General features: G+C 45.2%; 1 long non-coding RNA gene across 1 annotated transcript; it reads left to right on the top strand.

Moving 5' to 3' along the window:
• Window positions 1–33,597: 33,597 nt before the first annotated feature.
• Window positions 33,598–50,196, top strand: LOC311223137. The gene is made up of 3 exons (XR_014619400.1): window positions 33,598–33,796; window positions 48,510–48,595; window positions 50,105–50,196. It is a non-coding gene; the product is annotated as an uncharacterized lncRNA (long non-coding RNA).
• Window positions 50,197–72,089: the final 21,893 nt, after the last annotated feature.

Here is a 72,089-nt window from a genome sequence, read left to right as displayed (position 1 = left end):
ACATTTGTGTGGACTTGGTTTCATGGTGGGAAAGTGTTCATCATATCTATATCATGTACTGTGTGGCCAGTAGTTAAAGTACATAAAGCGGTAGTGGTTTAATGATACCATACTTATCAATACAGTCAGGGAATTGTACCCCTCAGTTACAGTATTGCTATTCCTAGCACTATTTGGGCAACTTTACACAATTCCTGTGAGTCTATTGAAGACATCTGTTTTTTTCAAAAAAAATGCATTGGTTTATATTTCTAATCAAGTACTCAAAACCATAATTTTTCAGCCTCCGGATTTCAGGCTGTTATGGCCTGGCTCCGCCCATAAGCACTTTGAGTGACAGTCAGCCTACACAGTCTGAGAGAGAGAGAGATATATTACAGTTCTCTCTCTCGGTTCGGGAGCATGGGCTGTGGCGCAGCGCGGTGGTGGACTTCCTCGAACGGGAGAGGGAGACACGCAGAGTGTTTACAGTTCTCTCTCTCTCGGTTCGGGAGCATGGGCTGTGGCGCAGCGCGGTGGTGGACTTCCTCGAACGGGAGAGGGAGACACGCAGAGTGTTTACAGTTCTCTCTCTCTCGGTTCGGGAGCATGGGCTGTGGCGCAGCGCGGTGGTGGACTTCCTCGAACGGGAGAGGGAGACACGCAGAGTGTTTACAGTTCTCTCTCTCTCGGTTCGGGAGCATGGGCTGTGGCGCAGCGCGGTGGTGGACTTCCTCGAACGGGAGAGGGAGAGGGAGACACGCAGTCTCCCTCTCCCGTTCGAGGAAGTCCACCACCGCGCTGCGCCACAGCCCATGCTCCCGAACCGAGAGAGAGAGAACTGTAAACACTCTGCGTGTCTCCCGTTCGAGGAAGTCCACCACGTGGGTCTATCTCTCGCTCTCGCTCGGCTGGCAGCTAGAGGGGGGCGGGCGTTATTATGCAAATGAGGACCATCTGATGTCCCGAATACGCTAATTTTCAGATGACTCACTTGAGGGAGGGACATTATTGTGAGATGAGAATTGGAAGAATGCGCCAAATCGAGAATTAGAGACATAGATCCTATTACTATAAGTCCACATAGCTAGAAAATGACCCTAAACACTGGAAAAGGTCATTTATAAGATAGTTCCCCTTTAAATAAAATAATCATTTTTTTTTTTTTTTTATATCGGCCCTATCTTGATATCGGACCGATACCGATGTGTAAAAAAATTACCATATCGGCCACTATTATATCGTGCATCACTAATATCCATATAAAGCTTGTGCTTGTATCGACATGCCTTGTATCTGTTTAAACATTACGTTTCGGGTTAACGTTACTCACTAGACTATTGAAGGAGCTCTTGCTGGTCCTATTAACGTTAGCCTACTTAGCTAATAGCTTACTGGTCCGTGTGTCTGGTGGAGCGCTAGCGTGAGGGGAGACCTTTCGGATGGAAAGGGCAAAGCAACTTGTTTTGGGAGCCGAGCTGAGTTGGACGACGTGTCTGACAGCCCTGGTCCTGCTGCTCAAATGGCTCAATGGAGGACAACGGGCAAGAAGGACTATTCTGAAAGCAAGAGACCGAAGGGCAGCGACCCTGCTGAGGGCAGAGCAAGCTGTCCGTCAATTCAAAGAGTCTGTAAGTGTTTTTTACACAGACGATTCCCCACCCCACCTACCCAACCTCGTCCAATGTACAGTTTCTTCGTCAAATGTATACTGTATACTCTCTTTTTTAGACTCTTTTTGTATCACAAACAGTACTGTATTTGTAGATCTGGTATGTCATAAATGTCTAGATGTAGCAGTACTGTCTATCTGTATGTCATGTCATATTATGTTAAGATTAATTGAAAATGGGGGACCCTGATGTAAACAAGACGAAAGTCTTTCTCTGGTCTGCATCACATTAACAATTGTGTGTATTGAGCCGTACTGCATTGTACCCATTATGCAATCTGTGTTCAAACATTTTTTCAATCAATCAATCAATCAAAGTACAGTAGTAATGTCGTTTGTTGTGGAAATTTAGTTTTACCAAGTCCGGTGAGCTTAATACATTTAATTTCAAACCTGTATTTAAACTCGAAAGGCAACTGAGGTTTCCCCCATTTACAGTCACGTTGAGTGTACACACAGAGTTAAAAATATAACACAGAATATAAAATCATAACAATAAGACAAGTAAGGATAACAATCAATTAAAACATGTAGGCCTACAACTTGATTTACAATGGTTGGAGATCAAGGTTTTAAACTGCAACAGAGGGGAGAATCTCAAGCTGGACTGTTGGAGTTCATTCCATGAGCTAGGGGGCATCATAGTAAAATGTAGATTTACCCTGTTCCCAGCAAACTCGAGGGACCTAGAACGGGTTCCATAGGTTCCAAAATTCCATTCCAATAATGATGTAGTATAATTAGGTATCTTACCAAAAACGGCTTTAAAGATGAACAAATACCAGTGTTTGTTGCGCCTCTCCAACAGCGAGGACCAACCAACCTTCTCATAAAGGACACGGTGATGAGTGTTGTATCTATCATTAGTGATGCATCTGAGGGCAGAGTGATAGACTGAGTCCAAGGATGTACTGTAACTTAAGTAAGGGTTTAGGCCGCAGCATGCCTATTATCACCATAGTCCAGGGTCCTCATTTATAAATTTTTCTTAGAAAGTATTCTATTTTCATACGTAAGCACAGAATTTAGAATGTGTGCACGCACAAAAAAAACAGGATTTATCACACGTGCGTACACAGGTCCTACGCACACCTGTCTTGATAAATATCACTTTGATCCTAAGCTGGAGCTCGTGCACTGTTTTAAGTATTTGCATACCAGAACCGCCCCGATTAACCATATACGGTAATGGAACACCCCCATGAAATGTGGAAAAGTGGACTAAGTCGAGGGAAGCGTGTTATGGAGAAATACGTGACAGGCTGACAGACGGATATGATATCTATTAACCATTGCTGCCTGGGCAGCGCAAACACTAATAAAGACCGTGCTGGAATATGACTGCCTTTTTCCGTTTTGTTCGATTAATACCCAGGGATTAAAGTTCTCCTCAATTTTATTCCAAATCGCAACGGATTTTCCATCAATTTTCTACCTGCTGCATATGATTTCTAGAGGCATACAATCTATTTTGATGTCTGTATTGGGTAGTGTTGTGGCTGATGGTTGTTTAACACAGCAGGAGACGTTGTTTCCAATTTTAACAAGTAGGTAATTTATTTAAGAAAAGAAGTTTTAACAGCAGAAGCTATGGATCAGTAGACGGTCACCACAGTTGAAGAAAAACACTCTAACCTCTCAATCCCTCTGCTTGTCCCCTAAATCCCCTCTCAGTCCTGCCCCCACATGACAGATATGATGACGTGTCATATCATATCAGATATGACATGACGTACATTAAGATGACACGTAGATTTAACATCGAAGAGAGATAAAAACATTAAGAACATCGAAGAGAGATAAAGACATTAAGAAGAACATAGATTTAGATAAAAACATTAAGAACATCGAAGAGAGATAAAAACATTAAGAACATCGAAGAGAGATAAAGACATTAAGAAGAACATAGATTTAACATCGAAGAGAGATGCAAGATTAGTGAGATGTGTGTGTGTATATGTGTATGTATGAAAGAGAGAAAAGATTAAAGAGAGAAAAGACCAAGATATGACGTACACAAGATTAGAGCACACGATATGATGTACTGAAATGTCCATCTGCCTATCTCCAAGTTGTTTTAAGAACATCAGCCAGACCGTCTTTCAGTACTGCTTAGTTGACCCATATTAAACTAGTTCACCTCATATCCACATTTTCCCCAACATTCCCCCATTTGGGGCTATCCCTAGTCCCACCCAAATCATATAACCAAGAAAATGTGAACGTCTAACTAAACGAGACGCTTTGACCCTTTTAACTTCCTTCCAGTTAAGAGTACCCTCCTCCCGTTCGGATGCACTCCTTCCCCTACTTAGATGCACCTCTCCCCGTAAGGTTTAGGCAGTCCGCTACGACGCAACAACCAGCTCCTTTCTTAGGACTGCCTTGTCCGACGTCGGCCCCTCTCCCCCAACAGAGATGCAGGTCTCCACTTCCGGCGGTAAGGTCTCCTCTCATGAACGGAAGCAGTCCCCTTATTTTACCTTCAGGTGCAGTTTAAGGCTGGGTCCCTTTCCAACCTTAGGAGAGACAATCCAGATTCCTCTGAATTGACACCCCTTACCCTTCTGCTTCCCAGTGGTTCTTTTCAAACCTGCTGATCACAGAAGCACAACTCGCCTACTAACCCTGTATCGGTTAGTAAGGTTACTGTGGCCTGACTGTACATTGAGCCAGGTGCATTCATGCCACTGTTGTCCAGTCACTCACGGTCCCACATCCCGCGTGTCTGTGACTATAAACAGGGTCATAACGCTCTCCCAACCGGCTGGCGACCCAGTCGATAGCGACCTCATAGTCCGTCATCAAGTCAGGACCCCAAGCGGCTGACTGTCCGTAGTACCTATCAGCCACTCAGTTTAGAAACCGACGGTCTTGTCCCCACCCCGCTTGCTCCGGGCATGGAAATATTGACCGTTTTCGCCAGCCTTGCCTGTTCACGGCAGGAGCTGTGCCCCCTACGGTGCACCGCCCTGCTCCTAGGTGTGGACTGTCGCCCACGTACCACCCAGTGCCCACACCAACTTACGTGCGACGTTTCCTGGGCCGACTAGACGGTACCACAGTGGTATGTTATTTCATACCTCGTTACGCACGAGGGCCTTCAGTCACTCCCCAGCACTATATGTATGTGTTTAACGTGCGCCCAGACTCTTGCGAGCCCACTGCCGCCTGTTATGGTCTAGAGGTTCGGGGTGCCTACCCCCTCCCTAAACCATATTTACATAATAAAAGTTTAAATGCCTAATCTAAACAAGAAACCTAATACATTTTAAATGTCTAAATAAACAAGAACGCTTACTTCATTCCCTGGACCCCTAACGGACCAACAAAGGCTGATTACCATTCTCACAATAAACACAAAACCGCTCAAAACAAGAGTAATAACAAAACATCAAAAAAATACCCCAATTTATAATCCTAACCTGACAGACAAATCCCCCCAACCTCCACCGCTTACCAAATGAGCCACAGTTCCGGCCGGAAACCGCGACTCTCATCAGGGAAAGGAGAAGTTGACCGTCAGAACTAAACATAGAACATCCCTCCCCCAAAAAAAAATGACATTGTCTCTTCCATAACATTGAGTCCTAGTGTCCATCGCTCAGCCCCCCTTCCATGCCCACGCCATAGTCTCCTCACCGTATTGCCAAAAGTCACATTTTGCCAATACAGCAACCACCACGCCACACCTCCAGTCCCCGTAGAAGCATGTCCCCATGCCTGGACGGGAGGCGCTGGTCCCGACCTCACCACGTGTCCCCCCATCTTCGACGGGAGGTGCCCATCTTGTTCACTGCGTTAGCCCCCCCCTTTGTCCCTTCAGTCCCCAGAACCGATCCCCAGAACACTTCTTCTCAATGCTTCCTCAGGCTCAGAACCGACACTCCGTACCATTCCATACCGATGCCTCTTCCATTCCGGTTTGACCAGGACCATGAGTAAAATAAACAAAAATAATAAAAAATAAACCATCACTCAGACCATCCCCCGTCACTCTTAAAGGAAAATGTCCTTTCCTCACCATACGCCTAGTTAAAGGAATAAAACAAACAAACTGAACCAACAAAAAGAAAATGTCCCTTCCTCACCATACGTCTAGTTAAAGGAATAAAACAAACAAAACTGAACCAACAAAAAGAAAATGTCCCTACCTCACCATACCCCTAATCCTCTATCCCCTCGTCTCCCTCTAAGGCAGCATAAAGCTGAGGGCATGGCCCGATTTGTGGCTCAATCTCTTTCTGTCCCACCATCAGCATTCGGCTCGTTACCAGCCTACCCAAGAGAGGCATACCACAACAGAAAAGGAGAACCAATATCAACCCTGCCACCCCAATGGATATCCCCGTCTGCATCACTATGCTTCCCCACTGTCCCAATCTTTCCAACACCCCACTCCCCCACCATTCTTCATTCCGGCCAGAATTCCCCCTCAACTCCTCCCTCAAATCCTTCAGCTTAGCCATGGCCTCGGAGAACTTTCCCCCTGGCCCCACATTCGTCGGAATGAATGTGCAGCAGTACTGTCCAAACATGGAACAGACTCCACCCTTCTCCGCCATTAACCAGTTCAGAGCCTGTCTATTCTGCCACGCCACCGTACTGGTCGCGTGCATCTGGTCCCCCATTGCCTCCAACGCCTCCTCGGTGTAGTTGAGATACCGCTGCTGATTGTAAAACAAATAGTTGATCCACCCGGTGTTCTTATTGACCGATATCCATGGCAGAATAGACTCAAACCCTGCCGCAATCTCATTCTTAGCCATGAACTCGGCTGGAATGCCCCTTGGCTGTCCTATGCTGTCCAGATACACCCTTGGGTCTGCCTTGTAGCTACGCTTCGTTCGAGAGATAGGAGACTCAGAAGGTCCTTCCGTCACTGATAATGGTAGGACCACCATTGGCATGATCGCCTGAACCCGGGCACATCTACCTGACCAATCTAAAGGAAGTGTATTCCTCAACCTCCTACCGCCGCAGAGCCAGTATTGGTCCGCCAGTGCTATATCCTGGACATGAAAAGGGCAAGCTACAGGCCGTGGGTTGGTATCCACTCCCTTTAACACGACCCCGTGTCCACACTTTCCTTCTTTCGTGCAGTTAGTCGTGATGCTCCAAATAGTAGTGCACCGCCCCTCTGCCACCTCCCCTACGTCCCGGGTCCCCTCCTTTTGCAAGCACTCGAAATCCTTGGTCAGCCATATTGGCAACCCCGTCGCTACCCCCTGCACACGTACATCCAATTTCCTACAACGTTCCCGCATAGTGACATCCTTGAAATCCGTGACGTTTCCTGCCGCCTTAAAACGACTAGAGCCGAGAAACCCCAAACACTCTGCCTCGCACCAAGGGCGACTATTATGGGGCCCCTCCCATGCCTCTGCGTCCCTGTCACACTGAGCCCAACTGAACTTCGTGCCCTTCACCAGCAGCCTATCCGGACGTGCCTTGGAGCAGACATAACAATCCTCTATCTGATTCTGCGCGCTCGTGTACTGGACCCACTTAAACCACTCATTCCCTAAAGCCGTCCTATACATCGGGTCAGCCTCCGGGTCTTCCTCGTCATAGTCATAGTCGCCCCCATCTTGTTCCCCGGAAGGAAGCAAACCCCTCAACCTGGCCCAGAGTGAGCCCACTGAGTCCCTCAACGTTCCGGCTGTCCTCTGGAACATATCCTGTCCCCCCACCTCTTCCGACTCAGCGTCCTTGACCTCCCTTTTTCCCCTCACCCCTGTCCCCTGTGCTTGGTTCGGGACAGGCTCAACCCTCCTATCTACCCCCACAACCCGATCCTCGTTAGTATAATGGTAAGTATCCCCGCCTGTAACGGGGGAATGGTCAAAATCAAAAACATGCCCTTGCGGTCCTCCGGGAAACACCCCTTTTGGTTGTAGTCTTATCTTCTCCCCCCCTTCCTCGATGGAGGGCAGAGGGGGCGCCTGATTCTGAGCCTGGTCATGAAAGCCTGCCGGTACTTGAGCCTGAGCGGGACCCCGTGGGACTCCTACCCACTCAAACCCGTCATCCTCAAGGACGGGTCGACCGTGACGGTTCTCAATGACGTCGTTGCGCCCGGCCGACCGTCCGCACACTGCTGCCAACATCTGCGGGAGCATCAGCAGGCACTGCACCTTCCAGTTGCCGTCTCGGGCCCTCCATGTCGGGTTCTGCATAACTGCGATCGATTGTATCCCCCAAGAGATCACCGCTGGCCTTTATGCAGTGATTGAAGTGGAACCAGGTCGTTGATCCTTTGACTTGGACTGCCGTTCCAGTCGATCGGATCACCTCGTACGGGCCCTCTCTCCGGGGTGATGACCACTTTCTCTTGTGGACCTTTACGAAGACCAGGTCCCCAGGGATCAGCCTCGGTTTGGTGGCTTCCTTCTCCGCCTCCTTCACCCCCTTTTTCTCCTTTCTCTGCTCCTGTCGAAACACAGCTTCATGTATTTTAGTCACTTGCTGAAGATATTTTTTCAGATCTTGCTCAAAAATATCTAATGCCGGGCCCCTAGCCAGGTGTCTAAATGGCGGTGCTGGCATGCTGCGGCCTGTAAGCATTTCATGCGGTGTTAGCTGTGTTTGGCGGTTTACGCTGCTTCTAATAGCCATCAGAGCAAGTGGCAAAGCATCAATCCAGTTAAGCTTAGTTTGCATACAGATTTTCAACAGTTTGTTTTTAATGACCAGATTGGCCCTTTCCACCTTTCCCTGCGACCCGGGACTATAGACACAGGAAAGGCGCTGTCTTATACCTAATTTCTGCATCAGCCCTTTAACCACCTTGTCGATGAACTCGCGGCCATTATCGCTTTGTAATATCGTGGGAATTCCAAATCTCGGAATGACCTCGCGACACAGGAACTTGATCACTGTGTCCGCGTTCTTGTGTTTAGATGGAATGGCCTCAATCCAGCGACTAAAGCAGTCCTCTACTACCAGGAGGTATCGTTTGCCCTGCACTGGCGTTATCATATCCGTGTAGTCCATAATCAGATGTCTGAATGGTCCCTCAGGGAGGGGTGTGTAAGCCGCCACTGTTGGTACTCCTTTGCGCACATTGCCCTGTAAGCATGTTAAACACCTGGCTAGTGTAACGTCAATTTGTGCCTGAAGCTTTGGGGACCAAAATCCCATTTTCGTGATTCGTTTCAGGGTCTCTGCTCTTCCACAGTGATCAACACCATGAGCCTCAGGTATCACCAAGGACAGAAGATCGATGGAGGCGACTATCAAACCGTTATGACTCCTCCACAGACCATCTGCCCCCCTTACAGCCCCCCTCTCCGTCCACGACTGTTTCTCGGCCTGCGTGGCTGAGTCCTGAAGATCACTCAAATTATCCTCAGTTACCTCAGTCGTCAGTTCGGCCGCAAACATCAGAACAGCCGTGGACGGCACCGCAGCCGCCGCCTTCGCGGCCTCGTCCGCCGCGTTGTTTCCCGTCGTCACAAAAGACAGGTCTTTTCTGTGTGCCTGGCACTTTACGATAGCAATGCTTTTGGGCAACTTTACAGCCTGAATAAGCGCCACAACCTGCTTGTGGTGAAGGATCGGTGAGCCGTCCGATTTCTTAAAGCCTCTTGCCTTCCAAATGGCCGCGAATAGGTGGCATACGCCATGCGCATAAGCAGAGTCTGTAAAGATGTTAACCGTGCGATCTTTAGCTATTATGCATGCTTCTGTTAGTGCTATTAGTTCTGCAAGCTGGGCCGAACATGGTTGCATGCATTGTCCGGCCTTTCTTGTTAGTGTTTCTCCGTTAGGTTTGCACTGTACGACGGCGTATCCTGACCTTAAATTTTCCCCCTCCCGATAGCAGGACCCATCCACAAAAAGTGAGAGTTCTGCTATCGCGAGCGGGTCGACTCCCAAATCAGGACGGAGTTTCACGAAAGCCTGTACCTCCACCTCGCACTCATGCGGTTGACCCTCGCTCGGGAGTGGTACCAGATCCGCCGGGTTACTGCCGTGGCATGTTTTTATCGTAACGTCCGAGTACTGCAGGAGCCTCATGTAAGCCTGTTGCCGTTGGCTGGTCAGAACAAATTTGCCTCTTTCAATCAAGTTTGCCAATTTGTGATGTGTCCAAATGCAAATGTCATATCCCATTGTCACGGCCGTTGCCTTCTCATACATCAAATGTGCTGCGGCCAGGGCCTGATAACAAGGTGGCAGACCCTGCTCTACCGGCGAAAGAGCTCTAGAGTAATATGCTATCGGTTGTTTTTTCCCACTCCCCCCCTGTGTTTGAGTCAGGACAGCTGTCGCATGCTGCGCTCTATGTGAGACGAATAGGTGGAAACACTTCTCATAATCCGGCAGCGCCAGGGCAGGGGCCTGTAACAACAGACGCTTAATGTTTATGAACGCGTCCTCCCCCTCCTCGGTCCATGTCAAGGGAGCGCGAAGCTTGTCTGTACCCGCCTCTTTTATCATCATCCTCAACGGCGCTGTCGCTATCGTATAGTCCTCCACCCACTCAGAGCTGTACCCAGTCATCCCTAAAAACGTCATCATCTGTCGGACCGTCAATGGCCTAGGTGCCTTGGATACAGCTTCGAGTTGCGTGGGTGAGATGTTTTTTATGCCCTTTTGAATGACGCGAGACAAGTACTCAACTTTTGGCTGGCAGTACTGCAGTTTTGAACGGGATGCCTTGTGGCCTCCCACGGCCAATCCACTCAAAACTTTGATGGAGTCCTCATGGCACTGCTGACGTGTATCCGAGCAGATTAGAATGTCATCTGCATACAGTAAAACCGTGCTGAGTAGTGTGTCGCACACTCCTTGCAAGTCTTCCTTGAGCGCCTTCGAGAAGTAATGCGGCGAGTGCGCGAACCCTTGTGGCAACCGGGTGTAAGAGTATTGTTTCCCCCTGTGGGTAAAAGCAAACAGATACTGAGACTCTTTTTCCAATGGAACACTGAAGAATGCCTGCGTGAGATCAATGACCGTATAGTACTGCGAGCTACTCGGGATGTTTGTCAGGAGGGTGTGTGGATTAGCAACTTCCGCCTCTGGTCCAGACACCACGTCGTTCACCGCCCTCAAATCGTGTACCAGTCTGTACCTAGCCCTGTCCGCCTTTAGCACTGGGTGGATAGGTGTATTACATCTGGATTTGAAAGGGACGAGCACTCCCCCCTTTAACAGTCCCTCAATCTGATGTGATATAGCTTCCTCCGACTCTGGCTTCATTGTATACTGTCTGATAAAGGGTGGTCTACAACCCTTCTTTAACCTGACCTTCACTGGCTGTGCCGACAATATTAGACCCACATCTGTGTCGTGTTTTGACCACAACCGTTCTGGGGTGCGCGCCAACATGTCCTGTTCCAGCAAAGCATCCGCCTCTGGAATAACGCAAGGGTCTCCTGGTAATCTGATTACTTGCGGTTTTGCCAAAACCGAAAAGGAAATCATTATTTTTATGAAACTCCCATCTGCGCTGTTCCAAATTAGCGGAGATTCCGTGGAGACCCACCTTTGAGTCTCGGATTCCTGTATCATTGAACCTAGATGTTCGGATTCGTAACCAGGATTTATTCTCAGAGTGATGTGTGGGGCGGCGTCTCTTAGTCTATGTTGTTCCCGTAGATACTTACTCGTGTTAACCCTCAACGCCGCGCCCTGTCTCCCTACAATTATCGTAGATGAGTTAATCTGCACCTGCTCGGGCTGTCCCTGCAACCATGCCTTGTTCCTAACTAGGTCACTATTCGTCAAATACTGTAGTGTGCAATGTGCCTCCATGTTTGTTTGTCTAGACTGAGGCAGTTGGGTTTTCAGAAATGGCTCCCAGGGGTCACAGACCCTTTGCAGCTCTGCATCTATGTTGCCCAGCCAGAACACAGTGGCCTCTTTCTCCCCCGTCCCTTGTAGCATCATTTGGTACACGTCTTGTTCAATTTGAATCCCCTCAGGCGTACATAGGATTTTACAGCCTAGTTTACACATTGCATCTCGTCCCAAGAGATTGCGCGGGGTGCTGTCCGAAATTAATACAGGTATTGTTATGGTCTTGTTGTTATACGTCATAGAGATTGGATCTGATGTGGGTATTAATTGTGTTTTTCCCGAGAATCCGACCGTCCGAACATACTGTCCAGACTGGGGTAAGTGAGCGGCGTATTTTTGCTTTATGCAGGAAAAACCTGCTCCAGTGTCTGCCATCATCTCTGTTAATTTGCCCTCCACTAGGACCTGCAGAATAGGTTCTTGCTCAGCTCCCTTGGAAACCACAATCATTTGATTTCCCCCCGTCGCATTCTCTGGGCACCCCTAGTGATTACCCCCCTGGTTTCGGGGCCCTCCTGTCTCCCCCTGGTTGTGGGGCCCTTGTGACTCCCCCTGGCGCACGGGTCTTCCATACTCCGAGCCGGGACGGTATGGTTGCCTACATCTCATTTCCCTGTGTCCCTGCATGCCGCAGTTCCAACAGTGGAAACGGGGAAACTGTTGTTCGTTCCCCGGTCCCTGTGTAAACCGTGGGCCTGATTGCCCATTCCCTGCCTGCCGCCTGGACGCCTGGTTCTGTGAACTATAGCCATAGCTTCTCACTACCTGAGGTGCAGGCGGGGGTCCCTGGTCCTGCATGGGTGGAGAGGTAGCAGATGACACCATTACTGCCTGCAGCCTCCTTTGGGGCTGCAGTTGTTGCTGAGTTAACTTCCTTGCGTCATTTCTATCCTGATCCCTGACTTTCTGCTCCTGAGCCCTTTGCTTCTCCACACTATGTGTTACATGTGCACAGAACAAAGGATAAGTCATGTCCATTAACCCCACCACGTCTTCCAGTCTATTCTTAACCACCTCTGGAAGCCCTCTCATCACACTTTCTCTAAACATCGCTCTCTGCAACGGGTCAATTTCTGGGTTGTGTCCTAGCTCACCTCTCCACTCCTTCAGTACTTTGTTCACATAGGCGCCAGGCCCTTCCGTCTCCATTATGGGGTTGCCTGCCAGTTTTGCCGGATTAATACGTGATGGATATTGATTCCTGAGTTTGTACCACAACGCCGCTCTATGCGCGTTGAATATGTCTCCATCATGGGCCTGCGTGTCGCATGCCACTCGCATCGATGTATCACCCATGATGTCCCGGCAGGCACCAACTCCTAGCAAACGCGGCAACAGGGATTTGACGTCACCCACTGCTAGCAGAAAAGATGACGTATTTTCCTCAAACTGCGTGATCCACCTGGAGGCTCCTTCTGAAAGGTCCGGTAGTCTTACTATTAAACCATCGATGTCTAGAGGTGACCATGGCATGTGAAAGATATCGTTCCCCTTTATTAGCAGGGGAAACTGGCCTGTGCTTGTCACACTTCCCACGAATGTAGGGGCGAAAGTCAGGGTTCCTGTAATGTTTCCTTTCTCCTGTCCTGGTTTCGTGTCATTCTCATCTTCCTCCTCAGTCAACAGTTTAGTGTGGCCACACGCTCCGTGTTTCTCTGATGTCTGCTGTGCCACACTCTGACGGGGCTCTTCCTCTATCTTCCTCCCGACTCCCTCCCTCTGCCTGCCCAGGTTCTCTACCTCCTCTTCCTCTGCAGTATACAACTTCCGACGTACTGTCTCGCCATATGCCGCCAGGGCTTTCGGATAGAGATCCTGCGGGGTCAGTTTGGGGGGGGTATCTCGCCTAAGGGAGGTCTCTGATCTAGCGGAGGTTTCTGACCTAGCGGGGGTCCCTAATTCCGTCTCCTCATATTCTCCTCTTATTGTCACAGTGCCCACCGGCAATTGCGTGACATAAGGTGGGGATGTTGGTTTCCCTATATCCGTCTCTCTCTGATTTAGCGCTAAAGCTTCCTGCCTGTATGCTCTCCCCTTCTGGGCGTAGAGCTTCATTACCCCCAACTCTTCTGTCCTCTTTTTCAACCTCTTTTTGCTGTTGTCGCCTGGCTTGTGGTTACGAATCATTACATTCATCTCTTCGCATACGTCGAGATCAAAAGTACCTCCGGAAGGCCATTTTGTGTCCCCGGCCTTTGTACGCCTCTGCCAACGGACACCTACCTTGAGAATTATATTTTTTAGGAGCGGGTTCCGATCTAACAGTATGTCTTCTGCTGTATGCATCGTTGTTTAGTGTGGGTGTGTGTTTATTGTGTTGTGTGTGTGTGTGTGTGGTTGTACTACAGCCAGGACACGGTTCACCTGGTTCTACTACTCTACAGCAATGCTACAGCCAGGACACAGTTAACCTGGTTCTACAATGCTACTACAGCCAGGACACAGTTAACCTGGTTCTACTACTACAGCCAGGACACAGTTAACCTGGTTCTACTACTACAGCCAGGACACAGTTAACCTGGTTCTACTACAGCCAGGACACAGTTAACCTGGTTCTACAATGCGGTGTGTGTCTGTGTGTGACTGTGTGTGTGCGTCTGTTTGTGTCTGTGTGTGACTGTGTGTGTGTGTGTGTGTGTGTGTGTGTGACTGTGTGTGTGTGTGTGTGTGTGTGTGTATGTGTGTATGTCGGTGTGTGTGTGTGTGTCTGTGTGTGTGTGTGTGTGTGTCTGTTTGTGTCTGTGTGTGACTGTGTGTGTGTGTGTGTGTGTGTGTGTGTGTATGTGTGTATGTCGGTGTGTGTGTGTGTGTGTGTGTGTGTGTATGTGTGTATGTCGGTGTGTGTCTGTGTGTGTGTGTGTGTGTGTGTGCATCTGTTTGTGACTGTGTATGTGTGTGTGTGTGACTGTGTGTGTGTGCTGTGTATGTGTGTGTGTCGGTGTGTGTGTGTGTGTGTGTGTGTCTGTGTGTGTGTGTGTGTGTGTCTGAGTGTGTGTGTGTGTGTGTGACTGTGTGTGTGTGTGTGTGTGTCTGTGTGTGTGTGTCTGTGTGTGGTGAGTGTGTGTGTATGTCTGTAATCAGCAGGTTTAACTCCACCCGCCTGCCTCACAACCCGCTGTCTACCGGGACACAGGAATGTGTGTGTGTGTGTGTGTCGGTGTGTGTGTGTGTGTGTGTGTGTGTCTGTGTGTGTGTGTCTGTGTGTGGTGAGTGTGTGTGTGTCTGTGTGTGTCTGTGTCTTTGCACAGACGTGTGTGTGTATTGTATGTTTGTATTGTATGTGTGTACACAGGAATGTGTGTGTGTGTGTGTGTGTCTGTGTGTGTGTGTGTCTGTGTGTGGCTGTCTGTGTGACTGTGTGTGTGTGTGTGTGTGTGTGTGTGCTGACTGTGTGTGTGTGTGTGTGTGTGTGTGTGTGTCTGTGTGTCTTTGCACAGACGTGTGTGTATTGTATGTGTGTATTGTGACACAGGAATGTGTGTGTGTGTGTGTGTGTGTCGGTGTGTGTGTCTGTGTGAATGTGTGTGTGCGTCTGTGTGTGTCTGTGCTGACTGTGTGTGTGTGTGTGTGTGTGTGTCTGTGTGTGTGTGTCTGTGTGTGGTGAGTGTGTGTGTGTGTGTGTGTCTGTGTGTGTGTGTCTGTGTGTTATTGTGTGTGTGTGTGTGTTCTACCACCAGGGGTCAGCAAACCAAGAGAGAAAGAGATGTGTGGTGAGTTTGTATGCTACACCTTGGCTTACCAACAGGGTCAGCAAACCCAGGAGAGAGAGAGAGAGAGAGAGAGGAGAGAGAGAGAGAGAGAGAGGAGAGAGAGAGAGAGAGAGAGAGAGAGAGAGAGAGAGAGAGAGAGAGAGAGAGAGAGAGAGAGAGAGAGAGAGAGAGAGAGAGAGAGAGAGAGAGAGAGAGAGAGAGAGAGAGAGAGAGAGAGAGGAGAGAGAGAGAGAGAGAGAGAGAGAGAGAGAGAGAGAGAGAGAGAGAGAGAGAGAGAGAGAGAGAGAGAGATGAGAGAGAGAGAGAGAGAAGAGAGAGAGAGAGAGAGAGAGAGAGAGAGATGAGAGAGAGAGAGAGAGAGAGAGAGAGAGAGAGAGAAGAGAGAGAGAGAGAGAGAGAGAGAGAGAGAGAGAGAGAGAGAGAGAGAGAGCGCGCGCGAGAGCTATCTCTCTTGCTCAACGCCCAGACTTTTTAGCTGGCTCAACGCCAGATGGTTCTTTCCCAACTATCGCTGGTTGCTCCTTTAAACTGGGGACGTTTGTATTGGGGTGTATAATAGCTTGCTCTTTTCCAACCCTGTTCTTTTAAGAACAGATTACCTTTTGTCGTCTTGAAGTTTGCCGTGGTCGTGTTGCGGTCAATCCAGGTTTTGTCTTTTCAGACAAACAGAGGGGAGAGGATAGCCACGTTGTTTATTTTCACATAATTGGTCCATGTATTTAAAGTTTTACAGACAGTCCCATGCTGACTAGTCTGCCATAAGCAACAATGCAACAAGTTTTACAGACAGTCCATGCTGACTAGTCTGCCATAAGCAACAATGCAACATATAAGATCCATGTATTTAAAGTTTTACAGACAGTCCATGCTGACTAGTCTGCCATAAGCAACAATGCAACAAGTTTTACAGACAGTCCATGCTGACTAGTCTGCCATAAGCAACAATGCAACATATAAGATCCATGTATTTAAAGTTTTACAGACAGTCCATGCTGACTAGTCTGCCATAAGCAACAATGCAACATATAAATATAAGAAGGGAAATGGGGAATGGGCGATGGGGGGGGGGGGGGGGGAGTGTTTGTAAAGGGTGTCAGAGAAAGTTTGACCAAAGGGTCGAAAACATGCAATTAAGATTGATTAGCTTTCAAAATGCGCATTTATAGCCTATTAAAAAAGGATTCGCCTCGTGTCACCACCACATGTTCGTTTTTAGTCGTCCGTCCAGACCTCGTCACACAGCCAGCTCAACTTTTTCCTCCCGCAGAATCTCTTACGGACATTCTAATAAAAAGCAAAAATGCTCACCTGTGTTATTGTTTGTCGACACCGCCAGAATTTCTACGGGAGAGGTCCGGAGCTGGCCGTGTGAGGGGCCCGGCAGGGCGGTCTACAGGTCAAGGGTCACCAAATGTTGTGGCTGATGGTTGTTTAACACAGCAGGAGACGTTGTTTCCAATTTTAACAAGTAGGTAATTTATTTAAGAAAAGAAGTTTTAACAGCAGAAGCTATGGATCAGTAGACGGTCACCACAGTTGAAGAAAAACACTCTAACCTCTCAATCCCTCTGCTTGTCCCCTAAATCCCCTCTCAGTCCTGCCCCCACATGACAGATATGATGACGTGTCATATCATATCAGATATGACATGACGTACATTAAGATGACACGTAGATTTAACATCGAAGAGAGATAAAAACATTAAGAACATCGAAGAGAGATAAAGACATTAAGAAGAACATAGATTTAGATAAAAACATTAAGAACATCGAAGAGAGATAAAAACATTAAGAACATCGAAGAGAGATAAAGACATTAAGAAGAACATAGATTTAACATCGAAGAGAGATGCAAGATTAGTGAGATGTGTGTGTGTATATGTGTATGTATGAAAGAGAGAAAAGATTAAAGAGAGAAAAGACCAAGATATGACGTACACAAGATTAGAGCACACGATATGATGTACTGAAATGTCCATCTGCCTATCTCCAAGTTGTTTTAAGAACATCAGCCAGACCGTCTTTCAGTACTGCTTAGTTGACCCATATTAAACTAGTTCACCTCATATCCACATTTTCCCCAACAGTAGCCTATATAAACAATAATACGAGAGCATATACAAGAACAATGAATCTCACTGCCATGTATGATGTAGCCTATACGCCATGTATAGCCTGCCTATGTGATCAATAAAAACGTGAACTTGAATCCCATCATCATATTTACATAGTCTGTCCACTATGTTTATTACTTTGTTATTTCCCCCCCCTATCTATGTAAAGCGACCTTGCATGGGTCTCTTGAAAGGCGCTATATAAAATGAAGCTATTATTATTATTGTTGTTGTTATTATTATTATCACGTCTGTGCGCGGAGCTCAGTGAAGTTTCAAAGGAGCGAGGTAATCTATTCTAACCAACAAATTGAAGTAGAAAGCATTTCGTTGTGGCCAATCTTATTTGGAAACATGACACAAACTAATAGTATGTCGCTTTTTATTTGAAACAATATTTAATCGCGTTTGGAGGTGGGTGTTCTGTAACCCCTTTCGTGACTGTAATGCACCGAGTGAATCCACAGTCACTTGCTCCTCAATAGGAAACCAACCTAGATTTACCCTGAAGGACTGGTTCTGACTGAACCGTTCGTTATACAAGAATCACAGAGACGTTTCAAAGGTACTCACAGTTGCACGAGGGTTTCGGACAGAGATACGGGATGGTTTGAAAGCTCGGCGTTGCTAATAAACATTTTAAATATTTTTTATAAACTGGTCAACACAGCATTATTTCCGGCGTTGGCTGCCTGGTGTGATCACAGCGCATGCGCATCATGCACACAACGCCGGAAATAATGCAGTGTTTACCAGTTTATGAAAATTAGGGATGCCCCGATCATGTTTTTTGCCACCGATACCGATCACCGATCGTCGTGAGCCATATCGGCCGATACCGATCCGATACCGATCGTTTTTGATTAAAAAAAAAATTTAAAATTATTTTATATAATGTTTTTTTTTTAATAAAATATATATATTATATAATTAGACTTGTACTTGTATTATCTGCGAGACATCGCCACCACGCAACAAGTCAAAATGCTCGCTATCTGCAAACAGCTTCACTGTCTGTGTGTACTCTAGTAGCCTCCAGCTCCAGCAAGGATTCTCCTGCGCTGCAGCTGGACCCTATTGGTATAACGTTACTGTGCTTTGGTCATATCACATTCAGCAAGCCCTCAGCTCGAATACGCATTGAATCAATGTTATAAGACATTGATATCAGGAGCTATCTGTAGCTACTGCTAGCCGACTAGATGACGTTAAGACAACTATTTAGTTCAATGGGACATTTAGTTTTGAACAGTGAACTAACGTCAGCTAACGCAAGCTAACGGAGGTATCAACATGGACTACTAGACTTGCTGGAGCATTTGTTGATATCAGGAGCTATCAGTAGCTAGCCGGCTAAATACAATACAATACAAGTTAAACAATGCCTACTAAAAGTGAATAGTTGACTGGGTAATTTTGTTTAAACAGTAACGATAGCTAGGTAGCTAACGTTAGCTCATGGTCGAATGCACTATAGACTCGAGCAGAGGAGCCTCCTCTCAGTCCTCAGTGTTTACAAACTGTACACGGGTGCTGGCGGGGCTAGGGAGGAGGAGCAGCGGCAGTTTGCAGGTCCTGTGTGTCTGAGACAGACAGCGAGTGAGATCTCCGCTTGATCGGTTTCCGCGATCGGCGAATATGACTCATTATCAGAATTCACCGATCGCATATTTATACTGATTATCGGCCGATAACGATCGGTGGCCGATCGATCGGGGCATCCCTAATGAAAATTATTTAAAATGTTTATTAGCAATGCAGAGCTTTCAAACCATCCCGTATCTCTGTCCGAAACCCTCGTGCAACTGTGAGTACCTTTGAAACGTCTCTGTGATTCTTGTATAACGAACGGTTCGGTCAGAACCAGTCATTCAGGGTAAATCTAGGTTGGTTTCCTATTGAGGAGCAAGTGACTGTGGATTCACTCGGTGCATCACAGTCACGAAAGGGGCTAGGTGGTTGATGGTGGTTGAGAAGTGAGAGAGAGAACCCTTGTAAGTTATCTCTATTTATACACTGTGGAGCGCAGTTCTGGAAGGTTCTAGCCTGTTCTAACCGGTTCTACTATGACATCATACTGAAGCTTAACTTGAATTACACTATGACACGGCGGCAGTTACACTAGGTGTTCTGCGTCTGCCCCCCGTGCCAAACAAGCAAACCAACCTCTTGTTCGCGCATGAGCCCGTTATAATTACACTACTGTCGCTATTTCACAATGAACTATAATGAATTACGGTTCATACAGAACATGCGCCAGTGTCGGGAGTAATGCATGAAAGCTTATTTCCGCGTTGAAACTAATGCATGAACTGAGGAGCGCATATGCCGTAGTAACGATATTCTACCACTGGGCGTCAGCTACGCATGCTCTGAGCTGTGCGTAGACATAAGCACAAAGTCAAGTTCACGTTCAAATTGATAAATCCCACACTTTGCTTAGAAATGGTCGTACGCATGGGTTAAGCACATATCTGTGCGTACGCAACGTTGATAAATGAGGGCCCAGGACTGATAAGAAAACTGCTTCGACAACAATTGAGATCGAGTCAAGGGATAGCAAAGAAAATAGTTTTATTCTTTGCGCACAGAAGGATCAATTCAAAGCAGAGAGACAATCTGAGACTCTGAGAACACGTCAAGGTTCACTTTCAGCCTTAAACAGTAGTAAAGAAATCGAGGTTTGTATACATGAAAAAACTGTCTATGACGTGGAATGAATACTGATAAGCCTGCACCTGCTGTGGCTAGGAGTGGTTTAAGACAAAACATGTTCTCTGTATGTTAGAGCATTTAGTAAGCTGATTTCCCGTACAGGAATAGTACAAGAAATATTGACAGTGTTTCTTAAAGGGTAACAAAGCATATGATTTTTCTATAATTCATTTATATTATAGTTTATAATACATTTAATTATATTATAGAAAGATTTTTCTATAATCTAATTATAATACTATAATAGAGTTGGATGATGTTTCACTGTCAAATATCTTTAATTATGATATGTTCAGTTTTACTGTGGTATCAGCCACTGTATCTTTTTTTTTATTGATCTTTTTCCCCCTCCATTTTCCTCTGATTTTCTCCCATCCCAATGTTAGTCATTATGCCAATTCCCAATCCCCTTCCTGGTCGCTGCGCACTTACCCCCCACAGTCAGATCATCTGGGAGAGTGGAGGCTATCACGTGCTTCCTCCGACACACGTCCAGCCAATCAACCGCTTCTTTTCACCTGGCAGCGCGGATATTCTCCGAGAGGGTGTAGCGTGTGGAAGGATCACACTATCAGACTCAGGTCCCATCCGCGCTTAGCAGGCGCCCCGACCGAACTGTAGGAGTCGCTGTTTACAACGACCCGGACCCACCCCGCCAGCTTCTCCCACCCTCTAATACTGCCAATTGTATTAGTGTGAACGGCCAGCCAAGCTGGTGACAACCCCGGAGCTGTGAGCTGGATTCGAACAGGCGAATCCTGCTCACAGCTCCGGGGTTGGTGACGAACGCAATCTCCGCTACGCCACTTAACCGCCCGCGTCAGCCACTGTATTAATAATTGACCATGGTACTGCCATGATACAAATCATGTATCATCATGGTACCATTTTTGTACTTAGATAATATAAACCAATTTAACCATGATAGTATAACCGAGTGGATTTGAACCTGAGACCATAGGATCCACAGGCGGCCGCACTAACGAGCTGAGCTAAAGGGTCAGACCCGTAGTTTACAATAGCATAATAAAAAACAATTACCAGAGAAATGCAATAGATTATACAGACCTTGTCGTACTTTACCACAGGAACGTTTCGTAAGGGTACTGTCAGTCATAGACGGTAGTGTCAGTATGTTGACTTACTCATTGTCTAACTTACTTGTTTCATATAGCATCCATTGACGGACAGCCCTACCATCATATCTCTTTCTTTGACCGAGTTGACAAAGCGTTTGAAGGAGGGAACACTGAGTCCTGAAGATGTGTTGTATTCATACATGGAAAAGGTAAGAGAAATTAAGTTAATGCAATAAAGATATTGAGGTATGTGCTATGCTCCAAACAACTTTCAGATTTCTATTCACTCACCCTACACTGACCTGTCACTACACTGACCTGTCACTACACTGACCTGTCACTACACTGACCTGTCACTACACTGACCTGTCACCTGTCACTGACCTGTCACTACACTGACCTGTCACTGACCCGTCACTGACCTGTCATTTACATTTACATTTACATTTAGTCATTTAGCTGACGCTTTTATCCAAAGCGACTTACAAGTTCTGTACGACAAGCCATCAGGAAGAGCACAACTCTATCAGCTGAGTAACAATGTTCATCAAAGTGTTGAGTGCTACAGTGTAGGTTAGTTTATTAGGACAAGTGCATGACAGTATGGTTAGTTAGGGTTAGATTTTTTTTTTTTTTTTTTTTTTTAATTCAGATAATGGTTGAAGAAGTGAGTCTTTAGTCGACGGCGAAAGATTGGACGTGTTTCGGCTGTCCTAACTGGGGTGGGTAGTTCATTCCACCATTGTGGGGCAAGGACTGAGAATAGGCGACTTCTCTTTGATGACCCTCCCGGAGCTTGGATAGGAGTAGGTCTGAGGCGGCCAGAAGATGCAGAGCGTAGGGGTCTTGAGGGTGTGTAGTTAGAGACCATTGACCGGAGGTCACTACACTGACCTGTCACTGACCTGTCACTACACTGACCTGTCACCTGTCACTGACCTGTCACTACACTGACCTGTCACCTGTCACTGACCTGTCACTCCACTGATGTGTCACTACACTGACCTGTCACTACACTGACCTGTCACTACACTGACCTGTCACTGACCTGTCACTACACTGACCTGTCACTACACTGACCTGTCACTGACCTGTCACTACACTGACCTGTCACTACACTGACCTGTCACCTGTCACTGACCTGTCACTGACCTGTCACCTGTCACTGACCTGTCACTACACTGACCTGTCACTGACCTGTCACTACACTGACCTGTCACTACACTGACCTGTCACCTGTCACTGACCTGTCACTACACTGACCTGTCACTACACTGACCTGTCACCTGTCACTGACCTGTCACTACACTGACCTGTCACTACACTGACCTGTCACCTGTCACTGACCTGTCACTACACTGACCTGTCACTACACTGACCTGTCACTACACTGTCACTATACTGACCTGTCACTACACTGACCTGTCACTACACTGACCTGTCACTGACCTGTCACTACACTGACCCGTCACTACACTGACCCGTCAGAGATTTGATTTGCCATGTATGGACGAATCCACATTGGAATACAGGTACTTAAATTAACCCGATGATTGATGTCAGGCTATCTCGGTTTCTCGAAGCCTGATTCGGTCTCAAACTGTCTCGTTAATTCGAACCAGACTTGAGTACTCAGGATAGTTGCACTTAAGTCCCACGGGTTGACGTGATGACATATTACAGTACATTGTATATAGGAAGTGGAAGTAAACATTGCACGTCACATGTATTGCATCTAACAACCGTATGGCAGTTCGTTTGTTCCGCACACAATGTATGTAATGTACTTCCTTGTTGATAAGAGTATTAATTAAACACTTGAAAAATATCCCTTTAGAAAAGATAGAAAATGTGCGATTAATCGTGATTGAATATTTGAATGGATAGACAGCCCTAGCTGTTAGATATGATTCAGTACAGAATTCCAAAACTGTCTGTATTGCAGGTGGGGAGATAACAGGAACGTTGTGATCAGAAGTCATTCATACATTCTCTGATGAGGCTTAAGTTAACTTCTAGTGAATACAATATGTGTTTAACTATTGCTCATTGTTCTGGTTCCCTGGGCTGCCCTTGTTAAGAACTACTGATGTACAACCTGTGTAGGCTGTTTGGCTGTTTGGCTGATTGACTGTCCTGACAGTGTCACACACAACCAAATGACACTCTTCATCATCTTCATCAGTGATGAGGTGACGGATGTGAAACTGTCTTGTTTTAACCCTTGGTGGTGTCTGTGTTCTTGTTACTCATCCAATGGTCCCGCCTCATTATTGGGATTTTAACCCTTTCACTGCCGCACTACCAAATGGTTAACCCTTTCACTGCGACAATACACAGAATGTTAACACTTCCACTGCCACACAACAGCAGGTTAACCCTTTCACTGCCACACTACAGAAGGTTAACCCTTTACTATCACACTACCGACGGTGACCGTGTGGTAGTGAAAGGGTTAAAACATATAATAATATAGACAGCATAAATGTGTCATTTACCTCTGCTAGATCACATTTATCAATTAAAGTAATAAAATTAGATGTAAAAAAAATAAAAAGACATCATAATCACGACTGAATGAATGGAATAAATCATGTTTATCTCGAAGAATATGAATGAAACAAGGTGGAGGCAGACAGTGAAGGTACACAGAGAACCTTTTTACTTAATTTATACCATATTTACTTGTTTTCACCTACAATTGCCACACTCTTGGGTCCAGTGGACCCGAACACCACGTACCGTATCTAATATAAAATGTAGGGAGGGGCTCAGTGTGCATTTAATGATTTTGATTTTGATTGTATTACGGATCCCCATTAGCTGGTGCCATAGCAACCAGCTTGTCTTCCTGGGGTCCATACAAAAAAAATTTATTATCACAAAACAAAATTATTAAAAGTCAGTACTCAACACACAATGCATAATGAAACTAACAATTAAGATGGCTAAAATGACATGCAAGCACAGAAACAGAAAACAAAAAAAAATACTTTACAGTGTTAAATACAATTTAAGATTATTTTTGAAAGTGAATCTACTGTAAATGCAGCAGAGGTTTTGAGGCAGGTTATTCCAAAGAGTTAATGCTCTAAAAATAAAAGATCTCATTAAAGCGTTGGTTTTTGGACCTGGTAATTCAAGATGCCCATTACTGGAACATCTAGTTTAACACTTTGATTGCCCAAGCTTAATTCCTTTTTACCCCCTTGAATGCCCAAGGCCACTTCAATGTTAACCTTAATATCGCCTAATCTATGTTTTAAATTATGGCTATGTGTCTAATCTGCCCGTCGCTTATTAAAGACTCATTTTCCAGTCAACATTGTCGTAGCAGATTGTTTTTTTATCGCTTCATTTCCGTTTTCTAGCATTTTGAAAATCACTCGTTTTCACGGGAAAAATAAGACATTCCATGATAATCGCCTTTTACTGGAATATTCTAGAACGTTGTCATTGTTCGGCCTATTTATGAATCGTTTTCAAATAAACGCTAGATTATCGATAGTATATGTGTGCGCATGCACGCTCATGCCGCAAGTTGAAAATCGATTCTCCTAGTTACTGAGCGCTTGCACAGCCAAACAGCAATATCACATAATCACATAAAAGCTTATATCTCTGTGAAAACTAGTCTGATTATCCTAATACTGGTAACATAGATTCCTTACCTGAGATCAGATGGTATCCAAATGGATTATTCCAATTCCTGATCGCCATTCGAAAAAATCGATATTTTTATTGATTCACCGTGTATACTGTAAAAACACATAATCTCCGCTGCTCTGAGGCTCACTAGTGGAGCTGATCGACCCCGGCTGCGTGAGTGAGAAGTAAAATGTGGAGTCAGGGATTTTTTTTCTCATTCATTTTCATTGAGTTCAATCCAAAAGGGTGAATTACCATCTGGGAGACGATAGGGGCGGTTTTTTCCACATCTGAGCGCCTGGAGTGGTTGGATTTCCAACGGTAGACTTGGTTGATGAAATATGATTTCAGATCGCTAATAAAAAAAAAACGAATATTCTCGTGATGGGCCTTCAACCAGCAGGGGGTAAACCCGAGAAAACCCGTAATGAGCATGCACAGTATTACTAAAAATAACCTGTTTATGTATAAAAACAGGAGTTTTACTGCTCATGACCAACTTGAATGCATTTTGAATGAAGATGTGTTCTTTACTGTATGTAATATAAATGTAGGGAGGGGCTCAGTGTGTATTTAATGAAGATGTGCTCTTTACTGTATGTAATATAAATGTAGGGAGGGGCTCAGTGTGTATTTAACCTGTTCCACATGATGTGAAAATCTGCATAAAATATATACCTATAGGTAAATGGAATATTGCTCCACTTCTACAAGGGCTATTTGCATATTCTTGGTATCTAGGTACATCTATGGACCTCAGAGAATGTATTCACAGTGTCAGAAATATTGTGTCTATTACTAGGCTTGCTTAAATTATGATGAAACAAAGGAGAATATGAATTATGATTTTTCTTTGCATCTTTTGACAGTGAATAACACCATGATAATAATGACCAAATGTAAAAACCTGCCACTGATCTCGTTCAGTACCCTCTTGAGATCATGTGTAAAAAAAATCTAAGGATATTAATAAAGGGAAGATGATAAAACCGAAGGTTCTGTAGATACAGTACTGAATTCTCCCATCCGGACCAATGCAATTTGAAATATTATTATAGAATAGATGCTTATACATTACCTTATTATAGCCAATTCGCACATTTATATATATATATACATATATTATCTTTCAAATGCCTGAGTTCAATTTGGATTTAGTATCACCAGGCGTGCATAAGAACAGATAATGATATCTACTGTAATCTAGTGTACATTTTATCTAATTGTTCCTACATTCTAACAATAGGGAGGAGAAACTAACTGCGTTTCAATATTTGTCAAACGTTACCTTTTGTGGCTTATTATCGCAAATCATAACAGTTATGGATATGATTCATTCAGAACGCTGAACATTGAAAGCCCACAGTATCTGACAGGAAGTGTAGTTTGGAAAAACGCTGGTCGACAGCTATGCATGTCCTCTACAAAATGGCCACAAAAAGGCTACAATTCCCATGGTTCAAAATGTCCATTTCCGTTTTCCGGCTTGGATAGACGATCGAAAATCGAAAACTTAAAACGATCTAATGGCACTTTTAACCTATTACTAAACTAACGTATTGATGATAATATACATTCTACATGGTTTTGTGACATGTTAGTGATGTTAATACTTGAAAACGTTTGATAAAAAAATCGCAAAAAATATTGATCTATAACCATAATGTCATTTTGGGGTCGGTACCTACCCTAAGGGGTGGAACAGGTTGAAGATGTGCTCTTTACTGTATGTAATCTAAATGTAGGGAGGGGCTCAGTGTGTATTTAATGAAGATGTGCTCTTTACTGTATGTAATATAAATGTAGGGAGGGGCTCAGTGTGTATTTAATGAAGATGTGCTCTTTACTGTATGTAATATAAATGTAGGGAGGGGCTCAGTGTGTATTTAATGAAGATGTGCTCTTTACTGTATGTAATATAAATGTAGGGAGGGGCTCAGTGTGTATTTAATGAAGATGTGCTCTTTACTGTATGTAATATAAATGTAGGGAGGGGCTCAGTGTGTATTTAATGAAGATGTGCTCTTTACTGTATGTAATATAAATGTAGGGAGGGGCTCAGTGTGTATTTAATGAAGATGTGCTCTTTACTGTATGTAATATAAATGTAGGGAGGCGCTCAGTGTGTATTTAATGAAGATGTGCTCTTTACTGTATGTAATATAAATGTAGGGAGGGGCTCAGTGTGTATTTAATGAAGATGTGTTCTTTACTGTATGTAATCTAAATGTAGGGAGGGGCTCAGTGTGCATTTAATGAAGATGTGTTCTTTACTGTATGTAATATAAATGTAGGGAGGGGCTCAGTGTGCATTTAATGAAGATGTGCTCTTTTATGGGGGCTTTATCCTTTATACCGGCAGCCATCAGGCTCTACAACAAAGGGCTCGGACGGCTGGCTCTGCTGCCAGAACTATCACTGTCAGAACTCGGGACTTGAGAACCAGAGACTCACATCACCGTACTGACTATCTTGTATTGTGTACTAGAGACACATATCACTCTACTATCTTGTATTTTGTACTTTTTTATATTATATTGTATTTGTATTTATATTGTATCTAATGTGTATATAAATACTGGACTGTAATAGGACTGTGAAGCTCTGTATCCCCCCCCCCCTGTACCCCCCCCCCCCCCCCATGCTGCTTTGACACCTGAATTTCCCCAAGGGGATCAATAAAGGATTATCTTATCTTATCGTATCTTATCTTATGTTCTTCACAGAAAATGAGCCAAGGCCAATGAGTCTTATTTGAAAACAATTCTTAATTTATAATGTCTCTCTTACTAAACATTGAAAACGGGTCCCTCACACCCTCACACCACACACCCTCCTCCTTGTGCGAGGCGATAAGCCGAGCAGGAGATGTAGGGGGAGGAGCTGGCAAGTGTCCAGGAGGTCCTGATTAAATTAATGCAGTAATTAACATTGTTAGCCTGTAACAAGCACCAATTGACGCCTTTGAACAGTTATCCTGTCTTTAATCAAAGGGTAATTACATTTATTTCTGACCTAGACACAATTTTTTTCATCACCTTGACATCATACCAATCAATTCCGACCAAAAGGCCTGTCAAGGCTTTTGACGGACGAGGCCCTTAATACGTCCTCCATGTTGGAAGAAATAATGGTTGCTACAGTACATCTGGTACACAGATCACAGTAGAACCGTAAAATCATGCTTTCACAGTGTTTTATCTATGCGACCACTGTACATAAATTGGGAAGCCATGTTGGAAGAGAGAGATAACTACACAAATATTCCATGAAAGGCCTCAAGTGGATCACAACGGAGTGCATTTTGAATCGACTGTCTCCTTCCACCAGCAGTATAATCTAGACTAGAGCACCAACAATCTGACGGAGAATGTCCTCCTCAACTCAATCTGGTGAAAGGGTATTCAATTAAAATGTTGATGCAAAATGAGCTTTTCTCCTACAGGTCTATATAGTTTTGTTGGCATTCTGATCAAACTTGTGATGGGAATTAGGCCAAATCACATGGCTTGCTTTCTGAGAGACGTTCCATTCGCTTCTCTGCCTTTTGGCTAAGATCAAGTGTAGTATCTGTTATTATCGGTTTAATTTCTGAAACGTGCCCTACTCGAGTACCATATTAAATAGATTTTTGGAACAGGGAGATGGAATAGAGGCTTGCTCCGTCCACCCCCAGTATCCACAGGAACAGTGCACTCCTCCCCAAATGTCCCCAAAGGGATCAATAAAGGAATATCTTATTTTATCTATATAATAATATATATCTTATAATATAAATTATTATATTATATATATATTAATATAATATATTTTTAACGACTCTTCCTTCTACTTGTGATTTTATTTCACATTGTAACAGTTTTATTTACATTTAGTCATTTAGCTGATGCTTTCATCCAAAGCAATTTACGAATTGTTGAACTTGAGTCGATTTCCTCACCCTCTCGCTGTGTGATAGTCAAGTCAAGTCAAGAGTTTTAATTGTCACGGCATACAAGTATACAATGAAATGCGGGTGGTCTTGCCCGCAACAATGTGCAATACAGTGGCGTCACGTGATCTCTGTTTATATGCTGGGACCAGCAAGATGGCGGCATGATCCGACGTGTTTGTTGCTCCCGCTAATGGTGGAGCCGGTACAGCCTTGTAACCGGCTCTGAACGGGGTGTAACAGTGGTCGAGTGTATTTCCTCCCCTTGTGGAGCAGACGATGTGCTGGAAGAAAGACGGCATGACTTTCTTCAGATTCGCCTGATTGAAATCCCCGGCTACTATCATGGCTGCTTCCGGATGCTTGATCTGGTGTGTGTTCAGATGTTCGTGTAGTTCCCCTAACGCCCTGCCGACGTTCGCCTGGGGGGGAATGTACACTGCAGTCATGATCACTGCAGTGAATTCGCGCGGAAGATGGAACGGGCGACATTGGATGATTGAAAAGCAGCAGAGAGGTTGAGTAGTCGCCGGCTGTTGTTCCACTGTTTGGACTGGAGGGGCAGAGGGGCTAGAGAGGAGGGAGCGGATGGTGTCAACTTTGGTCCTGAAGAAGGTGGCAAAGTTGCTACACTGTTCCTCAGAAGAGTCAGAGTGAGGTTATATTTGGGGAGGTTATGATGGAGGAGTAGTACTGGGACCGTGCCAGACTGGGGGATTTTGAGATAGGCCTTCTGGTGTTCACGGTAGGCCAATTTGTGTACAGTGAGTCCTGAGACCTTGAGTCGCCGCTCAAGGACACGCCCAGCAGTCTTCATACTCCGCAGCTCGCTGGTGTACCAGGGGGCTGAGCGTGCGAAGGTGACTGTTTTGGATTTGACAGGGGCATGGAGATCCAGAAGACTGTTCAGGGATTTATTGTAGAAGTCCACTGACTCAGTTGCTGATGAGAAGTTGACAGAGGAGAGAAGCTGGAGGTCCAGGGTCATGGTGTCCGGGTTGATATTTTTGAGGTTCCTGAAACGGATTTGGCGCTTGGGCTTGTTGAGTGGAGACTGGAAAGACAGCTCCATTGAGATGGTCTTGTGGTCAGATACCCCCAGATCGTAGACTAGCAGGTTGTTGATGGGGGCGGAGTTTGTGATGACCAGGTCGAGCGTGTGGCCCTTTGTGTGTGTGGGGACATCAATGTGTTGTGTGAGGTTGAGGCGGTCCAGAAGTAGCAGAAAACTCAGCTGCAGGGTGGCAAGAGGGCGTGTCGACGTGAATATTTATATCTCCAAGTATTATGATATTGGCAGATGTTGTGCAGAGTGTGGTGAGGAGGTCCTGCATCCGAGTCTGGGATGAAAACAGAGTTGGGTTTAGGTGGCCGGTAAATCAGTAGTATTGTCATGAGGAGAGGGGGTTTACATATGAAAGCAAGGCATTCAAATGAGGACAGTACAGGCAGGGGCAGGGGGGGGCAGTTCCAGTTGGTTTCTATGAATAACGGCTAAGCCTCCACCACGATCGGTGCTGCGGGCTTTCTCCAGGTAACTGTAACCAGGAGGACAGGCTTCGTTTAGGGTGAAGTAAACCTCTGGCTGGTGCCAGGTTTCAGTGAGACACATGAAGTCTATCTCCTTGTCGATAATGTGGTCTTGTATGAAGGATGATTTATTATTGAGAGATTGTGTATTTAGAAGTTCTATTTTGACTTTTGGTAATGAGGTGAGTCTCTGTAAGGGCCGGAGTAGGCTAGAAATTCTTATTGGGGACTGGAACACGGATATGCTGCGTAAATCAGCACCCGTCTTCAAGGCCTTCAGTAGATTTTCTGACCTGCACGGTTTCAGCCAGCTAATCACACAACCCACAAGGGTATGCGATTCGACACAAACCACCATTGACCTCATTTTGACCTCTGACAAGTCCATGATCTCCAGTAAAGGGGTGATAGCATGCGGGTTAAGTGATCATTATATGATTTTCTGTACCCGCAAAAAGCTAAAACAGAAGGCCGGCTGTCACAAAACAGTCACATCTAGAGACCTCAAAACTTACTCTAGAGAGGCCTTTAACCTAGAACTGGGGAGCTTGGACTGGTCAGATGAGCTCAGTGGTACACAGGTTGAAGAAACATGGCTTGGATTCAAAACCAAATTCACAGCAATACTCAACAACATGGCACCGATAAGAACCACCAGGGTTAAAAATCGCGCTGAGGCATGGATGCACACTGAAATACTGGCCGCTATGAAAACCAGAGACAAAAAATGCTCTGAACTTCATAAAAGTCAGACAAAGCTTTCCAAAAGCTCAAACAGTGAACTCCAAGCCCACGTGGTTGAACTAAAAATCCAAAGAAACAGACTAAGAAATGACGTAAACACCATGATCAGAACCGCAAAAAGAAATTTCATCAACGACAAAACTGAGGAAAACAAAAACAAACCCCGCAAACTTTGGAAATTACTCAATAATCAACTAGGCTGCAGTAAAAAACTTAAAACCAGATTCTCAAACATAAACATAAAGACGGACAACACGCTCATCACAGACAAGCTGGATGTAGCCAATTACTTAAACATCTTCTTCACAAACATAGCCACAACACTGGTAAACAAACTACCCTCCCACTCAGGGCATTATGGGGTAGAACACATAGTAGCATACTACAAAAACCTAGGGGTCCACAAAGACGACTTCAAACTTGAAATGGTAACAACCGATGAGGTACTCAAAAAATTGAGCGCCCTCCAACCTAACAAGGCCACTGGCCATGACAACATCCCCTCCAAATTCCTCAGAGACGCAGCAGCCGCCATCACCCCAGTCATCACACACATAATAAACCTCTCTATAAGACAGGGGCACGTCCCCAAGGACTTCAAAATTGCGAGAGTGACCCCTCTACACAAAAAGGGCAGCAAATTAGACCCAGGCAACTACCGCCCTGTTTCTATTCTTACCTCCATCTCGAAAGTCATGGAGAAAATAGTCTACGAACAGGTCGAAAAGTACCTGGCGGAAAAAAACCTAATCTACGAATTCCAATCTGGCTTCAGAACGTCCCACTCCACTGACACATGCCTCCTCTATTTGAACGACCACATCAAACAAGAGGTGGACGCTGGCAAATACTGCGGCATGGTCATGCTGGACCTACAAAAGGCCTTCGACACTGTCAATCACTCCATTCTAATGGACAAGCTAAAAGCAATTGGTTTTGATAGCCTATCAGTGAGCTGGATGCAATCCTACCTGGAGGGGAGAGAACAGATGGTAGAGGTAAACGGTACTCTATCCCCCCCCCTCACAGTGAGCTGTGGTGTTCCACAAGGAAGCATACTAGGACCGCTACTCTTCCTAATTTATGCAAATGACATGTCGTCAGCCTGTGACTGCAACTTGTTCCTGTTTGCGGACGACTCAGCCCTGCTGGTCTCTGACAAGAACAAATTGCAGGTTGAAAAAACCCTCAGCACGGAACTAGGCAAAATCTGCATATGGCTCACTGATAACAAACTATCATTACACATGGGCAAAACAGAGTCCATTCTCTTCGGTTCAAATAACAAACTCAGCAAGACCGACGGCTTCTCAGTTACAGTGGGTGACAATATTGTCACAAGGAAAGACGAAATTACCTACCTGGGTTCCATCCTAGAGGCAAATCTTTCCTGTGACAAAATGGCATCCAATGTAATAAAAAAAGTCAACCAACGAACTAGATTCTTGTACCGGATCTCCTCTCTGGTAAACAAGAATACCCTGAAGACTCTGGCAGGAGCACTCATTCAAGGGTACTATGACTATGCGTGCACATCATGGTACCAAAGCACCTCAAAGGCGCTTAAAACAAAATTACAAACATCACAAAACAAACTGGTCAGACTACTACTTGACCTGAACCCCAGAACCCACCTCACCCCTGCCCACTTTGCCAACCTAGGATGGCTTAGAGTAGACGACAGAGTACAGCAACTTGCAATGGGCCTGGTCTACAAGATACACTATACGACCGGGGTGCCCATGTACATGTCAAAATACTTCCCAAAGGTCAGTGAATACCACAACCACTACACCAGAGGAAGCTCAACAAATCATGTTAAACCCAGATTCGGCTCAAACAAGGGACTAAACACGTTTCGCAATTATGCCACAACAATGTGGAACGCCCTACCCAAAGCTGTAAAGGAATGTGAATCCCTGCCCACATTCAAAACCGCCCTTAAAGAGCACCTACGGGAGGCTGCAATTCGAAACTGGCCACCGTAAATGCCCAAAACCCCCACCACCTCCTAATAGACAGTCTCCTCCCCACCGCATGTATATATTCCCTCCCCGCCGTATGTATATTTCCCTCCCACCCACCCACCCCCTCCTAATGTACAGTCCCCTCCCCATCATATGTATATACTCTGTCAGGATCTAGGGGTAACAGTACTGTATATTTGAATACCGCCTATGTCACAAATGTATCAGTACTAAATACCTATATGTCCCTATGCCATAAATGTCATGTATGTTGTGTATGTCATAAATGTCTATATGAATTGAAAATGGGGGACCCTGATGGAAACAAGACAAACGTCTTTCTCAGGTCTGCATCCCCTTAACAATTGTATGTATTGAGCCGTACTGTATTGTACCCATTCTGCAATCTGTTAAATAAAGTTTTCATTCATTCATTCATTCATTCATTCATTCATTCATTCAGAATCCACTCCACGATTTCTGAAATCCTTCGCGGGTTGTGATCTCGCGTTACTCCCCGTGGTAACATGCAGAGGTCTCGCGGGGTTTCACAGAGCTCCGATGACGCGTCAGATCTGCGACACGGCGACCGGCAGAACTGGAATAGCTGCATGTTCATGCTGGGAGTAAACAACCTTCCTCTGTGTGCTTCTGTGGATGTAACGAGGCCGGCGAAGAAGTCCAAATTGTTTTATTGTTGTGGCGAGCGTTGGGAAGTTGTAGTTGTTGAGACTCAGGAGTTGCGGAATGGCGTATTTCAGCATACCGGCGCCGAAACAGTTAGCCGAATGCTAAATGCTAACGGCAGTCAGCTGGTGCTCGGTAGCAACGGAGTTTGGGCGAAGCAGGAGGAAGCTCTGACAGCCGTCAGATCAGTCGAAAACCGTGCAACAATCCCAAGGTAAGACACTTTGAAACAATCTGACGTTTAGCTTGGTGTAGGGTGTAGACTACCACCACGTTTAGCCATGTATCTACAGCCAGACGATCGTCATATCAAACAACCCTGGACTTAGCTGTTGTTGTTAGCCGGCAGCTATTTGTTGAATTAGCCCTGGGCTGGATCCACGGAGCGATGATCCATGGCATCGAGGAAGGAGATGGAACTTGGAGAAATATCTCAGTGGCTGTTGAATAGGATTCAAATGATAGCGACAGCAGGAGGACAATGGGCCCGTGTAGTTGATAACAGCCGTCGAAAAAACCGTAAACAAACATGTATCCGTAGAGATCCGAGTAAAAATCACAAAACGTTAAAACATATATAAACAATATAAAAGTTCTCAAGTTATTAATCTAAAAAGTTGGCTTTGTATATAAATAAGATGTCAAATCAGACGGAGAAGCGGCGAACAACAAACGCCTGCGTCCTCTCCTCTCTTAATTTTGTCTCTCATGTCATGATGAATTGAAAATGGGGGACCCTGATGTAAACAAGATGGAAGTCTTTCTCTGGTATGCATCCCCTTAACAATTGTGTGTATTGAGCTGTACTGTATTGTACCCATTCTGCAATCTGTTAAATAAAGTTTTCAATCAATCAATAAATAACGTCTTATCTCTCCATCATTCACAGATCCACAGCACACGCTTGCCTGTGTATCACTTGTACCGACTCAGATTCCCCTAAATCTGAGGCCGGTAACAAATTCCATAAACTGATATTTTTATTTTATTTAACCAGGTAGGTTAAGAACAAATTCTTATTTACAATGAAGGCCTGGTGAGAGGACAAAAGGGCCTCTCGAAGGGTAACAGGGAAAGGAGACCAAATGTGTTAATAAAATAAAATAGAGAGACATGATACATACATCACAGAGGTATTGCAAATAAATAATTAAAACACAAACAACCAAATACAATTACAAGGTATATAGATGAAACCGTTAAAATGCTGGGTGACAGTTGCAGGTGTGTGTAAACAACCATAAACTGAGATGGGATGAGCGTCCTCTAGCGCAGAGCCAACACTTTTCACTTTGGGGCAATTCCATGCAAATGTCAACCTCACCATGAAAAAATTTAAATAACATGATCATAACCAAACCAATTTCAAATGTATCATCAAGGTCTATATTTTGAAGTACAAAATAGATTTGATCGTAATATTTATGAGAATGCATGTTTTTTTCACACTACAGGAGGAGACACAATGATGTAAAAATTTATTTTCGATTAACCTAATTGTATGACTTTCTGAATGGCCAGAATGGCAAAAAAAATCAACAGATTTTTTTCTAACCTCACCTTTGGTCATGAAGGGCTGTTGTATCAATATGTGAATCAATTATGTACTTTGTCTTTCCATTGGCAGGTGAAGCATGCTGTTATAATGCCCCTTTATGGGACAGTGAATGTAACATCCATAACGTTTTCCAGGAAAAGTTGTCATAAAACATGCATCTGGAATGCAATGTCAACCAAACTTCCTAAGCAAAGCTAACTTTTATAAAGATGACATATTAGCAACAATTAGTCATTCTGGTCTTATTTTTTGTATTCTTTACAAGTGTTATGGATGTTACCGTTATGGATGTTACATTGCAAGTGACGGATGTTACATTGCGAATGTGTGTTAAGTCCGATTATGACCCCTTTGTTTGAAGTATAATTTACACATTTTAGTTACATTTATTGAGATAAAGATGAGCCTGCAGTAAGAAATGTTTTGACCTTTTGGATTTTGAGATAGGTGACAAAATACACAGCGTTATGGATGTTACGGAAATTGACAAGCTTTTCGGACTCACTGAACACATGATGAAAGCTCTGTGAATATCTTTTTCAAAGAATAACATGTTTACTATCACTTTGTAGGGAAGGGTTTGAGGTACCCAAAAAGCACATTCAGGAAAACCTGGCATTTCCTCTCAAGGAATGAATCACTAAAAAGTGCCGTTATGGATGTTACATTTTTGCGTTATGGATGTTACACGTCTGAAATAGACAAAAAACACTATCAAAAATGTGTGTTGTTAAGTCCGATTATGACCCCTTTGTTTGATTTAAATCAGAAGTATTTTATGACTCCTTGTTTGATTAAAATCCAACATATTTCCAGACACAACTTTTTCACACATTGTTGGTCTAGGCAGAGCAGTGTCCACGTTAGCCTACTGCTAATCGGCTGCTGTCAGCCATCTCCCCCTCGTGTCTGCTCAGCCTACATGTGTATTTGTTATTGTTTTGCCGAGTGTCGTGACAAGAATCCCACCCCAAAAAACACAGAAACCCCAAATGAAACCAAACAGAAAGTAAATGATAGGGATGCACCGATATGAAAATTGGCCGCCGATACCGATACCGATTGTTCAACTAACACTATCGGCCGATACCGATACCGATATTTGTATATAAGTATTTGTAAAAAAAAAAAAAAAAAAAAAAATTAATATTTTTTTAATTTTTTTTTTTTAATGAAACTACTGTATATTTGTATGTGTATGTTTGTATTTGTAGGCCTCTTTACTTACTTAAAAAAAGGAAACGTCAAGAAATATGTTTATGGTATCACTATCTCTCTCCCAGTATCGTCTTGCGGCCTGCAGAGGGATACTATTTTCTCAACCAGAGCTTTCAACCAATGCAATGGAACCATTCTTGCGGCCTGCAGCGGGATACTATTCTCTCAACCAGAGCTTTCAACCAATGCAATGGAACCATTTTGATTGACAGTCGATTCGGCCAATTACGCCTAGGGATGGGAATTGATAGGATTTTATCGATACGATTCCATTATCGATTCTGCTTATCGATTCGATTCTTTATCGATTCCCTTATCGATACCTGATCAATTTATAATTTAAATAAATAAATTGAAAATGCAACAGAACTACATTTAGTCATTTAGCTGACGCTTTTATCCAAAGCGACTTACAAGTTCTGTACGACAAGCCATCAGGAAGGGCACAACTCTATCAGCTGAGCAACAATGTTCATCAAAGTGTTGAGTGCTAAAGTGTAGGTTAGTTTATTAGGACAAGTGCATGACAGTACGGTTAGTTAGGGTTAGATATATTTTTTTTTATTCAGATAATGGTTGAAGAAGTGCGTCTTTAGTCGACGGCGAAAGATTGGATGGGTTTCGGCTGTCCTAACTGGGGTGGGTAGTTCATTCCACCATTGTGGGGCAAGGACTGAGAATAGGCGACTTCTCTTTGATGACCCTCCCGGAGCTCGGATAGGAGTAGGTCTGAGGCGGCCAGAAGATGCAGAGCGTAGGGGTCTAAGCTGGTTAGAATAACATGCAACTTGACATTTCTGATTGTCATTTATTGTTGAGCCCCCATGTCAGAAAAATACAAAAACTGTAAAAAATAAAACATTAACTATAGCCTACACTTAAATAAAATAATGTATTTGAGATTCTCTTAAAATGTATTTATTTTTTTATTCTTAAACTAATTTAATCTATTGAATAACAGGTTGTTATTCCTCTGACTTCTGTCTCTCACTCACACACTCTCTCTCTCACACACACACACACACACACACACACACACACACACACACAGAGAGAGAGAGCTCCCCGGGCCCCTGTCCTATAAGGTATTGGCTTGTGTTGCTACACGGACACATTTGTATGTTGCACCACTGTACTTCCTGGCTTACAGTCTTGTAAACAAACATTCCGTCTCTCATTATATGTGAACTAAAGAGTACAAGGTTTACACAACAGCCCCCACCTGCTGTTTTATTGTATTTGTACCTGTACTATCCGCTGTCAGCTGTTTATCTCTCTTTGTGAGCTTGATTAAATAGCGTTAGCTCACGTTAGCTCCGCGGCTAATTTTAGCTCAGCCTGATCTAAATCAATGACTAGGTTCTAACGCATTCAAGTAGTTTTCACTGCACATAGAAGTAGCCAAACAGCAGGAGCATTTCGGGAGCATATTACCAAAACCCAGGCAATTTCGAGCCATTAAGGAATCAAATAGAGTCTGCCATGGCTACATGCTAACGGCTAACATTATTGCGCAACTGTAGGCAGCGATAAGGGAATCGAAAGTCACGGGAGCCACACGGTTCCAGGCATCGGCCAATTAGGAACCGGTTCCCAACGGGAACCGGTTTTCGATTCCCATCCCTAATTACGCCACACCGCTAGCACCCACCTCCTGCTGTCCACCAATCGGCAAGCGTTTATAAATTTTTCTACTTCCGGGCATGCCGCCATTGTTCTGTTTGCGAATGCGAGAGCACTGCAGAACACACTTAACGTAGCTCCCGGCCCGCCGACCGGCGCTCCACGCATGACCAAATGAGACATAATGATTTTACTGCAACAAATGTTATAATAAAACAAAGCCTTTCTATACATTTGTCTGGTTGAAAACTTTATTAACAGATTGCAGAATGTGTAGTTGGGTACGGAATGAGCAACGGAATGGAACCGAGCTATGAACGGGCTAACGGAGTAATGCCTTGTTTACTGCTATCTTCGGGTAAATAATATGCTTGTTATTGAACGTGTAACACTTCATTTTAACAGCAGATACTTTCTTAAATGCCATCTTCCCGAGAGAGGGTGTTGACGGGGAGTTGTGTTATTAATAGCATTGAACAGCTAACCGAAAGCTAGCGTTAACTATTGTTAAAGGTTTAGCCATAACGTTACCTTGGCTAAAGTTGGGGCTATTCTTAATGCAGCAATAATGACTGCAGACATGCAAGCAAAGTACAGCAAGTTGACAAAGGAGTATTCCAACGCAAATCACATTTTCACCAGTAACGTTAGTCTTGCATCTAATAGCTAATAACGTAGCTACGTTAGCTGCCCGGCCCGCCGACCGGCGCTCCACGCATGACCAAATGAGACATAATGATTTTACTGCAACAAATGTTATAATAAAACAAAGCCTTTCTATACATTTGTCTGGTTGAAAACTTTATTAACAGATTGCAGAATGTGTAGTTGGGTACGGAATGAGCAACGGAATGGAACCGAGCTAATGAACGGACTCGGAGTAATGCCTTGCTGCTATGGGTAATAATAATATGCTGATGTTATTGTCCGTGTAACACTAACTATATAACGCTAATGCCACAAAACGAATGCCTTGTTAATCATAAGTAGTTACTTTGATGCAGTAGATTGTGTGTGTGTGTGGGGGACGGCAGGCGTTGTGCAGGTAGGTCGCAAGTGAATTTTTTTTTTGTGCCTTTTGACGCTACACAAATTGATGGGTATTTATCGGCGACTGCTATCGGCACATTTGAGCTTATCGGCCGATAGGCCGATAGCAGTCAACAAGGCACTTATCGGCCGATACCGATACCCGACCGATATATCGGTGCACCCCTAGTAAATGAGTATTATTCCAGGGACGACATTTCAAGACAGGCCCCTTGAATGAAGGATGCAGTGACCATAAGAGAAGGAGTCAAGCAGAGGGTTCAGAAACGCCACACGCAGGGAACAAACTTAACTTTTTGACTTACCAGCCATTTGGCTGGTAGATTTAAAAAACTACCAGCCAGGCAGATTTTTTACCAGCCAAAAATTATAAATAGCTTTTTAGTATATCGCCATGTGTTATTATTACTATATAATACTCTCATATGCTATTTTCAATTAATATCATAAACAACATAAGGAATATTAGCATAATTTTTAGTGGACTGAAGGAATGAGTCAGCGTTAATAGTTTTAAATGCAAATAATTTATTGCGAATTTATTTACAATATGGAAGCAAAAGAACATATTAAAACAACTTCAGACAAGATAAACAAATCCATACTTGCCACCTACAAGGGATGTTAGCGGAGTCTGTAATGCATCCAGCCTTGTATGGAATAATAATAGTAATAGAATACCAACGGAACGGAACGAATATTCTAATTGTTCTGGCGGCCAGCCCTAATTTAGTTCATAGTCCTCTTCCTCAGACAGTTCCTCAACACGGTCCGCCATGGAGCCTGGCCTTCTGATACGCACTCCATCTGTGCACCACAGGTCAATAGCGGGAACGCCTTGATGTCTTCCGAGGTCAGCTGTACTGTGAGGAGATCTGATAGGGAGGCAGGGGTCAGCTTGGACCTCCACTCAGACTTAACCTAAATACAAACAACAACAAAAACAGGGGGGAAATGGCAGTGAGTGAACGCATATTTTCTTGGCACTCACAGAGAGCTTAATGGTAACGTGTGCAGTGTGCAAGTCTTCACCTGCTTCATGGCACTGAAGCCTCGTTCACAGGCAGAGCTGTGGATGCTGGGATGGACAGGACCAGGTCCATCAGATGGAGCACATCAGGGCATAGGTCTTTGTGGAGCCTATTCACTTCAGACCAGGACAGGTTTACCACATTTCCCTCTTGGTATAGTTTTGTTTTTAGGATGGTCCACTGGTCAGGTATTTTAACCTCACAGACACCGGCAGAGTTCAGGGCCCTCATTTATCAATGTTGTGTACGCACAGATATGTGCTTAAAGTGGAAATGAAGCAGTGAGCAATGTGATCCTAGTTTGTTTGTTGTGTACCTTGTGTAAGACAGGGTTCTATAATCAAATGTGAAATCTATCTTATTTGTCTGAAAAATATAATATAATATCCCTGTTTTCAACATGGGCGCCGCCATTTTGTTGCTGACGTCATGGCTGACGTCATACCGCTGGTTGGGTGTATACACTCTGGTTAGCTGCCTATAGTGAATGGGTCAGTCAGCAAATAAAATGTTGCCTACAAAACAACGGGACCGCGGTGGTTCTGTTTGTATTGCTCCTGGCTGTTCAAACTAATTTTACCATGTGAGAGAGAGGACAGTTGGTTAATTTCCACAAACTACCAGTGAAAAAAACAGTGTTGTTGACATGTTGGCTCGGGCTGGCTGCACTCAGGCGGCGCGACCAGCCTGTTGGACAGGGAAGGAGGATCTGCAGAGAACACTTCATTGCCTCGGATTATGTTGTTGGGGTGGGATGTTTGTCCAGAAGACCACTAATCAGCTGAAGCCGGACGCGGTTCCCTCGGTCTTCGACAGACAGACCGGCGTTAGCTCTTGGGAGCGATCGCTAGCTAGTTGGCACCAGCCGGGGACCGGCGTTAGCTCTCGGGAGCGATGGCTAGCTAGTTAGCACCAGCCGGCGACCGGCGTTAGCAACCGGAGCGTCGCGGAGCATTCAGCCTGCTGGCTACCTAGACCCACTTCAACCAGCGTCGCGGAGCATTCAGCCTGCTGGCTACACAGCTTGTCGGTGTGCTGGAGCCTCTGCAAGCTAACGGTAGCTGGCTACACAGCTTGTCGGTGTGCTGGAGCCTCTGCAAGCTAACGGTAGCTGGCTACACAGCTTGTCGGTGTGCTGGAGCCTCTGCAAGCTAACGGTAGCTGGCTACACAGCTTGTCGGTGTGCTGGAGCCTCTGCAAGCTAACGGTAGCTGGCTCCAGGCTCCAGCACACCGACAAGCTGTGTAGCCAGCAGGCTGAATGCTCCGCGACGCTGGTTGAAGTGGGTCTAGGTAGCCAGCAGGCTGAATGCTCCGCGACGCTCCGGTTGCTAACGCCGGTCGCCGGCTGGTGCTAACTAGCTAGCCATCGCTCCCGAGAGCTAACGCCGGTCCCCGGCTGGTGCCAACTAGCTAGCGATTGCTCCCGAGAGCTAACGCCGGTCTGTCTGTCGAAGACCGAGGGAACCGCGTCCGGCTTCAGCTGATTAGTGGTCTTCTGGACAAACCTTCCACCCCCAACAACATAATCCGAGGCAATGAAGTGTTCTCTGCAGATCCTCCTTCCCTGTCCAACAGGCTGGTCGCGCCGCCTGAGTGCAGCCAGCCCGAGCCAACATGTCAACAACACTGTTTTTTTCACTGGTAGTTTGTGGAAATTAACCAACTTTCCTCTCTCTCACATGGTAAAATTAGTTTGAACAGCCAGGAGCAATACAAACAGAACCACCGCGGTCCCGTTGTTTTGTAGGCAACATTTTATTTACTGACTGACCCATTCACTATAGGCAGCTAACCAGAGTGTATACACCCAACCAGCGGTATGACGTTAGCAACAAAATGGCCGCGCCCATAATGCTAAATGCTTCAGAAATGTATACAACAAATCGTTTTTTCTTAGAAACTGCTTATTTTTATAACGTGACTTCTTCTGTGGCTTATCTAAATACTAATGTGATGCTATGAATATGTATTTATCGCACTGCTTCATTTCCACTTTAACCCCTGCGTACGATCATTTCTAAGCAAAGTGTGGGACTTATCAATTTGAACTTGTGCTTGACTTTGTGCGTATATCTACGCACAGCTCGGAGCATGCGTAGCTGGCGCCCGTTGGTAGAATATATTATTACAACACGGAAATAAGATTCTGTGCATTAGTTTCAACACTGGCGTGTTCTGTATGAACCGTAATTCATTATAGTTCATTGTAAAATAGCAACAGTAGTGTAATTATGGTCAAAACCCTATAAATAGCATTTGGAATAATAGGTATTTCTCTCCGAATGAATGCAGCATGGTTTATAGCGTTATCGGAATATACGGGGTGTACTGACTGACTGCGCTCCGCGTAACTCAACTCGTTATTATTTTGCGCACAGACCGCAGAAACACGGGAACGTTTTGATTATATTTAAAAGGCTTTACGTTAAACGAAACAAGTGGAATTTCGAAGCTGTAAGCAGAATACAAGTCATATGAACACCCACGATATAGTGTTCTTTCCCCTTCCTACTGTATAAGAAAGAATAAAAAATGCATTGCAATGAGAACAGAGGGTGTATGTGTATTACAAAACCCTTGCAATAAATGTGTCTTAAATGAATGAAAAGCTGTATGCTCTGGACACAGAGCATTATCGTGTGGGTGATATCATGACAGAATTTCACTTATTTAGTTTTACAATGTCAAAGCCTAAATCAAAACGTTCCCGTATTTCTGCAATCTATGCGCAAAATAATAACGAGTTGAGTTCTAACAAAGAACGTATTACATGCTGGGTGGGCTGATAGAGTAAACTATGATATGAATATGATATGATATAATGTATACTGGTCCGTCCGCGAGGATATGGCGAGGAGTCGGATAGCCATTAAATGCCATTTGAGAATGAATGCAAAGCGACAGCCTATAGCCTATACATATTATTTAATGTTTTCATAAGCGTAAAGATACAACAGCTAGATTAATGATCAAGTTTGTTTATTGTGCAGGGTTCGCAGGGCTGTGTCATGTGCTATTATATATGCGCAAGTTACTGTTGCATAATGTAGGCTATGGGTTGGCTGCTATTATATGTAATTCATATAGGCTGCCTAATACCGACAACAAAATAGATTGTATCATATGCCTCTACACACATCATATTATACCCGGTAGCCAATCCATATTCCAGCATGGTTATGATAATGACACAGCAACGCGCCAAACAGACAGTGGTTAACGAACGGTCTTTATGTTGTGGTTTGTAACCAACCCCAATCGCACAACACAAGACAGGTATGAGAGTAAGCCAAAACAGGGCATTTATTCAACACAAACAAAAAGCGGCACTGTCCCTTTAAGGGAGAACACAAAAACACTGGAACAAAGAAATAGGGAAAAATGTGGCACTGTGCCTTTAAGAAGCGAGCAGGCTAAGGGGAAGGCTAAGGGACAGGGCCAGGGCAAAAGGACAGGGCAGGAACAGGGGCACTGGAGAGGGGAAAACAGGGACAGAGGCCCGGGGAGGCGGGCTGGAGACAGGGACAGAGAAAACAGGGTTAAGGCCTTGGACAGGGCGAGGGCCAGAGCTGCTTACAGGGATGGCAGGGTTCAGATGACGGAGGCCTGGCAAGGAGATCCTCCTCGGAAGTGAAGAGACGCATCCTCCCGTAGAGGATTAGGAAGCGATGCACGCCGGCTTGAGCGTCTGGAGTAGGAGCGGCGTCTGGAGTTGGAGCGCGCCGGCCTGACGTCTGGAGTGGAGCGCGCCGGCTTGGGGTCTGGAGTGGGGCGCGTCTGGAGTAGGAGCGCGCCGGCTTGAAGAGCGCGCCGGCTCGGGGTCTGGAGTGGAGCGCGTCTGGAGTAGGAGCGTGTCTGGAGTAGGAGCGCGCCGGCTTGAAGAGCGCGCCGGCTCGGGGTCTGGAGTGGAGCGCGTCTGGAGTAGGAGCGCGCCGGCTTGAAGAGCGCGCCGGCTTGGGGTCTGGAGTGGAGCGCGTCTGGAGTAGGAGCGCGTCTGGAGTTGGAGCGCGCCGGCTTGGGGTCTGGAGTGGGGCGCGTCTGGAGTAGGAGCGCGCCGGCTTGAAGAGCGCGCCGGCTCGGGGTCTGGAGTGGAGCGCGTCTGGAGTAGGAGCGCGCCGGCTTGGGGTCTGGAGTGGGACACTGAAAAACCTCCCGTAGAGAATTAGAGAGCGCAGACTGTGTCCCACTCCAGGCAAACGGCGACAGGTGGCGATGGCTGGCACCTCGTCTCACGCCGGAGAAGAACCAGCATACAGAATGGCACAACGTCTCCCAGTGAGAACAAAGGAAACCTCACCTCCCGTGGAAGAATAGAGAGCGATGACGATGTCTCACCAGGAGCACGGCGGTAGATGGTAGCATACAGATACAGAACGACCCGACGAGGACTGGAGGGGAAGTCCAGGTATTTAAAGCCCTCTGGGGCGCTAATCATAACTTATCACAGCTGTGAAAGGTAGTCCAAGGGTGTGGGCTGTTGAAGAGCAGAGGAGAGTAAAACAACGCGAGGGTGGGGGCTGGTGAGGTGAGGAGACAGGGAATTAAAGGTCCAGGGAACAGGCGAACCTCACACTTTATTAATATTTTGAGCTGTCCAGGCAGAATTGCAGCAATGGTCTTAAGCAGGGAACAAACTTAACTTTTTGACTTACCAGCCATTTGGCTGGTAGATTTTAAAAACTACCAGCCGGGCAGATTTTTTACTAGCCAAAAATTATAAATAGCTTTTTAGTATATCGCCATGTGTTATTATTACTATATAATACTCTCATATGCTATTTTCAATTAATATCATAAACAACATAAGGAATATTAGCATAATTTTGAGTGGACTGAAGGAATGAGTCAGTCAACTGGTCGTTATTCCTCTGTCTTTCCTCTCTGTCAGCGCGCACACACCACACACACGGCTCCTCCCCCGCTAGCCCCCACCCTCTTCTAGTCAGCCTGCTGTTCTCTGTCTCTCTCTCTCTCTCTCTCTCTCTCTGTGTTTATGCGGAGCAGCGTTAGCTCCGCACGGCTAACGCGGAGCATATATATATTTTTTTAATGATTTTTTTTACAGACATTCGAAGCTTCGTTCGAATACTTATAATAATAATAAGCACTATCTCTCAACCAAAGCAATGCAACAGAACAATTTTGATTGACAGTCGATTCTGCCAATTACGTCACACCGCTTGCACCCGCCCCTGCTGTTCTTACCACCAATCGGCAAACGCTTTACTTCCGGGAAGTCCGCCATTGATCTGCAGCGAGAGATCAACAACAAACCTACCGGCGCTAATAACTTTAGCTCCCCGCGGCCACGAGTAGTTTACCAGCGCTAGCCTCCGCAGGATGACCAAACGAGGCATAATGATTTTACTGCAACGAATGTTATAATAAAAGCTTTTCTATACATTTGTCTGATTGAAAACTTTATTAACAGATTGCAGAATGGGTACAACTCAGTACGGGCTCTCTGAGCAAAGGAAGGAACTGAGATATGAATGAGTAATGCTTGCTATGGTCGGGTAAATACGCTGATGTTATTGAACGTGTAACTATATAACGTTAATGCCACAAAACGAATGCCTTTGTTAATCATAAGTAGTAACTTTGATGCAGTAGCGTGTGTGTGTGTGGGGGCGGCGTTGTGCAGGTCGCTTGACTGAAACTTTTTTCAAAGTTTGAATGTGTGGGCCAGATTGACGCGACACAAATTGATGGATATTTATCGGCTACTGCCATCGGCATATCTGAGCTATGGCAGTCAACGAGGCACTTATCGGCCGATACCCGACCGATATATCGGTGCACCCCTAGTTATAACAAGCACGTTACATGACCGGCACTTCGGCCCTAGAGTGTACTCCCCTGTACTCTACTGCGGTTCAGATTAATACAGGAAAAGGTATACATTGGGGGCTCGAGTCCGGGATATGAAAATAAATCCTGATTTCATCTGTGAGTTGTAAACTGTATGGAAATGTGAAGTTAGCTCATGCTACTGGAAAACAGACGCCTCGTCATTAAATGAAGTTAAAAATGATGACGCCCCTTTTATTTTACCTGCGGTTGTTGCAGTTGTCTGTTCTACATCCCACGGGTCACTTGACACACCGCAATCTGCGGTTATCGCGACAGCCCTATGTTTAATCATATCTCTATCACCACTAAGAAATGCCCTCTTCTTTCGGTTAATTGCAGCTTTCACCTCCTAGATACTCAAGGTTTATCATTTTAATAATTTTACAGGGGATGGCATCATCAACACAGAAATGTAGACTCTTATCAGCTTTACTGTCCAGGTCAAGATCATCGTCCTCTAAAATTGATGCTAAAATACAATAATAAAATAGAATAAAATAGGCATAGAAAAAATAAAATAGATAAGACACAAGATATGCATGGTAGAAAAAAGACATGCTAGGTTCCTGAGAAACTGGTTCTTATATACACTAGTAAACACTACTATGCAATATACAATTTACAATGTTAACTCTTAAATGCAGTGGTGCCCAACCAGTCGATCGCGATCGACAGGTAGATCGCGGGCTGATTTCAAGTAGATCTCGATTAATAAAATTCGATTATAATTTTTTTAATTTTAAATTCTTTTTTTGCTAAATCAACTCTGCCTCTCCTTGTTAACTACAACAAACAATGCTGTTTGTTATTTAAGATGAGGTCGGACTCGGCACTAACAGATTTGTGTTCATTATGCTGCTTTTATAAAGCCTCAAACGACGGCTTACAATATACAATTTTGGCTGGTAGCTCTCGGCTAGGTGGTAAATTAAAAAGTAGATCTTGGTTCAAAAAAGGTTGGGCACCCCTGTCTTAATGTATCTAAACTAGAAAGTACCTCCTTCTTTTAAAGTGTTTCTAAAGATAACATTTTTGAGTGACATTTTGTTTGAAGTGATTTTTTTAGCGGTTGCCGCGCGCGCGTGTTCTCATGTGTATTTGTGAGTGGAGAATTCAGTGTTCTGATGGCCTGGGGGAAGAAGCTGAGTCGGAGACAACACAGACGTAACACACAGGTTACATTTGCATCCTAAAATGGCTTACCTGAGCTGGGTCCACCTTGGTTGGTCTCCTTGTTCTCATGCAAGGCTCTATAATGCCTCAGCATCGGTGAGGTGTTATTGTTGTATCCAAGTTATTTTGAACACAACAGACACTTCACTTTTTAATGTAACAAAATTAGAACAAGGGATATGCTGTGTTGTCACATTTATTAATATTACTATGTGCATACTTAGGAGAGAGATCAGCTCGGTTAGTTATTACTATGTGAATACTTAGGAGAGAGATCAGCTCAGTTAGTTATTACTATGTGAATACTTAGGAGAGAGATCAGCTCAGTTAGTTGAACAGATAGCAAACAAACGCGCAATAAATGCCTAAGTCAACACAATGTGAGGTCATAGGGCCTAACAAAATGAATAGTTGGTTTCCGGTTGCCGACCGACCCTGCCGATTTAGGTGCGACCCAATATATTTGACGAGTTTAAAAAAAAAAAAAAAAAAAAAAAAATCGTTTTTTTTTTTTTTTTTTTTTTTTTTAAGAATAAAGTTTCATAGAAATCTTAGTCAAACATTTAGTATTATGGATATTAAACATGCTGGTAGAGTACATGCATCCATGTTGTTGTGAACATTTTAATTAAATAAAGAAATTCCCTATCCATAGTCGCCGTGGGAAAGAATAAAATAAAAAAATAAAATAAAATAAATTCCCTACCTACCCATGGCCAAACTGACAACCAACAGGAAACCAACAATATATTTTACTTTGCCTAGGTAGGGATGGGTACCGAACCGAATGAAGGGTACCGACCGAATCACGTCGGTAGTACCGATTCACGTGAGAACCGCCGGTGCCAAATAATTTTTTTTAAAGTCTGATGACGTCAACGTTTCGTTTACCGCAAAATGAAACCTATGAAGTGTGCCGCACGTTCACACGCACAATACGCACTTACCTAGAATTTGACTTGATTCAACAACAAAGCAGTCGGGGCAATGGCAAGCCGAAAACGGTCGCAAGTGTTGTTACACTTTACAAAGCTAGATGCAGACAACGCTCGCTGCAATATTATATATATACAAATTGTTCTAAATAAATAATAATGATAATAAATTATTCGAAGTTTGGATTTTTTATTTTACAACACTTCGTATATAGATATAATTTTTAGAGACTAAAGTACAGAAAAAAGGTACCCTTGGGTACCGGTATCGATTCAAATGTGAAAGGTACCCAACCCTAGTCATAGGAGACTATTGCGCTTCGTTGCCCCTTATATCTTGAATCGCGTGCCAAATGTCCTGTATCAGTCACGTGGTACGACCGGCACGTGAGGTTCAACGTCACCACACACGTCATCAACACGAGCCTCGATACACTCCACATAAATTCCTGGATTATTCAACAAACGCTTTGTGTGTTTACAGTGTGAAACTCTCTGTGGCAGAACTCTACTGGACCAAGACTTTCTTCTTGTGGAAACAGACATCAGACTGTGGACACCACAACATCTGTAAGTACAATTTATGTTTACTTTGAGTTTCCTGAACATGGAGAGACCAATCCAAGTCGATCGGAACTTTCTCGGCCGAGCTATAGTCACTTTCTCAGCACCTACTCCCCATGCGCATGCGCAGATTGCCCACGGAGTCTCGGGGTTGTCCAGATGTCTAGGTTTATCAATCTGCGCATGCAGAGTTTGGGGAGTAGGTGCGGTAAAAATGACTGTAGCTCGGCCGAGAAAGTGCAGATCGATTTGCGATTGGTCTCTCCATGTTCAGTGCCCAGTAGTTTAAAATCTTTAATCTCAATCAGATCCGATCCGATTTGAACCTCTTTACCTTTTAATCTCTGAAAATCTGCCTAAAAATACACACCTAAGTAAATGGAAGATTGCTCCACTTCTACAAGGCCATTTGCATGTTCTTGGTATCTAGGGAGATCTATGGACCTCAGGGAATGTATTCCCAGTGTCATAAATATTGTGTCTATTACTAGGCTTGAGTAAATTGTTATGAAACACTGTACAAATGTGTCTAAGGAAACTGAGGATACGGCTACATATGGGATGATGACAGTGGTGAGGATGATTAACATCAGTGTTGCCTGGGAAGTGTGGTGGTAGATGAGGGGTTGGGTCGTGGGTGAGGGTGTGGACTGGGGTTGGGATGTATAGGGCGAGGGGATTAGGGTTATACAGTAGGTAGAGTGATTTGTATTTTTGTACCTGCATTCTATTTAGTTTTTAAATGGAAAATAAAAAGGTTAATGTCTTATTGATTTGTCCATTTTTTGACATTCCAAATTAAGGGGATGGTGTAGTGTGTGGGTCTATTCTTTTTCTCATTATACTATCCACTGAACTGTTTTATGTGTACAACCTCAATTTTTAGAATATCTACATCCTGATCTGCACTGCACAATTTTTTAGAACTGTATAGTATTCTTTATTCTAGTCATCTTATTTTATTCTAAGCTAAAATTATCGTCTTGCACTGCACACTTTTTAGAACTGTATATAGTAATCTTTATTTTAGTCATCTTATTTTTTTCTATACTAAATGTATTGTATTTTATTATTGGAAGCTGCTATGGTCGAGGGACCACAATAAATAGATTTTCACTCTACTTGCTGTAAAGCACTGTGATCAATACATAGAACTATCCTACCTGTCTGTGATCAGTACATACTTTATGTTGCATGGTTTGGAGAGCTAGGAGGCTACCTTACGCTCTAGCCTAAAACTAACATTTCCTTGTTCCGTTTCAAACCTTTATTTCAACTTGTTAGGAAGTGGAGGTTTCCCTCATTTAGATTAGATTAGCTGTCATTATACAGCACAAGTACAGTACTAGAAGAAAGTTTGGCAGATGTAGGCCATTGTCGGTACATTATGAACCATGACACAAAGGTATCTTTTTCTCTTAACCTGCTGTAAGTTAGCCTTTCGTTTTTTTGGCAAATAATCCACTGTGCCCACCACGATTAATTTGTTTTGGGCATCTTTGTGTCAACGTCTAGAGAAACCCCATAATGGATTGTCCAGACGTCCACACGCTTCCCATCACCCGTGGCAACAAGGATGGTCTGCTGGACATAGACAAGCTTGCCAGAGGTGATCATTTTATCACTTAATTTACATTCCTTACATTCTTTAAAGTAATTTTGTTCTTAATTTCTATCATTCCTAAACACCTCATGGATATCAATCAATCTACATTTTATTACGGACTCAGGGTCCATATAATATACGATACATAGAATAAATGACATATAAAAGCACCATAAAAAACATAGTTTAAAAGATAAGAAAAGAAAATGCAGAGTCTTACATAAAGACAACTGTCTCAGTGTTTCCTGGGATTGAAGGACAAAACCAAGATGATCTCATTTACAGTCATTTACCCGGCAAATACATTTCTACATAAGATTTCTTAAGACGGCTTGGGATGGAAGTCCTGCAGCCACAAACATCTTACTTGCACTACACCATCTAGCCCTCTTAAGTAATATTATCATGACATCATTATAAGATACTTGTTTCTGGGGGGGCGGAGCCAGGCGTTCATGGAGTGAGACGTGTTTCACGAGAGCTCCCTTCTATCGTGCGAAATACACTTTTCTTCCCATTAGTCTTTATTTAATTTTTATTTGTTATTGGTCTTCTTGTTGAGTCGTCGAGTTTCAACTACTTTCGTGGACTTTTTTCAACTTTTTTCGATGTCGATGGAGACCAGAGCCTCAGCCATGAGCACTCCAGCCGGCAAACTGCCACCGGGTCTACCCTCGCCTCCGCCCGGTATCGATGAGATAAGTGAAGCTGTTCTCTCGGTCATGACCAAACTCCATGCAGACTGAGGTACGCTTCGCTGAAACACAAAGAAAAGTACAGGCGGAAATGTCGGAGGAAATTAGATTGGCGGTCGACCCTTTGAGGGAGAAGATGGAGTCGCTACACGCGGCCTCCACGGCTAATGCTAACGAACTAGCCTCGCTAACGACAGAGGCTTCACAACAGGGCGAGAGGATAGCGTGTCTGGAGAGCTCCCTGCTGGCTAGGCAGGCTGACGTTGCCAAACTACAGTCGGTAATTGTGGAAGTGCAGTCCCGGGAGAGACGATACAACATCAGGATTGTTGGTGTACCGGAGGGCAGTGAGGGAGGTCGTCTATCGGAGACCATGCCGCAGATGTTGCAGAAAATACTGGGGGAAGATGTCCTCCCCACCCCACCGATATGCGAGTCGGCCTACAGAGTGGGCAAGACCAGTCCTGGAGTGAACAAGGAGCCGAGGCCCATCATTGTCAGGCTAAACAGGCTACAACAGAGAGAGCTCATCATGCGGTCGGCCCGTGCCAGAAGGGATGAACTAGGTCTCGGCGGTCACAAAGTGGCCATTTTCGAAGACTTTACGCCGGAGGTTCAAGCACAGAGAGGCGGGTACAAAGTGGTCATGGCCAGGCTATGGAAACTGGGCCTGAGGCCTACGCTATTCGCCCCTGCGAGATTATCTGTGCTGTGTAAGGGCGATGATCATCGTTCATTTTGGTCGTTGGCTAAAGCGGAGGAATATCTCGGTGGGATAACCGAGACTGTAGCTTGATAACTATGTCGGGTGAGTGACTTGGCGATGTGGGCATAAATACATTGATAGAGCGGACTACTCACAAATGCTTATTGTCATACCCAAATAGGCTAACTGGCCACTGCCCATCCAAGCTAGCGGGGCATCCCAATGACTTCTGTTACTTGCTAATGCTGACCTCATGGTCGTACGTGTGTGTCGCCTCTATGAAAGCTAGCGAGCTAGCTGGACAATGTTCATTTCAGATACGAGCGTGCTGGCTGGCTTCATCACTAGCTGGCGCGCTAGCCTCGGGCTAACTAACATGCTATGGCTATCGACCGCAACGAGCCATTCGGGACCCGTTAATGTTTACGTATTTTGGCTGTTGTTGCTGTTTAAGTGGCATCTGTTTGCACAATTTAACTGTGATTGGGTCCTGTCCTACCTATCTTCTGATATGCTTTATTTTATTTTTATTTTTTTATCCAGTTGTGCTATAGCATTTCGACGTTGAGACGCAGATTCAGAAGTAGTTGGTTACAGGGATGGCGTTGAGTTATTATATAATAATAGCTGATTTTTTCCCTTATAGTTGGTTCATATTAGGGCCAAGGCTCACGTTTGTTTTCGCCAGTAGCACCTGCGGTTGACCTGTTTTGTTGTGTTTTTAGGACTTATTTTCCTTGTCCAGATGGGGTTTGGCTGTTTTGAGCCTTAAGCTCCAGTCGTAGAAGGTCGGTTAAGTATATATATGCAATATATAATAACAGGTTGTGTCAGATATAGCTTATTACTATCCCCGGGTTATTGAAGGTGTTTACTTCTATTTTATATAGGACTATGTCATTCCAGCCTTTGTACCTGACCAGGGGGACTGTTAAATGCTTGCATCTTGACCATAACCCTTTTTCCTTTTTCTTTTTATTGTTGCTGTTTAAATGACGTCTGTTTGCACAATTTAAATGTGATCGGGTCCTGCCTTAGACTATCTTCTGGTATGCTTTAATTTTTTTAATTTTCCTTTATCCATTTGTGCTATAACATTGCGACATTGATACGCAGAGTCGGAAGTAGTTGGTTACAAGGATGATGTTGAGTTATTATATAATAATGGCTATTTTTTCCCTTATAGTTCTCATGTTAGGGCCAAGGCTCACGGTGGTTTTCGACCGATAACTTTATTGAATTTAAAATTTTTATTTTTATTTGTGTTTATTGGACTAGTGGGGGTTTAATTAGGGGTTTATCTAGAGAGGGGGTCGGAGTGGAGAGCGTCTTATTGGATCCATGATTCCAGTGGGAAACGATAGGAAGATGACCATCCTTAGTGGATGGAGCATAGGGAGGGGATTGGAGAATGGGTATAGGAGGGTTAATATTAGGACGGGTGGGTTAGGGTATAGAGTAGGAGTAGGGGGGGTTGTAACTGGGGTGGTATTTTTCTGTGTTTTCTGTACTGTTGTCCTATATATGTGTAATTGTTCCTCCTCTGAACTCTTGGGATTGACCGTCTGGGCCCGCCTGGATCAGCGCCTCTGTCCTCAGCCTGGCTGCACTGGTATGTTCTCCACGCATTTTGATAAATTCGACCATGGCTAAATTGAATATTTTAATTTGGAACGCAGGTGGTCTTAACGCCCCACACAAGCGTGCCAGTGTCCTTTGGTTATTGAAGAGAAGAAATATTGACATTGCTCTCCTTAGTGAGACGCACTTATTGGTGGGGGATGTGTCAAGGCTAGCAAATCGACAATATCACGTTATCTCCTCATCCTCAGCCGATGATAAGACAAAAGGAGTCGTCATAGTTACAAGACGTAACCTTTATCAAAGTCCTGGATGTGTGGTCGGACACGGAGGGAAGGATTACTATAGCAAAAGTTGAGTTCTCTCATAGGAAGATGGCATTAATAGCATTGTATGCCCCTAACACATTTGATTCAGCGTTCTATAACACAATCATGAAGAATATGTTGGAACTTACTGGATACGCTCTCATTGTGGGTGGTGATTTTAATGCATGCTGGGATGCGGAGATGGATAGGTCCGGGTCCTCTGAAACAAGCGACCAAAAACTGTCCTCTAAGGCCCTCAGGATGTGGGCCCAGGACACGGGGTTCGCAGACCTATGGCGCATATCCAATCCCACCCTCAAGGATTACTCTCACCTGTCAGCCAGACACAAAACCTTCTCTCGAATAGACTATGCATTCGCGTCCCCTAATATGTTTGATCGTTTCGACGTCTCATTGGTTCCCCTAGCTCTCTTGGACCACAAGGGGATTTTCCTTATGGCAACCTTTGGCAGGCTCTCCACAAGAGCTCCCAGGTGGCGTTTTAACTCAACCTTATTAAAGAACGATGATTTCTGTACTGAGTTCAGGAGTAAACTAACTGAATTCTTGCAGATCAATGTCGGCACGGTCGAAGACCCTAGGGTCCTATGGAACGCATTGAAAGGATTTATCAGGGGTCATGTCACACTTTTCGCCTCCAATTTGCGTAAATCCCGGTCAAAAAAACTAGAAGGACTGGAAACATTATACGCGGACCTATACGCATCTTTGCAAACTAACTATAGTGAACGACTAAACACACAACGTAAGATAGTCAAGAAAGAAATAAACTCCATACTTAAACAACAGTCTGAATTCTTGATACATAGGACAAGGCAAAATTACTACTTTCACGGTTCCAGGCCTAGCCATCTGTTGGCAATGAAGATACGCTCGAATGATCATTTCTCGGATATCCCTTCGATCAAGACGCGACAGGGAACAGTCACTACTGATTCAAAAAAGATCAACGACACTTTTAAAGAGTTTTACTCACAGTTGTATAGCTCAGAGGTTAATTTCGATAACGCTAAATTTGAATCGTTCATTGGCGGGCTTGAGATACCCCACATTTCTGAAGCAGAGGCTAAGGAACTGGGGAAACCAATCACTCTTATGGAACTTAGGGAGACGATTGCTGAAATGCAGAGGGGTAAGGCACCAGGCTGGGATGGGATTCCACCCGAGGTATATTTAGCTTTCTGGGACCAACTGGGTCCATTGATGCTCGATATGATCAATTACGCTATCGAACAAGGGGAGTTCTCAAGGGATGTCAACATGGCATTGATTTCTTTACTTCTCAAGAAGGATAAAGATCCCAATGATTGTGGTAGCTATAGGCCCTTGAGTCTTCTCGGGGCCGATCTAAAAGTGTTTGCCAAGGTGCTGGCCCGCCGCCTGCAGAGATTTATGACGGTATTGGTACACTGCGATCAGACTGGTTTTATCCCGGGGCGCCTGGCTGCAGATAATCTTAGGAGGCTGTTGCATGTAGTCGAAAACAGTAAAGACAATACAGCTCCGTCCACAGTTCTGTCTTTGGATGCCATGAAGGCGTTTGACAGACTAGAATGGTCATACCTGTGGAAGGTACTTGAGGTTATGGGTCTTGGAAAGAATTTTATTCATATGATTAAAGTCCTGTATGCCTCGCCGTCGGCAATGATACTGACAGGCAAAAACTGTTCCACACTTTTTCCAGTCTCCAGATCTTCTAGACAGGGTTGTCCTCTGAGCCCAGGACTATTCACGCTTTCCCTCGAACCATTGGCCCAATTTATTAGGCAATCGGAGGACATCGTCCCCATAATGGTCAATAATACACCACACAAAATTGCTCTCTATGCGGATGACCTACTGATTTTTATGGATGACCCCTCCCGGTCGGCCACAAAATTACTGGGAATAATCGACGACTTTGGTAAATTGTCAGGCTTTAAGATTAACTGGAACAAATCAGCCTGCCTACCTCTTAATGAGCTGGCCAAGGCGGTGCGACTACCAGCTGATATCCCCATAGTGGAACATTTTAAATACTTGGGCATAGAGATATTCCCCACGCTGAGTCAAACTACTAAGTACAACTTCATGGGTACTTATGATCAAATACGCCAGGATCTAGACAGATGGTCGTCCCTTCCTAACTCCTTACAAGCCCGGGCTTCCATAATAAAAATGAACGTCCTGCCTAGGATACATTTTGTTAGCTCAATGCTCCCCCTGCCCCCTCCAATAGACCACTGGCGCAAGGTACAATCGATGGTATCTAAGTTTATCTGGAATAACAAACGCCCGAGAATCAAAAGAGCTACTACTCAACGTAGAAAACAAGATGGGGGCCTCGCAATCCCTGATTTTAAGCTTTATTTCTGATCCTTTTCACTGAGACCTCTGATGTGCTGGCTAGACCCTGTAGAGGCTGTATCTTGGCGCTCCTTAGAAGCGGCGGCGGTCTCACCGCTAAGATTGCAGGATGTAGTGTACTCCACTATCCCTATTTCGAAATGCCGGCTGAGGTATGGACCGATCATAACTCACGTGATCCAAACATGGCGTAATGTACAGAAGTCGTGTGGGGTTAAATGCCCATGGCACCTGGACTCTCCAATTTTTAATAACCAGCAACAACTTGTTGGGCACAAGCCGGTTAGTATTCCTCAATGGCAAAGGAGGGGAGTCCATACTCTGGAGGATATTTATGATAAGAACGGCCTTCGTGCGTTTCAGGACTTAAGAGAATTTTATGATCTTCCCGGCGAGTCCTTCTTTCTTTACCTTCAACTAAGGTCAGCGCTGAGGGCGCATGGCGTGCCATGGGCTCAAGCTTTGCAACCACACCCCTTCCTCAGGCTCATAGTGGACAGGACGACCTCCAGAGGGTTTGTCTCAGACTTTTATACGCACTTAATTCAATCCACGTATAAAAATCTATCATTGGATACAATCTGGCGTGTGGATATCCCGGAGTTGGACCCCGAGTTTGACTGGGATGATGTTTGGGCAAATGTGGCATTGTCTTCCCGCAACCCCAATCACCAGCAAATTAATTTTAATTATATTTGTAACTGAGGGGTACAATTCCCTGACTGTATTGTTAGATATGATACTTACTACCACTACCTCTTGTACTTTAGACTCTGGCCACCCAGTACTAGGCATAAATAATTATGGTAAACACTCCCACGTAGATGAAACGATCCAACACAAATGTACCAAGTCGAAAGTCTGCGTTTAATAATAATTAATACATAGCAAAAGGTATGTAGAGCAATCACTTAATTACATTTATGATTTGAAATAGGATGCACTTTTATGGCAAATGAGTATTCGTTGGTATATCAATAGAGAACGTCCAATCTCTGGTGGCGCAGGCGGTAAATATACAACCTGGAATATTTAAGGAATAATAGCAATGATACTTTAATGATTATAGAACTGGATACACTAGGGGGGAATTCCGGTCGCTTGTAAGACAACTGGAGAAGGGGGGGGGGGGTAGAGTCTGGCTGTATCCGTCTGGCCGAGGGTATCCTGGGAGAACCCACGGTTGTGCGGCTCGGTGCCTCAGCGATCCTCGATCCACAGATGAAAGCAGTTGGACTCTCTGTGGGCCGGCTTCCTTCGGTCCACGATGGAGAGACGTGAAGCGACCTCGTCGTGTAGAGCGTCTCCTCACCTGTCGTCCTCTCCGGGGGGGGGTTTCCAACACACGGCAGTGTTGGTCTTTATCCATAGAATAATCACTGTATACAAAGCATAATCCGTGCCTGGGAAGGCGGGCTGTCGTCGGTAGAATAATCCGGTATACAGGTCCACTCGCTCGTCGGCTCTGGGGCTCCTCGGGTGCAGCCTCACATGGGGTCGGCCACCCTGGATAAGCAGCCAGTTCTCTGCCCGAAACGATGGGGTACTGACTACGATAGTATTCTCACCGCACGAAGCACTACATATGAATAGACTATTATTAGCTTAATAGACTACGTCCAACTCGACGATATAGTGCCAAATATGACTATTCAAATATTAATATACACGATGTCTCAATACCGATGGTAGGCCGAACTTGGCCTTACTCCCACACGTGGCGTCGCGGGGAGGCTTTACGTCTGTCACTCTATTGGAGGGTAAGAAACTGGACTAAAAAGGAAGTCCTACTTTAGTAGCGCAGTATATATACGCACTATGAACAAATAGTACAGTTAGTGGTGCGGTAGCCAGATTCCTACGCGGAACTAGGACTTGTTCGTACATGTTGAGCGGTACGTTTGAACTGGGTCTGGGGGGTATGGCAGCCTGGCACCAAGGTCTCGACCAATAGTAGAATGGAGACTATTATGGGATGTTCAGTAGGCTAGAATGGATATTCAATGCATATTGTACAAGGAATATACAAGGGATATCAGGGAATATTAGAGAATATACAAATACAATTAAATATATATATATAAATAAATATATATATTCGGTTTAATCTGGCCCTTCACAACAGCCACCCCCTGATTGGTCCCAGACCTAATCAGTTAAGCAGAGACAGATTAATCGCGTTGTCTATTTACACATAAGGGTTTGCTGTAGGGGTCAGTCAACTTCACAAAGTCATAGGGTTATAGGGTCATGGTCATCATCGATTGTGTCTGGGAGTCGGGGCAGTTCTATGAGCCTCGCCACGGGACGGGTGTAAGTGCGACCCTGGACAAGCACTTCAGCTGCTCGGACCTTGCCGTCGGCACCGGTGATCACTTTGCTTACGCGGCCGGCCGGCCACATAGCTCTAGGCAGTGATTGATCAATAATCATGACGACCGTTCCTTCTGTCAAATTGTCTCTCTCCTTTACCCACTTCTGGCGGGTCTGTAGAGACGGTAGGTAGTGCAGTAGGAAACTGCTCCAAAACTTGTCGGCTAATACTTGGCTGTACCTCCACATTCGTCGGCCGTTCGCTTCTTCAGGCCGGTACATTGTCTGGGGTAACGCGGGATCTAGCCGCCCCATCAGGAGTGTGTTGGGGGTAACTGGGTCGATATCCGCCACATCGCTGGAGACGTAGCCGAGGGGCTTAGAGTTCAATACTCCCTCAATCTCCGTGAGGACTGTCATTAGGACTTCTTCCGCCACAGTCTGGGCCCCAAGTACTGCGTACAGGGCTGTCTTTATGGAACGCATTTCCCGTTCCCAAGTACCACCGAAGTGGGGTGCGTTTGGGGGGTTGAATTGGAAGTCAATCTGTGCTGGAGCGAGGTGGGTCTTAAGTTCTGGGCCCATAGCTTGGAAGCTCTCTCTCAGCTCTCTTTCGCCGCCTTTGAAGTTTGTCCCTTGTTGTGCACTCTCTATGGTAGTGCAATCATCTATGTTGGGGTCTGCGGAGATAACAGTGCTCAATCCACAGAACACAGGCTTCTTATTCTCAGTCTCCTCCTGACTGGCTTCCCTCGGGATAGGCGTGGGCCACTCTCCTTCCGGGAGCTTTAGGAATGCTGGGCCGTCACTGTAGACATTGCGACGGGTGAGGTCATCTAGGGGCATTCCCCGGGTGATGACGTCAGCTGGGTTCTGTTTTGTATCAACGTAGCGCCACTCTGTTTCTCCGGTTAACTCTTCGGTTAAGTCTTGAATCTCGGTGACTCTGACTCCCACGAAGACTTTGTACTTGCATGAGTCCGATTTGATCCAGGCGAGTACTGTCGTGGAATCTGACCACAGGATTGTTCTAGACACCGGTATGGTGAGCTCACGTTGGATGAGCGTGGCTAGGTGCGCTCCGGCTAGGGCTGCGCAGAGCTCTAGGCGTGGGATAGATTGTTGCTTGCGTGGGGCTATTCTCGAGCGGGCGAGGACAAATGCTGTGTAGATCTCTCCCCCCTCTTCTTGGGCCCGCAAGTAGGCTACTGATCCGTATGCGACCTCTGAGGCGTCACTGAAGACGTGTAAGTCCATTTTACATGTCTCTGGCCTCACCGTGGGTGGGAAGTAGCTTCGGCGCATATTAACGCCTGGGAGTGAGTGGAGCTCCATCTCCCACTCTCTCCAGGTGGATGCAAGGTGTGCGGGAATGGGGTCGTCCCAGCCCTGGTCCTTGTCCCACAATGCTCGTACAATCATTTTTGCCCTGGTGGTGTACGGTAGAATACATCCTAGCGGGTCATATTGTCGGGCGAGTGTTGTGTACACACTCTGTCTGGTGATCGGCGCCGCCGCCGGCCTTCCCTGCTCCGTAGTCAGGGGCTTGTGTCTGTAGTGAAGCGAATCTGTTTTGAATCGCCACACCAATCCCAGGGTCATCTCCTGGGCTTCTCCCGGGATTGTAGCCATCCAGGTCTCGCTGCTGGCTGCCTTGTCCTCGGAGGAGAGGCTGCGCAGTACTTGCGGATCGCTGCTGGCCCACTGCCTGAGATCAAAGCCGCCTTTGATCAATGAGGCGCGGAGTTTAATCAGGAGAGCCTCGGCTTCTTCCTGGGTTGAAAGGCTTTGTAGACAGTTGTCTACGTAGAAGCTGTTCTTTACGCTGTGTCGGACCTCTTCGTCCGCTGCTGGGTCCTCTGCTACATGTTTCTGTAGTGCAAATGTAGCACAGCAGGGGCTGCACGTCGTTCCGAAGGGGAGGACTTCCCATTGGTAGATGGCTGGGTGCTCATCTCCTGGCTTCTCTCTCCATAGGAACCGTAACAGGGGCTTGTCCTCCTCTACTAATCTCACCTGCAGGAACATTCCTTTAATGTCCCCGCTGATGGCCACCTTTTCCTGGCGGAAGCGGAGTAGAACGCCGAGTAGGGAGGGGCCGAGTGTGGGACCGGGCAGTAACTCTTTATTCAGAATTTGGGATCCGATCTGGTAGCTGCAGTTAAATACTATGCGGTCTTTACCGTTGTGATGGACCTTGTGGTGAGGCACGTACCACGATTCAGTGGTCTGGTCAGCCTCTTTAATGTCCATCTTTGTGACGTGTCCCGCTGTGATGAGCTTCTCAATCTCAGCGCGGTATACACTCTCTTGGGCGGGGTTCTTGGCTAAGCGCCGCTCCGTGTTCAGCAGGTACCGTTCTGTGGCGTCTGTCTTGGCGTGGAAAGTAGGCATTCCTTCTCGCCGCAGGAGTGGCGTGGCGTATCTCAACACGCCGTTGACCGGGACTCTCTTGGTCCCTGTCTCGAGGAGGTGAATGGCGTAAATGTCATCTTTAGAGCGAATGTCTTTCTTTCCGTTCTTAAAGGGCATTTGTTCCAAGGTCCATAGCCGCTCTACGTGTTGCAGGAGTGCGGTTTCTCCCTCTGTGACTCGGGAGTGGAGACATCTAGTGGCTGTACTTCGGTTGAGAGATTTGGTGAGCGGGCCTTGGAGAGTCCATCCCAAACGGGTCTCGACTGCTGCAGGACAGCCTCGGGGTCCGGTATGAACCCGGTCTATCGGGACAATGAGGTCTGCATGGTCGGAGCCTATCAACAGGGTCGGCATAGCATTGTCTATGAGCGGGATCGGTAACTTGCGCAGATGTGCATATTTCTCCATCAGCTTGGCGACGGGGTATGTGTACCGCGACAGTCCTATTTCTTGGCTGGTGAAAGCGTCTGTAATCTGGTACCGTTGCTCAGGCTGGCCGCTTGCTGCGATAGAGAATGAGACATTCTCGCCCCTTTATCGTCTTCAAATCTCGTCTTATTGTCCGAATTGTCATTTGGGTTTCGCTTCCCCGCAGCCCTAGCTGGGCCGCAGCGGAGGCGAGCAGAAGGGTCTTCTCTGACCCGTCATCGAGGACGGCGTAGGTGTCCAGGACTTTATTCTGGTAGCTTAGTGTCACACGCACTACTTTTAGGAGTACTCGGGCTCCACTGCTGCTGGCGGGATCGATGTACATGACGCTCGCTTTGCGGCTGGATGGTGCGGGTGAAGGGCGCCGTCTGTTACTGTCGTGAAGTATGTCCAGATGGGCTCCATCGCACTTGGTGCACCTTTTCTTTAAGCGGCATTCGGCTGCCATGTGTGAGCGCGCACAGCGAAAACAGCGCTTGTTGGACTTTATCCATTGACTTGCTTCCTCCGCGTTCAGCTTGGGGAAGGAGTCACATTGCGCTAGCCAGTGTTCTTTCTCACAGTAGGGGCACACTATCTTCCACTTCTCCGTTCTGGAGGGGGTACTGTGGCTCCTGCTGCTCGGTACTGACTCCGATTGGTGCATCACAGTCACCGATCTTCTTCCATCATTTAGTCGTCTGGTTCCTTCTCTGGAGCCAGGGGTGCTCCGTCCGAATGTATCTAGCCGTAGGCTGCTGACTTCTCTCGCCAGGAAGTCTGCTAGATCGAGGAGGTTCGGTTCGGGGCCATTCGGGTCTCGGTGGTCTCTCTGCCGCCTAAAACGCTCCTGTCGAGCGGGCGGCAGCTTCTCCAAGATCCTTTCCACATTTGAGTTGGCGTAAAGTTCATGCCTCCCCTTCTCTCTCTGCGCTCCCAACATCCCTACCAGGATGTCTATTGCTGGGGGTAAGCGGTCGATGTGTCGGATCTCCTGGATCACGTCTCCTCCCGCTCCTTGGTATGGGCTGGTACCGGCAGTGTACCATGGCCCGCTTGTCCAGGTGCTGTTCCTCGGTGCGGGTCGTGCGTCGTGCTCACCCGTGTATAGAGTCGGGGGTCTGTAGCGCAGCTCCGCGGGAGTATAGCCTGGGCTGTACCGGACCTCCTGGTCCGGTAGAGTACTGTGCTGTCTTCGGGCGTGGTTCTCCTCCTCTTCCTCTTCGTCTTCAGTTAGGTCATCCAGTGCTTGTAGTCTCTGGTTTAGCCTCTCCACAGGATATGCTGCTCCTTCCCGGTTGCTAGGTCTCGCTTGGACCGGTGGGGGGAGGTGGTCTGTGGGGGGTATAGACCTCGTCTGTTGGTCAAGTTCAGGGTTGTTTACTCGGCTAGGGGATGCCGCCCTGGAGGTGTGTCTAGACGAGTTCCTGGAGCCTCTGGCGGAGGGAGGGGGTGTTGTCCGTCTGATCAGCTGTTCTATTAGTTGCGCTTGCTGTCTGTCGCGTTCTGCGTCCCGTAGAGCACCAGCAGCTGCTCGCTGGCTGTCTGCTCGGTCTCGGGCCACATTCTCTTCCCTCTGAATGCGTCTTATTTCTAGACGTATATGCTCTTCTTCGCTCCGCTGCTGGATCTGCAGTCGGTCGCGTTCAGCAGCGGCGTTCAGGCTGATGAGGAAGGCCTGCTGTAGGGTCCTCTCTGCCTCGCTGGGAGAAGGCGGTTGTATAGGGGAGCCTTCCCTCGGGGTACTCCTTGCGGAGCCTTGGAGCTCTATCTCCACGGTGCTCTCCCCGTCTTCTTCCGTGCCGAGTTCTCTCTCGGTAGCGTTGTATTCCTCCCGGGACTCATCGGGGACTACTTCTTCAGTACTGGCGGGGTGTGAAGTCATGTCTGGTTCCCACTGGTCCCCACCGTGAACTTGGTCAGTTACATTAGAACCCGTAGGGGCCTCTATGGTCGGGGTAGTCTGGGCGTTGGGGTTAGACATACTTTTACTTTCTAGTTTTACCGCGTTTACTGTTAGTAGAAGACTAGGTTGTTGACTGACAGCGTAAGCCTCTAAGTACTGAGGGAGCCGTCGTTCGCGCTGCGGGCGTTGGTTAGGAGGATCGTTTCGTGGAGTGTTCATCATAGGCCATTTCAATATTAATAACACTATATTAATATTACACTAATTACCCTCCGGCTCGAAGGACCAATTGTAACTGAGGGGTACAATTCCCTGACTGTATTGTTAGATATGATACTTACTACCACTACCTCTTGTACTTTAGACTCTGGCCACCCAGTACTAGGCATAAATAATTATGGTAAACACTCCCAAGTAGATGAAACGATCCAACACAAATGTACCAAGTCGAAAGTCTGCGTTTAATAATAATTAATACATAGCAAAAGGTATGTAGAGCAATCACTTAATTACATTTATGATTTGAAATAGGATGCACTTTTATGGCAAATGAGTATTCGTTGGTATATCAATAGAGAACGTCCAATCTCTGGTGGCGCAGGCGGTAAATATACAACCTGGAATATTTAAGGAATAATAGCAATGATACTTTAATGATTATAGAACTGGATACACTAGGGGGGAATTCCGGTCGCTTGTAAGACAACTGGAGAAGGGGGGGGGGGGGTAGAGTCTGGCTGTATCCGTCTGGCCGAGGGTATCCTGGGAGAACCCACGGTTGTGCGGCTCGGTGCCTCAGCGATCCTCGATCCACAGATGAAAGCAGTTGGACTCTCTGTGGGCCGGCTTCCTTCGGTCCACGATGGAGAGACGTGAAGCGACCTCGTCGTGTAGAGCGTCTCCTCACCTGTCGTCCTCTCCGGGGGGGGGTTTCCAACACACGGCAGTGTTGGTCTTTATCCATAGAATAATCACTGTATACAAAGCATAATCTGTGCCTGGGAAGGCGGGCTGTCGTCGGTAGAATAATCCGGTATACAGGTCCACTCGCTCGTCGGCTCTGGGGCTCCTCGGGTGCAGCCTCACATGGGGTCGGCCACCCTGGATAAGCAGCCAGTTCTCTGCCCGAAACGATGGGGTACTGACTACGATAGTATTCTCACCGCACGAAGCACTACATATGAATAGACTATTATTAGCTTAATAGACTACGTCCAACTCGACGATATAGTGCCAAATATGACTATTCAAATATTAATATACACGATGTCTCAATACCGATGGTAGGCCGAACTTGGCCTTACTCCCACACGTGGCGTCGCGGGGAGGCTTTACGTCTGTCACTCTATTGGAGGGTAAGAAACTGGACTAAAAAGGAAGTCCTACTTTAGTAGCGCAGTATATATACGCACTATGAACAAATAGTACCGTTAGTGGTGCGGTAGCCAGATTCCTACGCGGAACTAGGACTTGTTCGTACATGTTGAGCGGTACGTTTGAACTGGGTCTGGGGGGTATGGCAGCCTGGCACCAAGGTCTCGACCAATAGTAGAATGGAGACTATTATGGGATGTTCAGTAGGCTAGAATGGATATTCAATGCATATTGTACAAGGAATATACAAGGGATATCAGGGAATATTAGAGAATATACAAATACAATTAAATATATATATATAAATAAATATATATATTCGGTTTAATCTGGCCCTTCACAACAATATTCATAGGACCTATCTTACACCTAGGAAGCTATTTGCTATGGGACTGGTAACCGACTCCCGGTGCACTTTGTGCTCTCAAAGGGCCACTGGCACTTATATGCATATGTATTGGGATTGCCCACCAGTAGCCCGCTTCTGGAGGTCAATAACGGACAAACTTTCAGATCTGTGTGGCTTAACTATCCCATTCACAGCTGTTACGCTACTCCTGAACGATATAACAACACTACCCGCGTCCGTACAACTAAAAAGGGTTGTCCTAGCGGGCGTCACAGCAGCGAAGAAGCTAATATCATTGAGATGGAAGGAGCCTGAGAAGCTCACAGTGATTAACTGGTCCCTAACACTGTTGGATGTGATTTATCTTGAGATATCCACGGCGCGGGTGATTGGGGTGGGGCAGGCTGGGATTGACCTGTGGTTCACAGTAGCTGAGAAGGTCAGGACCGCCGTGTGCGGCTGAGCGGGGTTGGGGTGCTTGTTCGGGGGAGTCCGGCGGTCTCGTGGGAGGGGGAGGAGGAAATGTCTTGTCTTGTCTTGTTTTTTGTGTTGTCCTCTTGAGTTTAGCTGGGGATCTTATGGGGGGGCAGCTATTTAGCTATTTCTTCACTATTTGGTCACTTTTACACGGTCCCTGTGAGTCTATGGAACACCTCTGTAGGTTTTTGTTTTTTCATGAAGGTTCATTGCTCTGTTTTCGGGTCGTGTTCTCAAAAAGTGGGCCTTGTTGTGAATTAGAGATGTACGTTTTATTAATATAGGGCCACACGGCCGGGAATCGGGGCTGAATACTGGGAAAGGCCATTTATTAGATAGTACCCCTTGAATTTAAAATTTAAAAGGTTGAACTCTGTTTTCTTTTCTTTTTGTCTGTATAATTGTTATTCTGTATTATTGTTTTTGTTATTTTCCTGTGAAGTTCTGTGTATTGTGATTGTGATTAATGTGTTGTCTTGTTTCATGTAAATAATAATAAAAAAAATTGATCAAAAAAATATATATATACTTGTTTCTGTAAGCTTGCTTTTTTGTAGTTTGATTGCAGCACATAGTAAACTAACTGAGAGAACTGAGACATGTAAACTAACAGAGAACAGAGACATCTTCACTACATCTGTACACATAGTAAACTAACTGAGAGAACAGAGACATCTTCACTACATCTGTACACATACTGTACTAATCTTACAGAGGGAACATAGAATCAGTATTTTCCTCAACATAGATGTAGTATTTTCTCCAACATGGATATAGTATTTTCCCCAACATATAGTATTTTCCTCAACATCGATTTAGTATTTTCCTCAACATAGATTTAGTATTTTCCTCAACATAGAATTCCAAGATGTTAGAAGACAAAGTGTATTACAATGGCAGCATGTCTAACTGCAACGGGCTAGATTGTGGCTTGACACAGGGCAGCTGTCTTGGACCACTCCTGTACTCTATATTCACAAATCACTTACCATCTGCTTTGTGTAAAGCAAGTATACAAATGTACGCAGACGATTCCACATTGTATTATGCTGCAAACACTAGTGGTGATCTACACAAAGTTTTATCTACAGAGTTATATGCAGTAACTAATTGGATACAACTAAATAAGCTGGTATTAAACATCTCAAAGACCAAATAAATTATCATAGGAACCAGTCACAAACTATTAGCCAATCCTACACTGAGTCTGCACTTGTCTGGTGAACCCATACAACAGGTTGATAAGGTTAAATTACTGGGAGTCATAATAGATAGTCGACTGACATGGGTAGAGCACATTGACACAGTGGCTAAGAAAATGGGTAATGGCATTTATATGGCAAGAAAATGCCGTCCTTATGTTCCACCACATATTCTGGGACAGGTCGTTAAGTCATTAGTTTTAAGCCACCTGGACTACTGCTCACCTGTTTGGTCCTCTGCATCTGACAGTGCACAGAGGAAACTACAAATTATCCAGAACAGAGCTGCCAGACTAGTCTTACATTGCCCCATAACAACGGACATAAACAGTATGCATAGGGAACTCTTATGGATACCGGTAGATAAAAGGCTTGCCTTAAATACAGTCACATTCTACAATAACGGCATCCACGCCTCTAAGCCTGAGTTTTTATATACCGATATTTTCGGACTATAAGCCGATTCCCCCCCCCCCCCCCCCATTTTCCCCATTTTTCGACCCTGCGACTTATATAACGGTGCGGCTAATCTATGGATTTCTACAGCTAACTGGGCGCGCTCCCTCAGCTCTGTGACCGTCAGATCAGACTCCTAAATCTGCTGCAGCAGTGCACACCTTGCCCCTCCTCCTCCTCACAGACCCACGTCAACAAACCATTACGGCAAGAGTCTAGTGTATGAGCAGCTCGGAGCTCCTCTTTCAACATAACTGAAGCATTAAACAAAATGACCCAGTCAACGAACTATTCACTTTAGTTTATTAATGCATGCAGCGTTGTCTAATGTTATCTAGCTACTGATGGCTCCTGATATCATCAGTTTGGCATTCGATTTCGCAGGTGCTGGCTAACTGGCTATCGTTCTGTGAGCTGGCGTTGGTACCTGGCTGGCTAACTAGCGTGGCTATCGTTCTGTGAGCTGGCGTTAGTACCTAGTTGGCGCTGGCTAACTAGCGTGGCTATCGTTCTGTGAGCTGGCGTTGGTACCTGGCTGGCTAACTAGCGTGGCTATCGTTCTGTGAGCTGGTGTTAGTACCTAGCTGGCGCTGGCTAACTAGCGTGGCTATCGTTCTGTGAGCTGGCGTTAAATGGGAGCTTCCTCAAACAGCCATCTCTTTCCCAACAATCCCCTCTGTTAACGAACCCTTACATATGGTAATTAAACATTAAAACACCTGCGGCTTATAGTCCAGTGCGGCTTATATTATGTACACATCATTCAATTTAGCTGCTGTGGCTTATATTCAGGTGCGGCTTATAGTGCGAAAATTACGGTAGTCAAATGATCAGACCAGAGAGAGGGGGGCCATGGAATACAATGCATTCTGGGTAGGGTTGTAGTTTATTAAATCACAGGTGTGAACCTCTCCACAAGTTCGAAGACCATTCATCTCTGAATGCGTTTACTGATATCACCATGATTCATAGGATGTAGCTTGAAAAATATCCCACCAAAATGTCCAAGTGATGGCTTATTTTTAAGGTATGAATCTGTACTTTCACAATATGTAAAAAAAATAAATAAATTGGACCTTGCCTCAACAAGTCCATCGCCCCCATGCCCAGTCACATATACTGAATATGTGTGTGTATATGTATGTATATAGTGTGTATGTATGTATATGTGTGTGCGTATATATGTATATTTGTATGTGTATATATGGATATGTGGGACTTCGGACCCCAGGAAGACTAGCTGGTGCCATTGGCATCAGCTAATGGGGATAATTTTTAATAAACAAATACAAATACGACGGTTCTCTGTTTCAGAGAAGGACACAGACTGGTTTGTAATCCAAGGTTATGAGGAGCTTGGAGAGAAGAGTGGAGCTAAACTACAGACAAGACTCTTGGAAATCCCGCTCAAGAGATTGTCAGTGGTAAGATGGGGAAGAAAATTACATTGGGAGTTGTTTAAAGGGGACCTGCATTGCTATTCCTAGCACTATTTGGGCAACTTTACACAATTCCTGTGAGTCTATTGAAGACATAAGCCCATAAGCACTTTGAGTGACAGATGCCTAATGCCTCATTTTACTTTACTTTTAAATGGCTTCTAGTTAATTAACCTCTTTAGCCTGAGCGGTCCGACGGAGGTTAAAGGGTACAAAGTATGAAGAAGGTGAACATGTGATTTTACTATAATAATGGTCAGCTAACTGCTAGCATCTGCAGCGACGTATTTCTCTTCACAATTAAATATTACATTCACTCTCTTCACAATATTACAACCTCTGATAGGTCTATCTTAGCTGTAAAGACATATATTGTCAATGAATTGGTCAAAGACAGACAGACCACTAAAGACTACTATGACAGACGGATATGACCAAATCAACAGAAAAAGGTCTTTCCTCCTTTACCTTTCCTTTCAGCCATAGGCTACAACAGGATTAACAAGCAGCATCAAGGCTGCAATGCCAACAGTTGTCTTGGTGCTGGGCAGACTGAAAGGTTATAGGGCAATTATGATGTCATCCCAATAAACCCGATAACGTTATTGATAGCTCCGATAACATATAATAAATTTTTTGGTTAAAAGAAATCCGGTGTGGGTGGATTTGGATGAAGGGCGCTTGTTTTTATTATAGCCTCCTCCCGTTTTGCCAGTATTGTGGTAAAACTGATAGCGTGTGGTTTAGGAACAGGGAGTTTTTCACAAATCCAGCGATCCCTTTCTTGGCTGTGACGTAGTCACGTTACATTCGGAGGCAGACAGTCGATCTGCCAATTACGTCCCACACCGCTTGCACCCGCCTCTTCTTTTTACCACCAATCAGAAGCTCTCGTTCGTTTATTTACCTCCGGATTGTCAGCCATTACTCTACTCGGAGCTAATGTTATCTCCCCACCAGCCACATTGACAAGTACCAGCGCTTATACATTACTGGCAAATGTCTTGTTACACTTGTGGCAACGAGCGTTGTCAGCATCGACTTTAGTAAAATAGACTCAGACTTTTGAACGTTTCGTTCTGTCCGCCATTATGAGAGCAGAGCTGTCTGTACTCGGCAGCAGCGGCACCCGTGTGTGTGTGTGTGTGTGTGTGTGTGTGTGTGTGTGTGTGTGTGAGTGTGTGAGTGTGTGAGTGTGTGAGTGAGAGAGTGTGTGTGTGTGGGAGGGGAAGAGAGGAGAGAACACAGCACAGCCCGCTCAGGCAGAGACACCGAGGCAGGAAAGATATAGACAACGGCCAACAAGATTAGTTTGCGACGAGTTTGCGACGTTTAAATTCCTAAAAAAAAAATCCATAATTTCTCGAGTACCGATAGCAGTACCGATGAATACAATAAATATCGGGTATCGGTTATCGGCTTGAGGAGCATAAAGTTATCGGTATCGATATCGGTGTCAAAAAATCAATATCGTGCATCCCTAGTGGCAATATGCTATATTACAAACTAATGATCAATAGGCTACTCTTTGGCGAATCAATACATGGATTTCATTGGTGTACTTCTCTCTTCTCCAGGTACAATTGCTGCATTGCTCCCCAACGACAAGCAGAGATATGAACAAGTCAATGCCTCACTGCTGTGACCAGTGTGGAAAGAGCTTCATCAAGAAGTCCAACTTAAATACACACCAGCGTATTCATACAGGAGAGAAGCCTTACTACTGTGACCAGTGTGGATCGCGCTTCAGTCAGTCTGAAAACTTAAAGATACACCAGCGCATTCATACAGGAGAGAAGCCTTACTACTGTGACCAATGTGAGAAGAGCTTCAGTAGATATGACGTCTTAAAGGTTCACCAGCGCATTCATACAGGAGAGAAGCCTTACTACTGTGACCAGTGTGGATCGTGCTTCAGTCAGTCTGGAGAATTAAAGATACACCAGCGCATTCATACAGGAGAGAAGCCTTACCACTGTGACCAGTGTGAGAAGAGCTTCATCAAGAAGTCCAACTTAAATAGACACCAGCGTATTCATACAGGAGAGAAGCCTTACTACTGTGACCAGTGTGGATCGCGCTTCAGTCAGTCTGGAGAATTGAAGATACACCAGCGCATTCATACAGGAGAGAAGCCTTACCACTGTGACCAGTGTGAGAAGAGCTTCAGGACCCTTGGAGACTTAAAGATACACCAGCGCATTCATACAGGAGAGAAGCCTTACTACTGTGACCAGTGTGGATCGCGCTTCAGGACCTCTGGAGAATTAAAGATACATCAGCGTATTCATACAGGAGAGAAGCCTTACTACTGTGACCAGTGTGGATCGCGCTTCAGGACCTCTGGAGAATTAAAGATACATCAGCGCATTCATACAGGAGAGAAGCCGTACCACTGTGACCAGTGTCAGAAGAGCTTCATTACCCCTGGAAAATTAAAGATACATCAGCGCATTCATACAGGAGAGAAGCCTTACCACTGTGACCAGTGTGGGGAAGGCTTCAGTCAGTCTGGAAACTTACTGACACACCAGCGCATTCATACAGGAGAGAAGCCTTACCACTGTGACCAATGTGGAACACGCTTCAGGACCCTTGGAGACTTAGAGAGACACCAGCGCATCCATACAGGAGAGAAGCCTTACCACTGTGACCAGTGTGGGGAAGGCTTCAGTCGGTCTGGAAACTTACAGAGACACCAGCGCATTCATACAGGAGAGAAGCCTTAAAGACACACCAGCACATTCATACAGGAGAGAAAGTCTCACCAGTGAATTCATACAGGAGAGAAACCCTACCACTGACCAGCATGGGATGAGCTTCAGACAATCTCAAGATTTAAAGATTAAAATTGTGTAGAAATCTACTTAACAACACATCTAGCAATCCAACTAATGTGATCTGCATCAGAAGAACTTCTGACACCCATCTTCAAACACCAGTTTCATGGTTTAAATAGAGCCTTTCTCTCTAGTCCTCTCTTCCAATAGTTGTCTTTCTTCACACATAGGGCCCAAGGGGTGCTTGAGCATCTGCCCTTTCCCCTCAGAGTCTAACAATGCCCTTTTCTGTCTGGTGGTAATGGTATTTTATTTGCATGTTATACTGGTATAGTGCTATACTGAGTACTGTTATACTGAGTACTGTTATTACTTTTTTTGTTTATTTTCTATTGAAATTCTATCATGTGCTAAATATAGATGCAACAATGCATTTTAAAGTTTTGAAAGATTGCGTCCCTCCCAACTATTCTTTGACATCTGTAAGCTTTGCAACAGGACTCACTAGGAAATACTGCCTGTGGTTTAGGAGGGGTGGCTCCTAGGTAGAGCAGGGCAGGATGCAGAAAGAGACAATATCTCCTCCTGTGTATGAAGATTATCATTTAAATATCTATTTAAAATATTTCTTGTTATACCCGACATCGCTGCGAATGAGGGGAACCGTAACTTTTTTCTAGTTAAAATAAAGGTTTGAAATTAAATGAATTAGGGTTAATCAATGGTATTCAATACAGTGTGAAATAAGCAAAAATTTTGTCATAGCCTGCACCCTCATACATTATAAAACCAGTGTTTGAAGTGTTGGTGTCGTGCGTTATTGATTTTTAAGCAATCAGAGAGAGAGAGGCTTTGATGTGCCCTTTATTTTTGGTCGAGCAGCAAGGTTGAGACGTGAAACATTGGAAAAGCATATTACTGTTCCACTGGCTTTTCCTGTTGATATAATTCTCAAATATCTACACATAGCAACCATCGTTTTGCACATAGCAACCGTTGTCCCTTCCATTGCCATGTTCAAAACAATGGCCGCTATGTTACAGTCAGCCATGTTGGAAGACAAAGAAATACACTAACATTCAGTACAAGGCCTCTATTTAAACACATTTTCAAATGTG

Source organism: Notolepis coatsorum (genome assembly GCF_963971535.1).
Source record: "Notolepis coatsorum genome assembly, chromosome: 2".
NCBI classification, from domain to species: domain Eukaryota; kingdom Metazoa; phylum Chordata; class Actinopteri; order Aulopiformes; family Paralepididae; genus Notolepis; species Notolepis coatsorum.
The sequence above is the reverse complement of the archived record's forward strand: the minus strand, read 5'-3'. Positions and strand labels throughout refer to the sequence as shown.